At 44.6% G+C, this 72,089-nt stretch overlaps 3 protein-coding genes across 4 annotated transcripts in view; 2 read left to right on the forward strand and 1 right to left on the reverse strand.

Annotated features, from left to right (window-relative positions):
• Window positions 1-9,554: 9,554 nt before the first annotated feature.
• On the forward strand, window positions 9,555-19,930 carry LOC144592331 (scrapie-responsive protein 1-like). Its single transcript, XM_078396860.1, has 3 exons — window positions 9,555-9,695; window positions 12,170-12,417; window positions 18,722-19,930. Exons 2-3 carry the CDS (start codon window positions 12,182-12,184, stop codon window positions 18,768-18,770), a joined length of 285 nt encoding a protein of 94 aa, XP_078252986.1. The 5' UTR covers window positions 9,555-9,695; window positions 12,170-12,181; the 3' UTR covers window positions 18,771-19,930.
• An 8,837-nt stretch (window positions 19,931-28,767) lies between these two features.
• Window positions 28,768-58,002, reverse strand: sap30l (sap30-like). Its single transcript, XM_078396861.1, has 4 exons — window positions 57,196-58,002; window positions 46,269-46,394; window positions 35,348-35,446; window positions 28,768-29,740 (listed from the first exon to the last, which is right to left on the reverse strand). Exons 1-4 carry the CDS (start codon window positions 57,379-57,381, stop codon window positions 29,618-29,620), a joined length of 534 nt encoding a protein of 177 aa, XP_078252987.1. The 5' UTR covers window positions 57,382-58,002; the 3' UTR covers window positions 28,768-29,617.
• Window positions 58,003-70,119: 12,117 nt separating this feature from the next.
• LOC144612615 (high mobility group protein B2-like) overlaps window positions 70,120-72,089 on the forward strand; it is a 5,046-nt gene continuing 3,076 nt past the window's right edge. The window contains exon 1 of one of the 2 annotated variants that reach the window (XM_078432129.1): window positions 70,120-70,271. The gene's annotated coding sequence lies outside the window, so the exon portion shown is untranslated. Of the gene's footprint in view, window positions 70,272-70,744; window positions 70,936-72,089 lie in introns of those variants that run through there. The other variant, XM_078432130.1, reaches the window with a different exon arrangement.

Consider the following 72,089-nt stretch of genomic DNA (forward strand, 5'->3'; position numbering starts at 1 on the left):
TCAATTGATGGCCTCCTCGCGTCTGTGGCAATGAATTCCACAGATTCACCACCATCCGGCTAAAGAAATTCCTCCTCATCTCCTTTCTAAAGTTATGTCCTTTTATTCTGAGGTTATGGCCTCTGGTCCTACACTCTCCCACTAGTGGAAACATCCTCTCCACATTCACTCCATCCAGGCCTTTCACTGTTCAGTTAGTTCCATTGTGGTCGCCCTCATCCTTCTCAACTCTGGCGAGTACAGGCCCAGTGCCGTCAAACGCTCATCATATGTTAACCCACTCATTCCTGGGATCATTCTCGTAAACCTCCCCTGGGTCCCCTCCAGAGCCAGCACATCCTTCCTCAGATATCGGTCCCAAAACTGCTCACAATACTCCATATACTGTATATCTATCTTTCGATAATGAGCAGAGTTTCTGGTCTAAAAAAGCCTTCTTCGCTATCTTGTCTGCATCAGCGCCTTGTTTGACTCAGTTCCCTTCAGGTAACCCTTAAGTAGGTGGCGAATGTGGGGGAGTGGCAGGCTGTCAGGGGTGAGGCAGAAGCCAGGAAACAAGCTTTCAGTCTTCCAGATATTCAAGAGGTTGACCACTAGGTGGCAGCTGCGAACAATTTATTTTATTCTTCATGGGAATGTGGACATCATTAAAAGATGGAGAGAGAGAGAGAGAGAGAGAGAGAGAGAGAGAGAGAGAGAGAGAGAGAGAGAGAGAGAGTCCCTTCCACCCACTGAATTGCTGCAGGCCATCAAGCACCCATTTACATTAATTGTACATTAATCCCTTTTTCTTAATCCTCTCCACATTCCCACCAACCCCCCCCCCCCCCCCCCGCCAGATTCTACCACCGATACACTTGGGGCAATTTACAGTGGCCAATTAACTCATTAAACCCACATGTCTTTGGGATATGGAAGGAAACCAGAGCACTCAGAGGAAACACACATGATCACTGGGAGAACGTGCAAACTCCACACCATCAGCACACGAGGTAAAGATTGAACCCAGGTCTCTGGTGTTGTGAGGCAGCATCTCTACTTGTTACACCTCAGTGCCACCATTAACTGGACCATCTCATCTGTCTCTACATGCCCCTGAACTGAGCGACTTGCCAACCCAGGGCGAAATTAAGATGCAAAGATATTTGCACATTGTTTACCAGTTAATTTAGCAGCCAAAGTTCTGGATCGGCACAGTGGTGCATTGGTAGAGTTAGTTGCTGCCTTACAGTGCCAGAGACCCAGGTTCGATCCTGACTGCAGGTGCTGTCTGTAAAATTGTCCCTAGTGTGTGGGATAGAACGAGCTCTACCGCTGTGCCACTGTGCCACCCCAGAGCAGAATAAAAGAAGTTTCTCACTCTTACGCTCAACAAAGTTTATGTATTTCACCACTCAAATTTCCACTTCTTCGATGCACAAAGATAATGTTAAGAGGCACTGTGGATGCACCATTTCCCTTAGATTTTTATTATTTCAAACTGTGGTGATGAATCTGGAAAACATTGCATTTTTTTAATAGTTGGCAGCTATTGCAACGGTGGTGTAGCGATAGAGTTGCTGCCTTACAGTGCCAGGGTCCCAGGTTCGATCCTGACTTCGGGTGCTGTCTGCAGTTTGGAGTTTGTATCTTCTCCCTCTCACCGCCTGGGTTTTTTCCCGGTGCTCGGCTTTCCTCCCATATTCCAAAACCATGCAGGTTTGGAGGTTACTTGCCTGTGGAAACAATCGAAAATTGTTCCTAGTGTGTAAGATAGTGCTGATGTATGGTGATAGCTGGTCTGCGTGGACTTGGTGGGCCGAAGGGCCTTTTCCCCACTGTTTCTCAAAACTAAAGTCAACGCTAGTGATAAAATCAAACACATGAGGGCGCCATGCCCCGGCTTCTCAAGCAATTCATCCCGACCCAAAATGTCACCTATCCATGTTCTCCTGGGATGCTGCCTGACTTATTACTCCAGCACTTTATGTTTTCTGTAAACCATCATCGGCAGTTCCTTGTTCCCACATTTTAACTTCTCCACTGCGAAATCTCCTCATGGTGTGCCTGCTTTGAAGAAGTTCTCAATAGACAATAGACAATAGACAATAGGTGCAGGAGTAGGCCATTCGGCCCTTCGAGCCAGCACCGCCATTCAATGTGATCATGGCTGATCATTCTCAATCAGTACCCCGTTCCTGCCTTCTCCCCATACCCCCTGACCCCGCTATCCTTACGAGCTCTATCTATCTCTTTCTTGAATGTATTCAGAGAATTGGCCTCCACTGCCCTCTGAGGCAGAGAATTCCACAGATTCACAACTCTCTGACTGAATTTTTTTTTCCTCATCTCTGCTCTCTCCTCTCTCCGACGGATGTTCTGTGATACCATCTCACACAATTAATACTGACTCAAGGGTGGTGTGCTGCCTCCCTGGTGCCCGGGTCCAGGATGTCTCGGAGCAGCTGCGAGACATTCTCAAAAGGGAAGGGGAGCAGCTGGAAGTCATTGAGCATGTTGGCACACATGATATCAGTAAGGAAAGGAAGGAGGTTTTGCCGTATGAGTGTAGGGAGTCAGGTAAAAAGTTGAAAATTAGGTTCTCTAGGGTAGTGATCTCGGGATTGCTTCCAGTGCCACGTGTTAATGAGGATAAGAACAGTAAGATAGGGGAGATGAATGTGTGGTTGAGGATTGGTGCAGGGGGTAGGGACTGAGACTCCTCGACCATTGGGATCTCCTCTGGGGAAGGAGTGACCTGTGCAAGAGAGATGGGTTAACTGGAGAGGCACCAATGTCCCGGCAGGCAGATTTGCTAATGCTGTACGGGTGGGTTTAAACTAGATTGGCAGGGGGATGGGATCTTAAACAGGACTGAGGCAGGTAAGAGGTTAGAAGTTGGTATGGAGGGTGATGAGAGAAAGTTTAGTGGACAGAATAGACAGATGAAAGGCAGAGAGCGAGGAAAGAGGGTTGGTTTAAACTGCACATATTTAAATGCAAGGGAGCATGTACCAGATGTGGCTGTGGTAGCGAATCTGGGTCAAGATGTGGTCGTAGAGTAGGAGGGCAGGAGAAATCACAGAGGGGGAGCAGCGAGAGAGCAGCTAACGCTCTTGCTCCCCCTCCCCCCACTCGCAACAACGACAGAATCCCCCTCGTTCTCACCTTCCACCCCACCAGCCAGCGGATCCAACATATCATCCACCAACACTTCCGTCACCTACAACGGGACCCCACCACTGGCCATATCTTCCCATCCCCTCCCCTCTCTGCGTTCCGCAGAGACCGTTCCCTCCGTAACTCCCTGGTCCACTCGTCCCTTCCTACCCAAACCACCCCATCCACGGGCACTTTCCCCTGCAACCGCACGAGATGCAACACCTGTCCCTTTACCTCCCCCCTCAACTCCATCCAAGGACCCAAACAGTCTTTCCAGGTGAGACAAAGGTTCACCTGCACCTCCTCCAACCTCATCTATTGCATCCGCTGCTCTAGATGCCAACTTATTTACATCGGCGAAACCAAGCGCAGGCTCGCCGATCGCTTCGCTGAACACCTGCGCTCGGTCCGCATTAACAAAACTGATATCCCGGTGGCTGAGCACTTTAACTCCCCCTCCCATTCCCAGTCTGGCCTTTCTGTCATGGGCCTCCTCCAGTGCCATAGTGAGGCCCACCGGAAATTGGAGGAACAGCACCTCATATTTCGCCTGGGCAGTTTGCAGCCCGGTGGTATGAACGTCGACTTCTCCAACTTTAGATAGCTCCTCTGTCCCTCCCTTCCCCTCCTCCTTCCCAGATCTCCCTCTATCTTCCTGTCTCCACCTATATCCTTCCTTTGTCCCGCCCCCCTGACATCAGTCCTTTGTCCCGCCCCCCTGACATCAGTCTGAAGAAGGGTCTCGACCCGAAACGTCACCCATTCCTTCTCTCCCGAGATGCTGCCTGACCTGCTGAGTTACTCCAGCATTTTGTGAATAAATTTAAATGCAAGGGGCCTGATGGGTAAGGCAGAGAAGCTTAGGGCATGGATACGATACGATATGATGGAACTTCATCCCAGGAGGGAAATTAATTTTTCAACGGTCATAAAATTTAGCGGGACAGGCAGCATCGCTCAGGAACATGGATAGATGATGTTTTGAGAACGGTCTCAATCCATGTTCTTCAGAGATGCTGACTGACCCATGAGTTACTCCAGCACTTTGTGTCTTTTTACATGTATCCTTTCACAGGCCTTCCTCGAGGTCCTCAATGACACTATTTTTGATGTTGTCTGCAAACCTTCAGTAGAGTCAGGTTTATTGGCACTTACACATGTTCGGTGAGGTAGAGGTAAATGGAAATCTTGCTTGCAGTAGCATCACAGGTGCGTAGACTCATATGACACACACAAACATAAATTATACATTTAGGAGCTGATTGTGAGCAAATTGGTTCATGTTTTTGACAAACGTAGACTACAAATTCCATCAAAGTGCTCGAGTAACTCAGTGGGTTCCCTGGAGAAGAAGGATAGATGATTTTTCAGGTCAGGACCCTTCTTCAGACTGATTGTGGTGGTGGTGGTGGGGGAGAGGGAAGAAAGCTGGAATTGTAGGGGCAGGACAAAGCCTGGCAAATGATAGATACAGGTGAGGGGAGGGTGGGGGGAGGGGGGGGAGTCATTTGGACAAAGGCCAAAGATGACAATACAAAAGCTGTGTGATAAGGTTAGAAGAGTTGTGAATTGGGAAGCCTGAGGAAGGATTGTGTAAAAACAAAGAACTGCAGATGCTGATTAATACAAAGGACACAACATGCTGGAGTAACTCAGTAAGGTCAGGCAGCATCTCTGGAGAGAAAGATATAGGTGACGTCTCGGGTCGGGACCTTTCTTTTTCTTTTTCTCCAGAGATACTGTCTAACCCACTGAGTTACACCAGCACTTTATGTCTATTTTCGGTATATACCAGCATTTGCAGCTCTTTTCCACACACAACGTTTAGAATATGTGTTTCTTTTTGTAAATCAGCGCTGCACTTCCTTGTTTCTCCAAAATGTCTCCATAGGGTTTCAGGTCTGAAACAACAAGTGATCTGAAAGTCCAGGAAGGAACTGCGGATTCTGGTTTACACCGAAGGTAGACACAAAAAGCTGGAGGAACTCAGTGGGCCAGGCAGCATCTTGGGATCGAGACCCTTCTTCAGTCTGAATGACTAAATTACTCAATAGACAATAGGTGCAGGAGTAGGCCTTTCGACCCTTCGAGCCAGCACCGCCATTCAATGTGATCATGGCTGATCATTCACAATCAGTAACCTGTACCTGCCTTCTCCCCATACCCCCTGACTCCGCTATCATTAAGAGCTCTATCTAGCTTTATCTAGATGGTGGAAAACTTTCGGGAGTTGAACATTTTCAGCTCAGAAGGCTTTGGGGTCTCTTGGAAAATGTCTGCCTCAACAGGGAGTCGCAGCGGTAGAGTTGCTGTCTTACAGCGCCAAATACCCAGGATGCATTTTGACCACGGTCGGGTGCTTTCTGTACAGAGTTTGTATGTTCTCCCAGCGGGTTACCTCCCCTTGCCCAGTTTGTATGTTCTCCCAGCGGGTTACCTCCCCTTGCCCAGTTTCCTCCCATACTCCAAAGACATAGAGGTTTGTAGGTTAATTGGCTTCGGTAAGATTGTAAAATTCCCCCTAGTGCATGGATAGTACTGGAGTACGAGGTGATCGCTGGTCGACATGGACTCAGAGGGCCAATGGGCTTGTTTTTGTGCTGCATCTCTAAAGACTAAAGTCACAGACAGAGAGTATCCCAGGTGGAGGAAAACTATTGGGAATTGACAATTTGCAGCTGAAAGGGTTTTGGGAGCCTCCTTGGAAAATGTCTGCCTGAATAAGGATCTGTTGTCCTCAGATATAGTTATATATGGAGTGATGGGCTGGAGTGAAGTTCTCAAATTACTCTTTTTTCCTCTTCTCGACTTGAACAAAAAACCTCAAAGGAACTCACCCACAAGACCGTGTCGCCTATTAATTAAATTTTCCGTAGATTGTGGAGCACAGAGTGCATTTAAGCAGCTATATGCAATCTTCAAATTGATTTTGGGGGGGTTTTTGAACGACTCTATTCATGACCTCTAAGCAGTTCTAGATAGTTACCTGACATTTCCACTACCTCCAGAGCCAGGTAACATAGAAATTCATATTTTAATTCCTCGCTAAGGTAAACTGCACTCAGAGTTTTGTGTTTAATTTCCTCAAACTGCTTTACAGGTTAATATTTTAAGAAACAATAGACAATAGACAATAGGTGCAGGAGTAGCCCATTCGGCCCTTCGAGCCAGCACCACCATTCAATGTGATCATGGCTGATCATTCTCAATCAGTACCCCGTTCCTGCCTTCTCCCCATACCCTCTGACTCCGCTATCCTTTAGAACTCTATCTAGCTCTCTCTTGAATGCATTGAGAATTGGCCTCCACTGCCTTCTGAGGCAGAGAATTCCACAGATATACAACTCCCTGACTGAAAAAGCTTCTCCTCATCTCCGTTCTAAATTGCCTACCCCTTATTCTTAAACTGTGGCCCCTGGTTCTGGACTCCCCCAACATTGGGAACATGTTTCCTGCCTCTAACGTGTCCAACCCCTTAATAATCTTATATGTTTCGATAAGATCCCCTCTCATCCTTCTAAATTCCAGTGTATACAAGCCTAGTCGCTCCAGTCTTTCAACATATGACAGTCCCGCCATTCCGGGAATTAACCTAGTGAACCTATGCCGCCCGCCCTCAATAGCAAGAATATCCTTCCTCAAATTTGGAGACCAAAACTGCACACAGTACTCCAGGTGCGGTCTCACTAGGGCCCTGTACAACTGCAGAAGGACCTCTTTGCTCCTATACTCAACTCCTCTTGTTATGAAAGCCAACATTCCATTGGCTTTCTTCACTGCCTGCTGTACCTGCATGCTTCCTTTCAGTGACTGATGCACTAGGATACCCAGATCTCGTTGTACGTCCCCTTTTCCTAACTTGACACCATTCAGATAATAATCTGCCTTCCTATTCTTACCACCAAAGTGGATAACTTCACACTTATCCACATTAAACTGCATCTGCCATGCATCCGCCCACTCACACAACCTGTCCAAGTCACCCTGCAACCTCATAGCATCTTCCTCACAGTTCACACCCAGCTTTGTATCATCTGCAAATTTGCTAATGTTACTTTGAATCCCTTCATCCAAGTCATTAATGTATATTATAAATAGCTGCGGTCCCAGCACCGAGCCTTGCTGTACCCCACTAGTCACTGCCTGCCACTCTGAAAGGGACCCATTTATCCCCACGCTTTGCTTTCTGTCTGAGAACCAATTTTCTATCCACTAAATGCTGGAGTAACTCAGCAGGTCAGGCAGCATCTCAGGAGAGATGGACCCGAAACATCACCCATTCCTTCTCTCCTGAGATGCTGCCTGACCTGCTGAGTTACTACAGCATTTTGTGAATAAACACCTTCGATTTGTACCAGCATCTGCAGTTATTTTCTTATAATTTTCTATCCATGTCAGTACCTTACCCCCAATACCATGTGCTCTAATTTTGCCCACTAATCTCCTATGTGGGACCTTGTCGAAGGCTTTCTGAAAGTCAAGGTACACCACATCCACCGGCTCTCCCCTGTCAATTTTCCTAGTTACATCCTCCAGCTGAGTTACTCCAGTATTTTGTGTCTATCTTAAGTCATGTGAAAGTCTTTCAGTCTGAAGAAGGGTCTCGACCCGAAACGTCACCCATTCCTTCTCTCCTGAGATGCTGCCTGGCCTGCTGAGTTACCCCAGCACTTTGTGAAATAAATACCTTCGATTTGTACCAGCATCTGCAGTTATTTTCTTACATTATACATGTGAAAGTAAGTCTTGGGTTCGCATGTGGGTAGCCTTGCTCTGCCTCTCGTACAGCCAGCAGAGGGCAGAGGGTCTCTCCTTTTCCCCCCCATCCCCCAGTAACAAAAACACATCTCAGCTTTTCCGATGACTCGTTCAGTTTTTATTTTTCAGCGAATCATTTTTTCGGAAGATGTCAGGATCTGCACGCCAAACTTTTTTTTTCTTCCCCTACGAGCGTTGCTTCCCTTGAACAGATATCTGGGAGTTTAAAAACAACACCGCACAAAGCTACTGCTCCCCATCATTATCTGAACCCAGGGAACACACACACAAATAAATCATTGCTTTCTGGTCGGTCACAAAGTGCTGGGGTAAGAGGGGGGCATCCCCGGAGACAGGGGGATCTCCAGAGACGCTGCCTGACCCGCTGAGTTACTCCAACGCTTTGTGTCTCTGTCTTTGCTATAAACCAGCATCTGCAATTCTTTGTTTCTGCACAATACCTTTCTGGTTGGGCTCCTTCCTTCCCCCCTCCTTGTTCCACCCTGGAATGGTGCCGGGTGCTGCCAGCCACGTCTAGAACTTCTTGTTCCAACACGGTTGTGCCACGAAGCCTCCTTTTTTTTTGTCCCATGTCCCACACAAAATGCTGGAGTAACTCAGCGCGGCCAGGCAGAATCTCTGGAGAGAACAGGAATAGGTGACTTTTCGGGTCGAGACCCGTCTTCAGACTGAGAGTATAAGAAAATAACTGCAGATGCTGGTACAAATCGAAGGTGTTTATTCACAAAGTGCTGGAGTAATAACTCAGCAGGTCAGGCAGCATCTCAGGAGAGAAGGAATGGGCGACGTTTCGGGTCGAGACCCTTCTTCAGACTGAGAGTGTCAGGGGGAAAGGGAAGCTGGAGAGATTTAGACGGTGATGTAGAGAGATTAATAGAACAAATTAATGAAAGATATGCAAAATAAAAAGCAACGACGCAGAGAGAAAGTGACAACTGTTCGGAAAATCTAGACTGAAAGCACGTGAACCATAAGAAACCTCTACTTTTCCTAAAACAAATAGTGCATTTGTTTATCCCCCACCCCCTGCAATATGGAATAGTGCAATCAGATCATCGTGAAATGCAGGCCCGCTAAGTGGGGGTTCAAACTTGCTGCCACCCCTGAAACATTTCCTTGACACTGTTTTTTTTTCCAGTGGTTTTCAAATAATACAACAAAAAACTATCAGTGAGGGGAAATCAAAGCCCAACTTTCAACTGAATACATTTTTAATTCCGATTTTCAAACTTAAAACACAAGCTACCCCCGAAATATTTCCTTGCAACTGTTCTTTTTCAGTAGTATTTTTATTTATTTTTTAAAATTCATAAAATAAACCTATTTATTCAAAATCAGTTGGGGGAATCAAAGCCCAGCTTTCAATTGGATGCATTTTAATTCTGATTTTTAAACTTAGTAAGCAGAAAACACTAACAGAGAGCAGCAAGCGACCGAAGGGTAGGGGAGTAGAGTCTTATATAGTCCAACTGGGTTGGTCCCAGAGTTAAGTTAATTCTGTCTTTCTGCACACGTATTGCCCCTCCTCTCCCTGAATCCTTGTTGAAATGAGTTGCTGACTCTTATCGCAGGATAGCTGGGGAGGAGGAGAAGTGGGGGGGGGGGGGGGGGGGGTGGTGGTAGTGAGAGAGTGACTCAAAGGCTTGGCTGCAACCCCAGTAACACAAAGCTCCGTTTGTTGCTGTGCCTTTGCAAACCCAGGCAGAGTGAGTGGGAGAATCTGTCCGCTCACAACCCCAGACGCCTCAGCTGCTGACTCGCATCCCTTCACAAAGGTAAGAGACCTCTAAACCACATATTTATTTAACTTACCTTCTAAATAAACGTTCCTAATATCCTCAGATCGTGGGAGGTGGTGAGGGTGGGGGAAAATACCACTCGCAGCCATTACACCTTGGCAGCTGAATTCATATTAATATTGCTCCTTCCAAAAAAAATTATATATTATTTAAAGATCTTCTAAAGGCTAAAAGCAATGATATTAATAATTGTCAGTTTGCAGATGGCTATTATTGATATATCTATGTTATCCTTCAAACAACATTTAATATCTGAAAGGCAATTATACTCTTTCATTTCAATTTGACCAAGAATGTTTTGAGACACACATTTTATATTCTGTAAATTTAGATGTCTAGGTGAATGGGTAGCTAGGTTTTAGACACCCAGACTGATTCAGATTGACTATCGATTAACCAAGGGTTTTACCTGAGTGCTAAGATTATTCGCCTTTAAAGGGTCTGTTTCTAGTTAATAATGTATAATTCAAAGTCTTTTGATAGATGGACAGATAAGGCATTGTATCTGAATCAATGGTGGGATTTCAATCCGTTAACTGTCTTGATGTTAAAAATATATATATTTGGGGAAACAGAGAAGAGAAAGCAAAATTATTCTATTGTTGCCATGAGATTGGAAAACCCACACCTCGTTGCATTTCTTTTGTGTCTACGGACCAAGGAAAAGGCATATAAATTGGCCAGAGGAAGCAGCAAACCGGAGGACTGGGAGAAATCAACAGAGGAGGACAAAGGGGTTCATTAAGAGGGGCAAAAAAAGAGCATGAAAGAAAGCTTGCGGGGAATATAAAAACAGACTCTAAAAGCTTCTTTAGATTCTCTGGATCAGTTCCTGTGGACTGGAGGGTAGACAATGTAACTCCACTTTTTAAGAAAGGAGGGAGAGAGAAAACAGGCAATTATATATATACCAGTCAGCCTTACATCGGCAATGGGGAAGATGCTGGAGTCGATTGTTAAGGATGTTATAGCAGAGCATTTGGAAAGCAATGACAGGATCGGTCAAAGTCAGCATGGATTTATGAAGGGGAAATCATGCTTGACTAATCTTCTGGATTTTTTTGAGGATGTAACAAGTAGAATGGATAAAGGAGAGCCAGTGGATGTGGTGTATCTGGACTTTCAAAAAGCCTTTGACAAGATCCCACACAAGAGATTAGTGTGCAAAATTAGAGCACATGGTATTGGGGGTAGGGTATTGACATGGATAGAGAACTGGTTGGCAGACCGGAAGCACAGAGTAGGAATTAATGGTTCCTTTTCAGAATGGCAGGCAATGATTAGTGGGGTGCTGCAAGGCTCGGTGCTGGGATCCCAGTTATTTACAAAATATATTAACGATTTAGACGAGGGAATTAAATGTGACATCTCCAAGTTTGCGGATGACACAAAGCTGGGTGGCAGTGTGAGCTGCAAGGAGGATGCTATGAGGCTGCAGGGTGACTTGGATAGATTGGGTGAGTGGGCAGATGCATGGCAGATGCAGTATAATGTGGATACATGTGGGGTTATCCACTTTGGTGGCAAGAACTGGAAGGCAGATTATTATCTGAATGATGTTTGATTAGGAAAAGGGGAGGTACAACGAGACCTGGGTGTGCTTGTACCTCAGTCACTGAAAGTAGGCATGCAGGTACAGCAGGCAGTGAAGAAAGCTAATGGCATGTTGGCCTTCATTGCGAGAGGTTTGAGTTTAGGAGCAGGAGGTCCTACTGCAGTTGTACAGGGCCCTGGTGAGATTGCACCTGGAGTATTGTGTGCAAATTTGGTCTCCTAATTTGAGGAAGGACATTATTGCTATAGAGGGAGTGCAGTGTAGGTTCACCGGGTTAATTCTCAGGATAGCGGGACTGACATATGGTGAAAGAATGGAGCGACTGGGCTTGTATTCACTGGAATTTAGAAAGATGAGAGGGGAACTTATAGAAACATATAAAATTCTTAAAGGATTTGACAGGCTAGATGCAGGAAAAATGTCCCCGATGTTAGGGGAGCCCAGAACCAGGGTTACAATGTAAGAATAAGGGGTAGGTCATTTAGGACTGAGATGAGGAAAAACATCTTCACCAAGAGGGTTGTGAATCTGTGGAATTCTCTGCCACAGAAGGCAGTGGAGGCCAATTCACTAGATGTTTTCAAGAGAGTTAGATTTAGCTCTTAGGGCTAAAGGAATCAAGGGATATGGGGAAAAAGCAGGAACGGGGTACTGATTTTAGATGATCAGCCATAATCATATTATAAGAAAATAACTGCAGATGCTGGTACACATCGAAGGTATTTATTCACAAAATGCTGGAGTAACTCAGCAGGTCAGGCAGCATCTCAGGAGAGAAGGAATGGGTGACATTTCGGGTCCGAATGGTCTATTACTGCACCTATTTTTTCGATGTTTTCTATGTTTTTTTTCTGCGGATATGCCCGTCGGTGAAGGACTTTGTCTTGCTCTGCAGGCGGTGTGAAGGATGAAGAGATTCTTTGTTCTAATGCTCCTCAGCTTCTTGCTCGCTGCCCAAGCCATGCCCTCCAGCCGCATGTCATGCTACAAAAAGATGCTGAGGGGTCGAAGCTGCCATAATATTCCCCAAGGGACTGATCACTTGCGCCCCATTGACCATGGTCTGACGGACCACTTCTGGGACGGAGATAGTTGCGACGTGGTCTGCTATTGCAATTTTCGGGAGTTGCTCTGCTGCCCCAAGTAAGTCAGTTGGTTCGGCCGCCTACCGCGTCTTGCTCCGTGGAATCGTATAGTAAACCACCAGTGCATATTTTTTACGGCAGAGATGGACAGTTTCTTGATTACTACGTATGGGGAGAAGGCAGGAGAATGGGGTTGAGAGGGAGGGATAGATCAGCCATGATTGAATGGCAGATTAGACCTGATGGGCCAAATGGCCTAATTCTTCTCCTATCACTTCCGATCTTACAGAGTGAAACAGCATGGAAACAGGCCCTTCGGCCCTGCCGACCCAGTTGCCCAACCAAACACATCCCCTTGGCCCATATACCCTCAAGAGGGTGGCGAATCTGTGGAATTAATTAACACAGACAGTGGTGAAGGCCAAGATTTTTAAGGCAAAGATTAAGAGGCTCTTGATTCGGAAGGGCATTAAAGGTTATAGAGAGAAGGCAGGAGAATAGGGTGAGAGGGAAAAATAGATCAGCCATGATTGAATGGGGGAGTAGACCCGATGGGCTATTCTACCCCCATGTCTTATCGTCATTCCTATCCACGGATCTGTCTTTTAAATGTCATAATTGTCTCTGCCTCTCCCGTTTCCAATGGCAGCTCGTTCCATGTATGCACCACCCTCTGTGCATGAGAAAGTTGCCCCTCAGGTCCCTTTCAACTCTTTCCATGCTGTATCTCTCAAGGGCCTCTGACCACTCGCTCTGCATGGACTTGAGATTTTCAGCATCATTGTAAATGTTCCATCTCCACCCGTAGTCATTGGTCAGAGATTCCCACGTAGCAGTGGAATTGTTGCACTTTCTTTCCGAGGTTTTGAGTGTATACTTGAAACTCTTTCCTCGATTAGCTGGTCATCACCTCGTGACAGAGCACCCAGTGTGACTACTCTAGGGAGAGGGGGGGGGGGGTTATCCGATGTGAATTATGTGGCTGGCAAATGGCGTCAGGGGAACTTAACTAACACCTTGCTGCTGCCGATGTTGGCCTGGGAGAGGTTGCTTCATTTATCCTTCCAATGGATATGGAGGAATTTGTGGAGAGATAATTGCTGGCATCCTTCCTGAGGCTTGAGATCCTGCTGTAGGTAGTCCAGATCTTGGACGCATACAGGGTTCACCACTGCCCATGAGTCTTGATTTGATTTAGAGATACAGCGCGGAAACAGGCCCTTCGGCCAACCGAGTCCGCACCGCCCAGCGATCTCCGCACATTAACACCATCCTACACCCACTAGGGACATTTAAAAAAAAACATTTACCCAGTCAATTAAACTACAAACCTGCACGTCTTTGGAGAGTGGGAGGAAACCGAAGATCTTGGAGAAAACCCACGCAGGTCACGGGGAGAATGTACAAACTCCGTACAGACGGCGCCCGTAGTCAGGATCGAACCTGAGTGTCTGGCGGTGCATTCGCTGTAAGGCAGCAACTCTACCGCTGCGCCACCGTGCCGCCCTTGTGTCAGGCCTGAGGTTTCCAAACTCCTTCTCCTCAATTGAGACAGGACTGTGCCAGCAATGGTAAATTTCACCACTGGCATGGCTTCCAAGATATGCAGGATATGAGATATCAGGACTCGAGGGCCTGAGCTATAGGAAGAGCTTGAGTAAGCTTAGGACTCTGTTCCTTGGAGCACAGGAGGACGAGAAGTGATTTTATAGGGGTGTACAATACCATGAGAGGAATAGGTTGGGTAGACTCTTCCCCAGAGTAGGGGAATCAAGAACCAGTGGGCATAGGTCGAAGGTGAAGGGTGAAAGATTTAATAGGAAATTGAGGGGTAATGTTTTCACACAAAGGGTGGTGGGTGTATGGAATGAGTTGCCGGAGGAGGTAGTTGAGGCAGAGACTATTGCAATGTTAAGAAACATTTAGACAGGACAGGTTTAGAGGGATATGGGCCAAACGTGGGTAGGTGGGACGAGTGTAGGTGGGACATGTTGCCCAGCGTGGGCAAGTTGGGCTGAAGGGCCTGTTTCTACGCTGTAAGACTCTCTGACTCACATTTTTAGGTTGACTTAACGATAGGTAAGCTGAGCAATTTGCGAAAGTTAGACGCCACATGACAGAACATAGAACAGTACAGCACAGGAACGTGTCCTTCCGCCCATAATGTCTGTGCCAAATGTGATGCCAAGATAAATTAGCCTCATCCACCTGCATCCAAGAGTCTGTAAAAAGAGCCTTCCAAATACAACTATCATATTTGTCTCTACCCACTACCTAGGTACTCACCACCCTGTGTGTTGGAAAAACTTCTTCTTAAACTTTGTCCCTCTCACCTTATAGCTACACCCTCTCGTCTGTGACATTTCCACTGTGGGGAAAAAGGATCTGACTGTCTACCCTATCTATGCCTCTCATAATTAAATATTATTCTATCAGGGACCTTCTTAACCTCCGGCGTTCCAGAGAAAACATTCCAAGTTTGTCTAACCACTCCTTGCGGTTAATACCCCCTAATCCAGGCAGCATTCTGGTAAACCTCTTCAGCACCCTCTCCAAAGCCACCACATCCTCCCTGTAATGGGGCGACCAGAATTCACGCAATACTCCAAATACGGCCTATCCAATGTCTGACAGAGCTGCCTCAAGACTTCCTGACTCTTATATTCAATGCCCCGACCACTGAAGGCAAGCATATAATTTGCCTTCTGTACCCACGCTATTTACCGTGCTGCCACTTTAAGGAAGGTTTGGACTTGGACCCCAAAATCCCCTTGTAATCAAATCTATGATGACGCAGAGAGGCCTCACAGAGAGCACCAGAGACCCGGGTCCAATCCTGACCATGGGTGCTGTCTGCACGGAGTTCACATGTTCCCCCTGTGACCCACATGGGTTTTCTCCAGGTGCTCCAGTTTCCACCCACATTTTAAGGACATGCAGGTTTGTGGGTTAATAGGCTTTTGTAAATTGCCCCTAGTGTGTCGGATGCAAAACTGAAATAACATAGAACTAGTGTACAGGTGCGTAGGAAGGAACTGTAGGCGCTGGTTTACACTGAAGATAAGCAGAAAATGCTGGAGTAAATCAGCGGGTCAGGCTACATCTCTGGAGAAAAACAATAGGTGATGTTTCGGGTCGAGATCCTTCATCAGACTGAAGGACATGAAGGGTCTCTACCCGAAACGTCACCTGTTGCTTTTCCCCAGAGATGCTGCCTGACCCGCTGAGTTACCCCAGCATTTTGTCTATCACTAGTGTACAGGTGATTATTGGTTGACGCGGATTCAGTGAGGCGAAGGGCCTGTTTCCAGCTGTGTCTCTAAACTAAGCTCTAAACTAAAACAGAACAGTGTTTAGTTATACCCACAGAGAGGTTGGCGGAGTGTGCTGGAACTCATGCAGAGATATAATTGTTTCCCTCATGCGTTATCATCTTATGTGCCTCGCCGTCATGCATTGTTTGACAGTCCCTCAGATGAAGACCCTTGAGGATGTTTTGACAGACAAAGAGTGCTGTGTAAATGAAGATCACTGGGCATCGTCCACATGAGGCTTAATGACGTTTCCCTCCCTTTGGAACACAGAGGTACATCGCTGTCCAAGTTTGGACAGGGGATATGCCTACATCCAGCACACTGTGTTCATTCATGGCATTCAAAGCCTCTGTGCTTTTGGGGTGAGTAATGTGTTGCTCCCGTGATGGATGGCTCTTGATTGGACTATCAGAAAACCAGCAAGAAATGTAATTAATAAAAGGAAATCTTTTAAATGAAGACAAAATCTGGTACTGGCTACAGGTTACAATTTGGTAGCTAACAAAACAGAGAAAAATGAGTCCGTTTTATGTGACGGCAAATGTACAAGTAAACCATTTCTCCTCATTTAGGGCCATGCGATTTAAATTAAGTTCACGCCCCTTCATTAATTAAACTGATTCAGTTCTTTTCACATAAATTCATCATGTGGTTGAATCTTCTCCCTCGTACACACCTCTTTGGCATTGTCATTGAATGGCTTCTATGGGATGCCACTAAACTGGCCATTCAGCCCAGTCTATCCATGCTATCATTTCTGCTTCATCTGAGCCTCCTCCCATTTTTCCCTTGTCTATCTCTGTCAGTGGGCGGCACATTTGCACAGCAGTAGAGTTGCTGCCTCAAAGCTCCAGGAACCCAGGTTCAATACTGACGATGGGTGCTGTCTGCATGGAGTTTGGACGTTCTCCCTGTGACCGCGTGGTTTTCCCCGGGTGCTCCGGTTTCCTCCCATGTGCCAAAGACGTCCAGGTTTGTAGGCTAATTGGCTTCTGTAAATTGGCCCTTGTGTGTAGGATAGAACTAATGCATGGATGACCATTGGTTAGCGTGGACTTGGTGGGCCGAAGGGCTGTTTAGATGCTGTGTCTCTAAAACAAAATTAAAGCCAAAATAAACTAAGCTACTAAACTAAATTGTGTGGCAGTTGATTCCTTTACTGATCCAGACTGCTCCTAAATGAATTCTGTTATACATCAGCCACTTCCTCTGGTGACCAGTTTTATATTCTCACAACTTTTTGGGTTTCAAATTAAAGTAGAAAATTCTTCTAATTTCATTATTGGACGTTGCTATTTGCACTACTTCCCCCGTGCAAGTAACCCATAATGAATGAAAAATGGATCCATTAAAATAAAACTTAGATGCTCATGACAAACTTCCTGTCACATGGTTGAGCACAAAGCATGGACACCTGTTATCTCCCCTTGAGCTAATGTAGATTATTTTTAAAATTTAACTTATTCCTCTTCCCAGCTCATTGCGCAAATGTTTATCTTTCCATATACTATACATATAGCCATTTATAAATTACTGAGCAACACCAAATTACATTTTTAAAAGGCACTAATTGCTGGAGTAACTCAGTGGGTAAGGTAGCATCTCTGGAGAACATGGATAGGTATTGTGATGTAGATGCAATATAAATGCCAGTGCCCCCTTGAGGCCAAGAGCAGAAGCTGGCCAATGTGCTTGTGCCTCGTGACTGAGGTCAGGTGACTTTCTAGAAGTTTCCTGGTGAAGGATCATTATTAAAATCTTCTTACAAGATGTCGGGCGTATATTCAATGTGCTAGCCACAACAGGGTCTTACAGCGGACATTACATGGTGTCAGAAGATAAAAGGAACTAAAGAAAAGAATGTCTGGACTCAAGCCACCGGGACTACTCTCCATGCAAGGGAACTTGGCCAAGAATTATAAGGACTGGATAAGGGCATTCCAGCTGAACGAGACGGCAACAGAATTGCCGAGTAAGCCAGATAAGATGTGGTGTGCAACATTCCTCCACATAGCAGGCCCGGCCGCTCAGCAGATTTATGAGACCTTTCAGTTTGCCCAGGAGGAATGTGACAAAATACAACCGCTGGAGAAGTTTCACATACTGTGAACCAAACACAAGCACATTCGGGTCAGGACCCTTCTTCAGGTTGATTGTGGAGATGGGGGCTTGGGGAGGTGGGGAGAAGAGGGGCAGGACAAAGCCAGGCAGGTCATAGATTGATACTGGTAAGGGGGAGGGGGGGGGGGGGTGATAGGTGGAAAGTTGGACAAAGGTTAAGGGTGAAAAGAGAGAAGGTGCGAGACGAAAGGTTTGAAGCGCTGCAAATTGTGAAGTTAGAGGAAGGAATGTAGGTGGAGGGGAGAGATAGGTGTGGCACAGGGGAGGAAGGGTGGGGCTAGGGAAGTAGGGAGGGGGAGATGAGATTTGTAGTTACACAAAATTGGAGAATTCAATGCTCAGACCACTGGGTTGTAAACTGCCCAAGCAGAATATGAGGTGCTGTTCCTCCAGTTTGGGTGTTGCCTCACCCTGGCAACGGAGGAGGCCCAGGTGAGAAAGGTCAGCGTGGGAATGGGAAGAGGAGTTAAAATGGTGAGCAACCGGGAGATCCAGAAGGTCATGGCAGAGCGAGCCTAGTTTAGAGATAGTTTGGACATACGGTGCGGAAACAGGCCCTTGGTTCCACCGAGTCCACACCGACCAGCAATTCCTGCACAGTAACACACATAGATGGTGCTGAGTTACTCCAGCACTTTGCGTCTGTACAATTGTTTGATATAATTTTAAGTAATTTAAGGTTCCCCAGTCGCACAGGTGGAGCCATGTATTCAGGTTGCAAGACTGAAACCTAGTGCAAAAGATTAAGTTTGCTAGTGTTAACGACTTCCCTTCAATGAGCAGCACCATGTATTAGAACAACTCCTGGGTCTAACACGGAACTACTCACTGCCACTCACATTCATCAAAGCTTTAATGTGTTCTTTGAAGAAACTGCAAACGTGTAATGGCTCTTCATGTGACCCGGTCAACCTTGTTGTGTTTCAGGGACATTTTCTTTGGACCAAAGATTTCTTTTGTGATTCCTTGCAACTAACAATAAAAAGCGATTTAACAGCAGAGCGAAAACTGATGATCATCTGGAATCAGGTGGAGGGTTAAATGCATCCCATTATACATGTTGTTTTCTTGAACACGTGTACAATATAACTAATGCCACACAATATAATGGATATAAACTTAATTATTTTCTATGTCTGTTTACTCCATTTATACAATGTAAACAAATATATACACATTCTTATGGATGTTTATTTCAGTTAATCATACTAATCTTCGTCTACCTTTTATGACAAATTATTGGCCACATCAGTTTTATTTTAAAAGTATAATTTTTCACTCAATGCCCTTAAAGACTGATCTTTATCATAATGAATTATATGGAATTGCAGAAATTTACAGGACAGATGGTTATTTGGTCCATCATGTCTTTTCTAGCCCAAAAGGGTACATAGGCTATTCGCAGTTAACAGAATGTAGAAGAGTGCAGCACATTAACAGGCACCTTTGTCCCACAATGTCCATGCTGAACATGATGCCATGTTAAATTAATCTCCTCCTCCTGCATGTGCCCCATGTCTCCTCCAATCCATCTCTTTGTATGTTACAATTTTTCAAATGGTAGAGTTGCTGAGAGAGGGTTTCATGGCTCGCTTCCTTTCGACCTGCTAATGCTCAAACCAAAAGCCGCACTGTGGCTTTGTGATGCAGCTGGTCAAGCTGCTGCCTCACAGCGCCAGAGAGCCGGGTTCGATCCTGACTACGGGTGCTGCTGGCTGGGCAGAATTTGTACGTTCGCCCCGTGACCACGTGGGTTTTCTCCGGGTGCTCCAGTTTCCTCCCATATTCCAAATACGGGCAGGTTTGTAGGTTAATTGGTCTCTGTAAATAAGCAATTAGGGAGGGTGGGGAGCCAGGGGTAGCGTCGGCAGGTCCGTCCGCTATAACCAAAATCCATTATAAAGGGGTCCATTAAAACAAGGGCTTACTGCGTTTGTACATCAGTATTACTACGTTCTAATGTTGTACACTCTATTATCAATGTCGGCTATTGTACTTATTTTAATGTAATCTTTCAAGTAACCTTTACAAGTTCTGATACTAAAATGTTTTAAATGCGGCCTTGAAGCATAACAGACACCATTTACCATCAAATGCTAAAATTTTCTTACTATATAATAAGTTTTGTATTGTAATTGTTTTATGATTTAATAAAATTACTGAATACATTTCAATTGTTGTGTTTAATTTACTGTGCTTCATTTGCTGCACAAGCATATTAGGGCTAAGAAACAACAACAAAAAATGGCTACAGCTCCCAAGGCTCTACAGTAGGTGAAGAACTATGGTGAATATAAGGGTCAGAATGCACTGAAAGCCTTTCAGAAATAGCACAGCACATGCAAGAACTTATTTTAAAACACAAAAGATGGTGGGTGTATGGAATGAGTTGTCAGAGGAGGTAGTTGAGACAGCTACTATCGTAGTATTTAAGAAACATTTGAATGGGTACATGGATAGGAAAGGTTTAGAGGGGGAATGGGCCAAATGCTGGCAGGTAAGACTAGTGTAGATGGGACATGTTGGTCAGTGTGGGCAAATTGGTCTGAAGGGGCCTGTTTCCACACTGTATGACTCTATGAAATACTCAACAGGTCAGGCAGCACCCACAGAAAGGGAAGCAAATAATGGCATTGGCGGATTTTATGTTTGAACCGATAAAAACTTGGGAAATGTAGACACAAGGAACTGCAGATGGTAAAATCTTGAGCAAAACACAAAGTGCTGGAGGAACTCAGCCGGTCAGGCAGCATCTGGGGGCGGGGGGAAGGACCAGGCAATGGTTTGAGTCTTTGGATTAGTTTAGTTTAGAGATACAGTGCCGAAAAAGACCACTTGGCCCACCGAGTGTGTGCCGATCAGCAATCACCCTGTGCACTAACACTGTCCTTCCATACTGGGGTCAATTTTTTTACAACTTACCAAAACCAATTAACCTAGAAGCCGACACGTCTTTGGAGTGTGGGAGAAAACCCACAAAGTCACAGGGAGAATGTACAAACTCCGTACAGACAGCATGTGTAGTCATGATAATCCTATGCTCAATACCCTGAGCAAATGCTCGCTTCATCACCCTGTCTACCTGTGCCGTCACTTTCATGCAACAATGGGCCACCCTCCAAAGCTGCGCCACTGTGCCGCCCTGTCTCACTCAGTTGGGACATTTACTCAGACCGCTAGAGAACTTGGAGATGAAAGTGGCAAATAAACATGGGGAGAGACAATATAAAGGTCAATGACGGGCTAAAGGGCAGGAGAGATGTGAAATCATTAGTGGTATTGGAGTTGACTTGAGAGGGGATGCTGAAGACTATGGATTAATGAAGGTTAATTAGACGTAAATTAGATGAATTGAATCGGAATTTACTAGGGGGGGGAAAGAAAAAGAACTCTGCAAGTGCATGTTAGAAGGTAGGAATGGTGGATTTTTCTGAAGTTGTTCCTATCGCAATAAAGTTAGTGCTATTAAGAATAAAGCTGAAGAAAATATGGAGGCAAAAGGGCGATAAAAAAGCATCTTTCCCTTAGTTTTATTATAACTTCCAACAGATTTTCTGCCTCTAGGGTTTACATTTCCAGTTTACTTTCCCCCCATTATTATTGCTGCATTTCTTTGCTATCTGACGTGTTTGGAGGTATAGATTCCAGCAGCTCTTATCTGAGGTAGGGTCAGGTACCGAAATTAATCATTGGATTTTGGAAGCAGAGTCCCAATGTCACCTGTCCATTTCTCTCCTGACCAACTGAGTTCCTCCCAATAGACACAAAATGCTGGAGTAATTCAACTGGACAGGCAGCATCTCTGGCGATAAGGAATGGGCGACGTTTTGGGTCGAGACCCTTCTTCCAGTATTAGTTGCTTTTTTTTTTGCTCAGGATTGCAGCATCTGCAGTCCATTGGATTTTGGTTGCATGAAATAAGTCTTCGCAGTCATTCGAAAGATGATGGTAAAGCTCCAGAAAAGGAGCTGCAACTGAATGGTCGGCACACACATAAAGAGGAGAAAGACGTCGGTTCGCAGGCCGAGCGAGGGTGACAGAGAAGGCCCTGTGGCAATCTGGGGCTTACCTGGATCAGGGGCGCTCCAGAACATCCAGCATGTGGACCAGACTTTGGACTTTTGCTTTGAACAATTGGTGCTAAAATTATGGCGCCTTGCACATGTGTAGGCTATGCAAAAAAGGATTTCATTGTCCAGTGAACCATTAAAGCCCCATTATAGTCCTGTTTACACTTTATTCTGCTAAGCTCAATTTAACAGGAGCGTGAATAGTGCCATTTAGATTCCAAAGAACTGGTTCATAGGAATTAGCAAGAATTCCTGCTGTCAGTCTCTCTCCAGCAATTCAAATGTATTTAACAAAACAGAATTTAAAATTCTCAGGACATCTTCACACATTTGGGGCTGAATAAAATGATGGAGGATCAGTTAAATGCAGAGTTGAGTGCACAATTGAGTGGTGAGACCAAAGTTGACTTTGGCCTTGCTTTGCCCTGAGTACAGTGCGAGAGAAGAGGTGGGGATAGATGAGATATAATTGTGGGCGGCATGGTGGCGCAGCAGTAGAGTTGCTGCCTTACAGCGAATGCAGCGCCTGAGACTCAGGTTCGATCCTGACTACAGGCGCCGTCTGTATGGAGTTTGTACGTTCTCCCCGTGACCTGCATGGGTTTTTTCCCCGAGATCTTCGGTTTCCTCCCACACTCCAAAGACGTGCAGGTATGTAGGTCTAATTGGCTGGGCAAATGTAAAAAAAATTGTCCCTAGGGTGTGTAGGATAGTGTTAATGTGCAGGGATCGCTGGGCGGCGCGGACCCGGTGGGCCGAAGGGCCTGTTTCCGCGCTATATCTCTAAATCTAAAAAGACTGTCCATAACACGAGGGGAAGCATTGGTTCATTTCAGAGGCTCCCATCCAGAATGTATCATCATCAGAACAAATGAGCGATTGTACTCTTGAATATACTTCTTCCCACCCTGCCTCCTGTAACAGGCCCATCTACCAACTATCTCATTGGAGACACTCGGACTATCTTTAATTGGACTTTACCTTGCACTAAACTTTATTTCCTTTATCTGAACATTGGACAGCTTGATTGTAATTTATACTTTAGACTTTAGAGACACAGCAATGGAAACAGGCCCTTCGGCCCACTGAGCCTGTCCCAACCAGCGACCACACCCATACACGCGCACCATCCTACACACTCGGGAAAATGTACAATGTTACCAGAGCAAATAAATCTGCAAACTGCACATCTTTGGGGCGAGGGAGGAATCAGGACAAAACCCACGCAGTGACAGGGAGAACATATAAACTCCGTACAGACAGCACCCGTAGTCAGGATCAAACCCGGGTCTCTGGGCTGTACCACTTTGCCGCTCCAAATCATTTATAGTCAATCCTCTGTCTGGATAGCACGCAACAAAAAAAGGTTTTCACTGTACCTCGGTACACGTGACAATAGACTAAACTAAACCCAAGATTTCAGTAGGCAGGGTAGGAGGAAGCATTCAAAAGAGAGTTAGATAGAGCTCTTCGGGCTAGCAGAATCAAGAGATATGGTGAGAAGGCAGGAACGGGGTACTGATTGTGGATGATCAGTCATGATCACATTGAATTGCGGTGCTGGCTCGAAGGGCCGAATGGCCTACTCCTGCACCTGTTGTCTATGTATCTGTGTTTCTATGAAGTGTACTCGAGAGCTGTGGGAGGCTGTGGACATGAACCGTTGTAGCTAGACTATTAACTAAGATCATTACAGACAGACCAGAAAAAGACATTCCATATGAACCTGAAAGTTAGGGTCCTCGAGCATCTCATGTGAAAGGTGTCACCTCCCTTTATGCAGCAATCCACCTTGAAGAGCATTAATAGGCAAGAGGTACAGAAGTGTGAAAACACACACCTCCACATTCAGGGACAGTTTCTTCCCAGCTGTGATCAGGCAACTGATCCATCCTATCAACAACTAGAGAGTGGTCTCAAGCAACCATCTACCTCATTGGAGACCCTCAGACTATCGCTAATCAGACCTGACTACACTTTATCTTGCACTAAACATTATTCCCTTTATTATGTATCTGTACACTGTGGGATGGCCTGATTGTAATCATGTATTGACTTTCCACTGACTGGTTAGAATGCACAAAAGCTTTTCACTGTACCTCAGTACACATGACAATAAACCAAACAAAACTAACGTGCCAGCCTAGACTACGTGATCAAGCTTTGGTGCTAAGTGGACTGGGGATGTCCAACATACAAACAGCCACTTGTATTGTCAAAGCACTACGCAACAACCTAAACGGTAAAAAGAAGAGAGAGTCAAGTACACAGTCATGCAGGGATGCTCAGATTCTCAGATCCTGTGAGAAGGTTTAGCTTGTCTTTCTGCTCCAAACTGCTAACGTGTGACCTCTACTGGTAATGGAGAGGACTGTTTCATGCTTCTTGGAAGCTGGATGAACAACATAAAACAGGATGATTATTAAAGAACGATTTGGGATTGAAGAGAGAGAGAGAAACCTTCAAGTTAGTGTTGGATCCAATGTTCATGAACATTTCTTGGTTTGCAACAATCACCATAACTTGGATTGGCCATCTTTAGACTGGAGAACAGTCTTTATTCTTTTTCTATCAAAATGCTTAGCTGCACAATTATATTGATTTAATTTTGACACCCCAGAATTAAATGTGCAAAGATTTATTTGTAGAACCAAGCTGTGCGCCAATTTCCCTTTGTTTCAAGCTAACTTGTTGAGGCCTTAGTCAACTTTTACAAGATAGTTCCAAACTTTAATAATCAGAACAATGGAGCAGTAGTTTACATTCCTGGTAACACATTGATCGTAGATACAAAGTGCTGGAGCAACTCAGCGGGTCAACGTGGACATTTCAGGTCGGGCAGGTACAAGTCCAGGTGGAGCACAGGGAAGGGGAGGTGTGAAGGGAAGAGAGAAAGAAGAGGGGTGGGTGGGGACTATATGGGGGAAAGGAGGGAGAGAGGAAGGGTTATGTACTGTAGCAACCTAAAATAGGGGAATTCAATGTTTGTACCATTGGCAGACACAAAGTGCTGGAGTAACTCAGCATCTCTGGAGAAAAGGATGAGTGACATTTCGGGTCGGGACCTTTCTTCAGACTGAAAGTAGGAGTGGGGAAGGTGAAGAGCTAATTCCCCCCTTCTCCCTCCCCACCCTCGACTTTCAGTCTGAAGAAGGGTCCCGATCCGAAACGTCACCCACCCTTTTTCTCCAGAGATGCTGCCCGACTCGCTGAGTTACTCCAGCACTTTAGACTTCATAGATACAGTGCGAAAAAACAGACCTTTAGGCCCACCAAGTCAGCGCCGACCAGCGATCACCCTGTACATTAACACTATCCTACACATTAGGAACAATTTATAACTTTACCAAAGCCTACAAACCTGTATGTCTATGGAATGTGGGAGGTAACCGAAGCACCCGGAGACAACTCACATGGCACAACGTGCAAACTCTGTACAGACAGCATCCGTAATCAGGATCGAAGGCAGTAACTCTACCGCTGCGCCAATATGCCGCTCCATCCACTATGTCTATTTTTTATGTAAACCAGCATCTGCAGTTCTTTGTTTCTTCATACCATTGGGTTGTAAGCTGCCCTTGGGGAATATGTCTGACTTGTACTATTAACATATTAACAGCACAAGGCAGAAAACCTGGACAAATTTCCCCCACAGGATCCAACGTTTGCTTTAGTACCCTTGGTTCAGCAGAAACTAGTACCCAGTTCAGCAGAAAGTGGGACCCACACTTGCAACGTCGACCTCCGAGCCTTAGCTCTTGGCAGCAATAACCTTACTTCAACTTTCAAGAGCCAAATTCTTGAATCTAGGAAGCACACCATAAATTGCACAGCTGGAGTAAATAGAAAAAAAGTGTTCATAAATGCCACATGCAAATTTAGGTTGCTACAGTACATAACCCTTCCTCTCTCCCACCTTTCCCCCATATAGTCCCCACCCACATGCAATCTGACTCGTACAAGACACTAATTTACAGATTTAATTCAAAATAATCATGACTCATACCTCTGACCGTGAATACTGAAGCTCTTACAAATTAAGTTTACAGTACATGTCGTGTTTTGGATAGTCACCTTTTCCACACTCAAGCAACTTTAAGTAACAGGTTCCATGACACTGTTCAAGTAATTAACCTGCCCATTAGGTTGGGCACAGAGTTAACAGCAACTATGGGGGTTGACAACTTGATTCCAATCCTAAGAAAAAGACAAAGTGCTGGAGTAACTCAGTGAGTCAGGCAGCATCTCTGGAGAACATGGAGAAGTGACGTTTCACAGAGTGCTGGACTAACTCAGCGGGTCAGGCAGCATCTCTGGAGAACATGGAAAGGTGACGTTTCGGGTCGGGAATCTTTCTCAATTCTCGTGTCTCACACCTTCTGTTTTTCCATCACTGGCCTTTGTCCAACCATCTGCCTACCAAACCACCAGTTTTCTGGCATCCTTGGTTCTGGAGCCTTTCTGGATTAACTGTTTTGCCAGTCCAACAGAGGTCACGGTCTCCGAGAGGAGTCCAACGGTACTGGAACGGTCCGCCAAGACCACTAAGGGGCCGTGATACTGGCCCGCAAAGTCGACATCAGAAGTTGGTCATGTGAATGGATCTGCCGGCTCTGACCGGGCTGGAGTTCCAGAGCCCCGGCTGCAGGGGGCAAATTCCATCCGCCCGCCGATCGGCGCAGAAGTCCCAATGAGGTTTAGATCGGCCGCCTCACCCACCCTAGGCACCATATTTTCAAGGGGGACTTCAGGGGGGATTTCAAGTGCACTCTGGTAATTTTGTCTGGATTAAAGGTGGTGCCGTGCCACCAGTTGCTGGAAAATGGTGGTGGACCTGTACCAGTTACACATCTGTTGTACTGCTGCAAGTAAGAATTTCATTGTTACATTTCAGGACATATGAATGACAATCATATTCTGGAATCCTCTCTTTACTAGCACACGTGCTGGTCACGTGTGGTGGCGCCGTAATGGCTGCGGCTCGCTGGCAGTCTGTTTGTCCCTTTTCCTTTTTTGTTTGTGTGTTGGTGTTGGGGTGGTTTGTTTTTGGCTGTGTATATGTGGGGGGGGTGTGTGGGGTGGGGGAAATCTTTCTTTTTTTAGGTCTCTTCCTCGGGGCGAGGCTCAGCCGCGGGACTTAACAGCGCCCGGCGCGGCTCGGCTGCGGGACTTACCGTCGCCCGGTGCGGCTCGGCCACTGGACTTACCATCGCCGGTGCGGCTCGGCCGTGGGACTTAACAGCGCCCGGTGCGACTCGGCCGCGGGTCCTCCCATCTCCTTGCGGGGGCTGTGCGGGTCGGTCGCCTCGGTAGGGGTCGAGCTGTCTGTCCGTGGGAGGGGCATGGGGGAAGAGAGAGGAAGTTTTTTTGCCTTTCATCACAGTGAGGGGGTGTTTGGAGTCACTGTGATGGATGTTTGTGTTGGGGTCGTGTGTCTTGTGTTTTTTGTTTTTTGGCTCTGTGACTGCTGGCAAATTAATTTCGTTCGGTAAAACAAATGACAATAAAGCTATTCTGTATTCTGTTCTGTAGATGTATTTCAAGAGGAGCAAAAAAGCTGCTACAACTCATCTTAGAGAAAGCCAGACGTAGACACATTGCTGGAGTAACTCAGTGGGCCAGGCAGCATCACTGGAGAAAAAGGCTGGGAACCCAGGTTTGATTCTCAGACTATCCGAGTTATGATCAGCTAATAAGGCCATATCAACTGGCCTGTCAACGCTAATAACCATGGTTCACAGTAGTTTGGTTTAACTTAGAGATACAACATGAAAACGGGCTCTTTGGCCCACCGAGTCCACGGCAACCATCAACCCATTGACACTCGTTCTATGTTATCCCACTTTCTCACCCACTCCCGACTATTTACAGAGGCCAGTTTACCTACAAACGTGCACGCCTTTGGGATGTAGGAGGATAACTGAGCAGCTGGAAGAAACCCACAGGATCGCAGAGACAACGTGCAAACTCTACACAGACACCACCCGAGGTCAGGATCGAGGCCGGGTCTCTGGCGCAGTGGCAGCAGCTCTACCAGCTGCTCCACCATGCCGCCCCCTACCCCCAACATGAATCAATGCCTTGAGAGGGAGTCTTTTCTTAGCCTATTTTGAAAATGTTCCAAGAATATTCAGTTGAAATTGTAATAGAGTTGATGACCCTGGGCAAATAATGTTGTCTCTCATGTCATACAAAAGGCACATATTCAGGCTGCATGTACCACTGTAAGGTAACTACACTTTGCAGCTCATTCTCCATTTGCACCAATATTATTTTCTTATGTACCATAGAAAGCACCTCATGCACCACAGCGTGGTTTGAGAGCAGCTTAATCCAAGACCGTAAGAAAGTGTAGAGAATTGTGGACGCAGCCCAGACCATCACACAAACCAACCTCCCTTCCACGGACTCCAATTACACCTTACGCTACCTTGGCAAGGCCACCAGCATAACCAAGGACAAGTCTCACTCATCAGGCAAGAAGTACAGAAATGTGAAAACGCACACCTCCGGATTCAGGAACAGTTTCTTCCCAGCTGTTATCAGGCAACTGAGCCATCCTATCACCAATGTGGTACTATTTACCTCATTGAAGACCCTCAGACTAGGTTTAATCGGACTTTACTGGACTTCATCTTGCACTAAACGTTATTCCCTTGATCACGTATCTACACTGTGGTTGGCTCGATTGAAATCATGCACTGTCTTTCCAGTGACTGGTTAGCACGCAAAAGCTTTTCACTGTTTTCGTAACAATAAACTAAAAGAGATTCTTTTGGAGATTCACCTCTGTGCAATTTGAAGGAACTGAATGCATGTGAAAGGACCAACAACGAACGCTTTAAATTTAACATTAACATCTACGACCTTTTGCCGAGTAACCAATAGCGGAGAAATTGTGCACATTTGTTTAATGCAAAAATCGACAATGTCTTAAAGGTACAGTTGTAACAGTCCTATACCTTCGCAACCACACCCTATGAAGATGACCAATGTAAACATTAAAAAATTCTGTGTGTCACTGTACAATACATTATATATTTATATGCACAGGGAAAAATATTAACACTGTAAATCAATCTTAAGAGAATTCCGGTGCACACAAAAGTTGAAACTTTACAATCGATCACCATATTGCAGACAGGACAGTGTTTCACTTCCCACAATGATAAATGTTTAACAGCGCAAAGAAAGGACTAATAAGCACTACAAAATTTGATGGTACGCCTTCGTTTTCCAGAGCCCCGGTTTCCCTGCTGAAACGTCCCTTTAGAGCCCATGTTATCAAAACGTAGGAGGAGGTGTGTGGAGATCCTACACGCACATATGTCCTGCCGCAGCTTGGCAACATTGTCCATCTTGGGCACGCGGAGAGACGCTGGGTCGTAGCCACAAGCGGCTTCCATTAGAAAGGGACAGAAACATTTAGAGCAATTCCCACCCCTTACAAATGCAAGAGCCCCGTTTTTAAAAGAATCAAATTCTCCTTCAGAGCTGGACTTTGTACAAGAATAAAAATGCATGAAAGGGAACTTTGCTTTTCTATAGCTCTTATTTAACTATAACATACTCTAGACATTAAAACTGAGACTGGGGGGGAAAAAATAAATCAGAAATGAACTTTATGAAAAAAACATGCCAATTTTAGCCGATGCTTTTAAACAATAAAATACTTAAATACAACTGACTTTAGAAGTGGAACTCTTGTCACTGTGTGTTCGTGTGATCAAGAAGAGCACAGATAATGTCCGTTTCAGTGAATGCTGCCGTCTGGTTTCTGATCATGCCTGATTTTGTCATTCTTCACCATGTAGATAAAATAGGCTAGAGTTTCCTTCTCATTGACTGGAATGGTCCTAAAATGACGACTGATTGTCTGGAAAAGAAGTTTTCGAAAAAAACAAAAAAAAATTTACTCGGACAATGTCATAATATCACATTTGAAGTTCATCTCATAAGGTCATAAGTGACAGGAGCAGAATTAGGCCACTCGGCACATTAAATCTACTCCACCATTCAATCATGGCTGATCTACCCCTCCTAACCCCATTCTCCTGCCTTCTCCCCATAACTGTTGTGATATTGCAAGGACTATTTTGTTATATCACAAGGACTATTTTGTTTGCCCACGTAGCAACATGTATATATGAGAATGACGTAATATTGGCCGGCACTCTGGTTCCAGGTGGCCATGAAATAAACAGAGCCTGGATTTATGCTCGGCTTTCAAACCCTTAAATACGTGTACTTGTGGTCATTCCAGAGTCATAACAACGGACCACGATGTACAACAATAACTTCTGACACCTGCACTAATCAAGAATCTATCTATCTCTGCTTCAAAGAATTCCACAGATTCTCCACCCTCTGACTAAAGAAATTCCTTCTCATCTCCTTCCTAAAGGAACATCCTTTAATTCTGAGGCTACGACCTCCTGGTCCTAGAGTCTCTCACTAGTGAAAACATCCTCTCCACATACACTCTATCCAAGCCTTTCACGATTCGGCCTTGATAGCCTTTCCATAATTGGCCCTGTTGTGATATTGCTGGGACTACTTTGTGTATCCAAGAACTACTTTGTATGGCTGTGTATATAAGTGATGGGTGTGATTAGGCGGGCACTCTGGATGCAGGTGGCCACGGAATAAACAGCCTGGAGTTGAGCTCCAGCAATGTAACCTTTTTACACAAGTGTACTTGTGGTCCTTCCAGAGTCACTAAAGGTACAACAGGTACCGGACCACGAAGTACAACATGGTGGCAGCAGCTTGGTGTTTCGCCTAGGGAGGGAATGAAGCATGCCCGAGCAGAAAAGGTTAAAAAGAAGAAAAAAAAGCCCTGAAGGGAAACAAAACAAAGAAAAGTTTCCAGCTCGGTACGGGACGTTTGGAGTGCATCCCGACAGAGCCAGTGTGAGTTGGTATAGTTACCTGCTCAGTAGTCGGCGCCGAGTTGCCGACGTGACGCTGCAAGCTGCTGAGGGCGGTGCGTGTAGGCCCACGTCGCGCCCCAGCACCTGTGTAGGCCCGAGATTAGAAGCCTGCGACTGTTTCGCGGGGGGGAAGACCGGGAGACCCGACACACACGGAGATGTGCGGTGACCGGGGAAGACCGACACCCATGGAGGTGTGCGGCAACCGGAGGAGACCGGGAGACCCGACACCCATGGAGGTGTGCGGTGACCGGGGAAGACCGACACCCATGGAGGTGTGCGGCGACCGGGAGAGCCCCGGAGGAGACCGACACCCACGGAGGTGTGCGGCGACCGGGAGACCCGACACCCACGGAGGTGTGCGGTGACCGGAAAGACCGGGAGACCCGACACCCACGGAGGTGTGCGGTGACCGGGGAAGACCGACACCCACGGAGGTGTGCGGCGACCGGTAAGGCCGACACCCACGGAGGTGTGCGGCGACCGGGGGAGGCTGACACCCACGGAGGTGTGCGGCGACCGGGAGAGCCCTGGAGGAGACCGACACCCACGGAGGTGTGCGGCAACCGGGAGAGCCCCGGAGGAGACCGACACCCACGGAGGTGTGCGGCGACCGGAGGGACCGACCACCCGCGGAGGTGCGGTGGCCGGTAAGGCTGAGGCACTAAATACTCACCCAGGCGCGTCGACCGTAGAGTCGGGACGGCCCTGGGCCCGAGGCAGCGGCAGCGCGTTGGAATTGCGCGGCAGCTGCCGGGAGCACCTGTGGGCGGAGCCGGGGAGCACCTGTGGGCGGGGCCAGCGGCAGCGCGTTCGAAAAGTTGAGCGACAGCTGCCAGGGAGCACCTGTGGGCGGGGCCAGAGCGCACTGCAGCGGAGGCGCGATCGCACCGCGATTACAGCAGTGGCAGCCCAGCAGTGAGAGCCCAGCAGTGCCAGCCCAGCAGTGGGAGCCCAGCAGTGCCAACCCAGTAGTGGGAGCCCAGCAGTGGGAGCCCAGCAGTGCCAATCCAGCAGTGGGAGCCCAGCAGTGCCAACCCAGCAGTGGGAGCCCAGCAGTGCCAACCCAGCAGTGGGAGCCCAGCAGTGGGAGGCCAGCAGTGGCAGGCAAATCATGGTGGTGTAGCATCTAGAGCCTACACTACGTTTGATCTACACAGCACGTCTTCTTGAGGGGAAGATATGGAACAAAATGAATATTTTGTGTTTAATGACCTGTGAGGTGATCTGTGTAATGGAAGCTTAATGTATTATATTTGATGCTTTTGTATAAATGTATATATCTGTGGAGTGACCACACGGAGATGAGTGACCACCCGGAGATGAGTGACTACCCGGAGATGAGTGACCACAAGGAGATGAGTGACCACACGGAGATGAGTGACCACACGGAGATGAGTGAAATTCCGCAGAGGAGTGACCACCATGATGGCGAAAAAAAGCAATTGTGTTTAGTTGTGTATTTGGTTTTGTTTGCAAAAAGCAATGGTGTTTTGGTTTTGTTTGTTAAATATATTTTAGCCCTCGAATGGTAAAGAAAACAATTTTATATATATGACAAGGGGGATGTTGTAATATATAAGACAAGGGGGATGTTGTGATATTGCTGGGACTACTTTGTGTATCCAAGAACTACTTTGTATGGCTGTGTATATAAGTGATGGGTGTGATTAGGCGGGCACTCTGGATGCAGGTGGCCACGGAATAAACAGCCTGGAGTTGAGCTCCAGCAATGTAACCTTTTACACAAGTGTACTTGTGGTCCTTCCAGAGTCACCAAAGGTACAACAGGTACCGGACCACGAAGTACAACAGGCCCCTATGCCAAATATAATTTTGGATTCCTAAGCAAATCTTCACCCCCCCCCCCCCCCCCCCCCCTGGGTCTGAATCTGGCCCTCTGTGCGAGGAACAGACAAGGTTGCGGTACAAACGACTGTTTGTGAAGCAAAATAACGAATACACAAAAAGAAGAGTGTGCTGGATCTCACTTCGAGTTTAATTGCTGAGAAATATAGCTCCACTCTGTGGGATGAAACGTGCAGTGCAATTGCATAGGTATCAGTACACCCACAAAATCACTCCATTTCATTCAACGGATCTGAATTTGGGTTTTGGATCACCACGGGCTGTTACAATTATGTTGATAGTGGGGAAAGAATAGTAAGAGCTAATAACTAGTAAATAGGGATGTGGATTGTGCTAATGTGGTGATAGGGAACCGCAGACAAAGCCTAAAAGTAGAGACATGGGATGTAACACTGCCGACACCCAAGTTTCAAGAACCTAACTGAACATGTTTAGTTTAGAGATACAGCGCGGAAGCAGGCACCTTCAGCCACCGAGTCGGCACCGGCCAGCGATCCCTGTACATTAACACTATCCTACACACATTAGGGACAATTTATACTTATACCAAGCCAATTAACCTACAAACCTGTACGTCCTTGGAATGTGGGAGGAAACCGAAGATCTCTGAGCAAACGCACAAACTCCGTACAGATGGCACCCATTGTCAGGATCGAATCCGGATCTCCCTGCAAATGCTGTAGGGCAGCAACTCTACCCCTGCGCCTCCTTTCAGCCCATCATTGTAACAGAAAATTGGATCTACTGCCAACTACGCTGGATGTGGATAATCATTTTATTCTGTAATCAAGACCTAGTTTGTTACCCAAGTCTTTCTGTAACCTCCATTCTGTAATCAAGGCCTAGTTTTACCGTTAATCAAGTTTCTGTGTAATCTTGTCATCTGAGAATGTAAAAGCTGTACCAAAGTCACGCTCAGGAGATCAGCTTAGACTGGTCTCCTGGTGCGCACCAGGTTTAATAAATCGCCTGTTACTTAACGCCAACTCCGCCCGGCCTTTCTATCTGCTCCTACAACGAGTATGAAGTAGGGTTGAAGGAGGGGTGCAATCACCTTTACTGCCTTGCAGCTATGTGGACCTGGGTGCGATTCTGACTGGTGTTGTTGTCTGTATGGAGTTACAAGTTCTTCCCACAAGTACGTGGAGTTCAAATGGGTATTCGGGTTTCCTACCATAAAGTAAAGATGGACCACGAGGTTAACTAGTGGGGATGGGGCAAGAGGGTTCACCCAAACTATATACATGACATTTCCTGAGAGATAAACAAGGCCCACTTTGCAAATGGATTTTCTATCGCCGAGGCCTTATAAAACCAGTCTTCAGTTATCATTGTAACTTGGATCACATATTAGCGTGGTAAAGCTACATCCACTGACACATCAACTCAGCGAGGTTGTTGAATATTTGGGTAGTAAGCTAGGATTACTTAGTTCGCTTCCCTTTGATCTGCTCAAGTTGAAACTAAAAGCCGCACTGCCGGCAGCACAGTGGCACAGCTGGTAAAGCCAGAGACACAAGTTCGATCCTGACCTCGGGTGCAGTCTGAATGGAGTTTGTGCGTTCTCCCAGTGACCCCGAGGGTTTCCTCCGGGTGCTCCGGTTTACTCCCACATCTCAACGAGGTGCGGGTTGACTCCTGTAAATTGCCCCCTAATGTGTAGGGAGTGGATGCAAAAGTGAGATAACATAGAACTAGTGCGAAAGGGTGATCGATGGTTGGCATGGACCCAGTGGGCTGAAGGGCCTGCTTCCACTCTGTATTTTTAAACTGAACTAAAATCAAAGTGGAAAAGTTCAAAAAGATAACAGGGCTGTTTTTCCGTAACTGGGTAAGAAATTCATACATCTTCATTATCTTCAGAATGTCACCCTCAGGACCAGTTACTGAGCATGTTCATGTAAGGAGCATTATACATGCTCATGTAAGGAAATCACTCAGATTTCCCCTCCCCCCCCCCCGACAGGAAAGAAATAAAAAGCCCACTCACTGTAAAAATAAAATCATATCAATTGGAACTGATGGAGTTAAGCGTGCACAGTTGTGAAGAGCAGCTCGCACAGATTTTAAATCCAATTGCTTGAAAATTTGCAAGAAAAAATTGGGTAGTTCAAAGGAAGTTTTGCACTCTCCACATGCCAGCCACCACCCCCCAAGCCAAAGATAGACGCAAAATGCTGGAGTAACTCAGCAGCCCAGGCTGCATCTCGAGAGAGAGAGAAGGAATAGGTCACGTTTTGGGTCGAGACCCTTCTTCTCCCCGAAGCCAACTGGAGGTTGCAACATATATTTTGACGTGATCCAAAGGCGAGCTTCAAGCTCCATGGCCAGGTAAGACAATCCCAATGAAGAAGGGTTCTAACCCGAAGAGTCACCTATTCTTTTTCTCCAGAGATGCTACCTTACCCACAGAATTACTCCAGCACTTTTGTGTCTATCGTCATTATAAACCAGCACCTGTAGTTCCTTCCTACACATATTTTGGATTTGGATCAGGCGAACTAACAAAAATAAAATGTCGTCTGACTGGAGTTGGGTTCGGTTTATGGTCAGATAAGGTTTAATTTTTACACCCAAGTGAATAGCTATTTTGCAGAAGCATTTCTAATGTCAACATCACCTCTTGCACTTTATTCGCACTACTAAACACGGGGAGAGGGATAGTTTAGGGTGCACAATACCTCAGCTAGCTGAGCTTTATTCAGGCCAGGTCTGGTCTGTAGTTTGAAGTGTCTCTTGTAACGCCTCAGTGTGTTTACTTGCAATTGAAACAAATCGACCTGAGAAAACAAAAGGTTGAACGTCCTTTGGTTAAATTAAGCTGAAGAACGTAAAACACAGACGAAGAAGTCTCAAGATGGAAATTTTCAGTTTCAGTTTAGTTGAAACCGAGGTACATTGAAAAGCTTTTTTTTGCGTACTAACCATGCAGCAGAAAGACAATACACGATTACATTTGATCTATTTACAGTGTATAGATACATGATAAGGGAATAACGTTTAGTGCAAGGTAAAGCCAGCAAAGTCCAATCAATGATTGTCCAAGGGTCACCAAAGAGGTAGATAGTGGTTCAGCACTGTTCTCTGGTCGTGATAGGACGATTCAGTTGCCTGATAACAGCTGCGCAGTTTATAAGTTATAGGAGCAGAATTAGGCCATTCGACCCATCAGGTCTACATCGCCATTCAATCATGGCTGATCTGTCTTTCCCTCTGAGCCCCATTCTCCTGTCCTCTCCCCATAACCCCGAACACCCCTACTAACCAGTTGCAATCAGAAAGTAACTCAGTGGGTCAGGCTGAAGAAGGGTCCCAACCCGAAACATCATCTATACATGTCTTCCAGAGATGCTGCCTGACCCGCTGAGTTACTCCAGCACGTAACCTTTTTTTATAAACCAGCATCTGCAGTTCCTTGTGCCTAAACGATGACTGATGAGTAGAAATTTTAAGGAAAAAAAATTAAGGGTTAAACCAGGCAGAATCAGAGAACAATCCTGAAATTGGAAATAGGGAAATTACTACAGCCGGAAATAAGTCTGCACACTAACTATATTGTATGAGTTAAAAGATGGCTAACAGGTTATCATATTCAAGATAACAAAGGTAAATGCAGAGTTTTATCTCTGAGCGAATCAAGACCAGAGGTAATAGGTTTAAGGTGAGAAGGGAAAGATTTAATAGGAACCCGAGAGGTAACTTTTTCCACATGGCGGTGGGCCTGTGGAATGCGCTGCCAGAGGAGGTAGTTGAGGCAAATGCTATAACAACATTTAAAATACATTTGGACAGGTATATGGATAGGAAAGGATTAGAGGGATATGGGCCAAATGCGGGTTGGTGGGACTAGCGTAGATGGGGCATCTTGGTTGGCAGGGCAAGTTGGGCAGAAGGGCCTGTTTCCATGCTGTGCGACTCTGTGCCAAATTACAGTATTTATCACATGGATCTTTAAGGATTGGAGCATGTGCAGGCAGAAACAATTAGTTTAAAATAGGTATAATGTTCGGCACAGGCATTGTGGGCCAAAGGGCCTGTTCCTGTGCTGGACTAATCTATGTTTATCCACATAAAATTAGGAATGTTTGTAGAACCATGGGGAAAACACAGTTGAGGGACTAATTGGGTAGTTGTTTTCAATGAGCACAAGGAAGCAAATGGCTTCCTTCCATGTAGTTATTCATGAATAGTCCACTTGATGGTTTTTTCCTAAAATTTGCAGCTAATGTCAAGGTCAGATCCACAGCTCCAAATGACTCGCAAAAGCAGGCATTTTCTCTTCCAAATTTGAACAGGAATTGCAAATAAAGCAGACTGGAGTGCATTTAAGCAACTCGAGTATACCCTCGCCCAAGATCCACTAACCAAACCATATCTGAGGTAGCAGGAGGTCACAAGGAACTGGAAACATTTATCTTTGGCACAAGTACCTGAGTAAATCATGGAAGCATTCAACACGTATCAAAGTAATAATTATGTTCCTTGATACTAAACCACAAATCTTATTAATATTGCCATTGCACCAATATAATGTTATGGATTTAGATATTGAGCTAGTTCTGGTGTGTTTCAGAATTACTGCTAATGGACTTTGTTTCAGTTTTCCCCACCAGGAATATCCCAAAGCACTTGACGATGACAATAAGCATGGCCTCTGTTGTAATGCTGCTTGACCTGCCTGGTTACTGCAACATTTTGCACCTTCTTTTGCAAACCAGCATCTTAGTTTTAGTTTAGTTTAGAGATGCAGCGTGGGAACAGGCTCTTCGGCCCACCGAGTCGGCGTCAACCATCAATCACCCTTCTACTCATTCCATCCTACACACGAAGGACGATTTACAGAAGTCAATTAACCTACAGAGCTGCACATCTTTGGAATGTGGGAGGAAACTGGAGCACCCGGAGAAAACCCACGCGGTCATAGGGGAGAACGTACAAATTCAATATAGACAGCACCCAGAGTCAGGATCGAACCAGGGTCTCTCTGGAGGTGTGAGGCAACGACTCTACTGCTGTGCTCTGTGCTGCCCCCATCTGCAGTTCCTTGTTTCTATTCTTGTTTTCTCTCCCATCCCCAACATCTGAGAAAGTATCTTTGAACCCAAATATTACCATCTCTTCCTCTTTCCATAGATGCCATCTTGCCTGCTGTGGGTTTACAGTAGTTTCTGCTTTTAACAAAAGCAATTGAAAAATAAAAAACTGCTGATGCTATAAATCTGAAATCACACTTTCCTTTTTCCTGATTTTATTGTTTAGTTTAGTTTAATTTTGTTTATTTAGTTTGCCACGCTGCATTCCCTCCCTCGCCTGTTAGAATGTTGACCTTCAATTATTGTGTGCAAGTTGCTGGGGTGACACTTTAATCCACAAACACAAAAGCAAATGAGCAACTAAATCACAGAATATCCTTCCCTTAACTCTTCCAAATCACTTGCAACTTTTATCTGCTTTTTGGAAATATCATGACTCAGATTAATTTTACACAAAGTAGCAGTGTGTTCAACCTAATCCATCATTGGAATGCAAATTCTAAAACGCAGTTTACTTTAGTTTAAAGATACAGTGTGGAAACGGGCCCTACAGCCTACTGAGTCCGCACCGACCAGCAAATACCCACACACTAACACTATCCTACACACTAGGGATAATTTAAACATACCAAGCCAATTAACCTACAAACCTGTACGTCTTCAGAGTATGGGAGGAAACCGGAGCACCTGGAGAAAACCTACACAGAACGTACAAACTCCGTACAGACAGGACCCGTAGTCAGTATCGGACCTGGGTATCTGGCGCTGTAAAGGGCCTGTCCCACTTAGGTGATTTTTTTGGTGACTGCCGGCAACTGTCAAAGTCGTAGCAGATCACCGAACTTTTCTTTTACCCGACGACAATGCCGAGTCAGGTCGAGATTACAGCGTCTTCTGAAACATCGCGAAAATTCCCACGCTGTCAATGCTTCTCCGGCTTCCTGGTTTTCGCTGAAATCACTGACAAGTCGGTAAGTACTTGAGAGTTTTGAACTATAACACCTTGTATGGGTTACTTAAAAACCAAGCTTCACTGTGTTCACAAGGAATAAACCGGATTTACTTCCAGTTTACTAATAGCTGTATTAAAAAAATTTTTTTTTTAAGTGGTTCAGTGGTTTTTTGTGAAATGTGTGTGAGCATTCTTTGAAAATGTAAGGGAGATGCATATCTGGTTTCTGGGTTGAATATCTGGGTTTGGAGCCCACTTTAGACAATAGACAATAGGTGCAGGAGTAGGCCATTCGGCCCTTCAAGCCAGCACCACCATTCAATGTGATCATGGCTGATCATTCTCTATCAGTACCCCGTTCCTGCTTTCTCCCCATACCCCCTGACTCCACTATCCTCATGAGCTCTATCTAGCTCTCTTTTGAATGCATTCAGAGAATTGGCCTCCACTGCCTTCTGGGGCAGAGAATTCCACAGATTTGCAACTCTGACTGAAAAGGTTTTTCCTCATCTCAGTTCTAAATGGCCTCCCCCTTATTCTTAAACTGTGGCCCCTGGTTCTGGACTCGCCAACATTGGGAACATGTTTCCTGCCTCTAACGTAATCTTATATGTTTCGATAAGATCCCCTCTCATCCTTTTAAATTCCAGTGTATAAAAGCCTAGTCGCTCCAGTCTTTCAACATATGACAGTCCCGCCATTCCGGGAATTAACCTAGTGAACCTACACTGCATGCCCTCAATAGAAGAATATCCTTCCTCAAATTTGGAGACCAAAACTGCACACAGTACTCCAAGTGCGGTCTCACTAGGGCCCTATACAACTGCAGAAGGGCCTCTTTGCTCCTATACTCAGCTCCTCTTGTTATGAAAGCCAACATTCCATTGGCTTTCTTCACTGCCTGCTCTACCTGCATGCTTCCTTTCAGTGACTGATGCACTTGGACACCAAGATCTCGTTGTACGTCCACTTTTCCTAACTTGACACCATTCAGATAATAATCTGCCTTCTTATTCTTACCATCAAAGTGGATAACCTCACACTTATCCACATTAAACTGCATCTGCCCACTCACACAACCTGTCCAAGTCACCCTGCAACCTCATAGCATCTTATCATATATCATATCATATGTATACAGCCGGAAACAGGCCTTTTCGGCCCACCAAGTCCGTGCCGCCCAGTGATCCCCGCACATTAACACTATCCTACACCCACTAGGGACAATTTTTACATTTACCCAGCCAATCAACCTACATACCTGTACGTCTTTGGAGTGTGGGAGGAAACCGAAGATCTCGGAGAAAACCCACGCAGGTCACGGGGAGAACGTACAAACTCCTTACAGTGCAGCACCCGTAGTCAGGATCGAACCTGAGTCGACGGCGCTGCATTCGCTGTAAAGCATCTTCCTCACAGCTCACACTACCACCCAGCTTTGTATCATCTGCAAATTTGCTAATGGTACTTTCAATCCCTTCATCCAAGTCATTAATTTAAATGTAATGGCTGAGGCCAAAAACATTGCGAAAATCCCCACGTTGACCTGACCATCAAACTGTCGCCTCCGATCTACCTGTCAAATGTCCTGACGGTAAATAAATTTGTTAAACACAAGCTTTTTATGGTATTTTGAAATGACTTTACTTATTTTAATATTACGTGCTTCTAAATGCATCTTGAGAACCTATCAAACCTGGGGACAGCAGGCGACAGCGCCCGCAATAAGCTACGATACCTGGCGACAAGCCAGCTGTCGCCGAGAAATTTTAAACCGTTTGATTTCTCAGCGACGCACCGAGATCCACTACGATCTTTGGAAGACTCCTCACAATCATGACCGCGTCACCCCGGCGAACTGTCGGCGACAGCCGAGTCGCCGGCAGTCGCCTTAAAATCGCCTAAAGTGGGACAGGCCCTTTAGGCAGCAACTCTACCGCTGCACCACTGCGCCTCCCCAATCTGCAGTTCTGTGTTTCTACTCTAGTTTTCTCTCCCTCCCCCTCCCCTCCCCCATCCGAGGAGGCTTTGAAGCCAAATATTAACATTTGTCTCTCTTTCTACAGATGTTAACTTATCTGCTCAGTGTTTCCAGTATTTTCTGCTTTAAAAAAAGTGAATGACAAACAAAACAAAAACCGCAGATGTAGCAAACCTGAAATCGCACTTTCTATTTTCCTGATTGTTACTGCTGCAATCCCTCCCTCGCCTGTCAGAAAGTCGACCTTCAATTTTGTGCACATGTCACAGGGGGTGACACTTTAATCCCCTAACTGCTAATTCAGAATAAAAAGAGCAACTAAAACGCAGAATGTCTTCCCCATAACTCTTCCAAATCACTTGCCACTTTTATCTGCTATTTAGAAATATCACGATTCAGATTAATTTTACACAAAGGAGCAATGTGTGTTCAGCCTAATCCTTTATTAGGATGCAACTCTAAAACTTGAAGAGCTATACTGGAATAAACTAGTGCTCTCTGCAAGAGTTGCTCTGATTAACTGGCAGCACACTCGACATTGTTTAAGGTCTTGGCACAGATACAAATTAATCTTTTTTTATCCGGTTGACAAGAGGCAACAATTAACCTCCATTTACTTAAATAGCTTCCATGAAAGCACGGAAAGAATATTTGCAAAATTTGCCGATAGCACAAAGTAGCAAAAATAAGGACATGGGACACAACAAAGTTACAAAGGGATATGGATAGGCTGAGTGAGTGGGAAAAGAATATGGAAAATGGAGGACGATGTGGAAAAAAAGTTTTACACTTTGGCATGAAGAGCGAAAAACAATATGTAAATGGTGAGAGATTATAGAACACGGATGGATTTTTTTAAAGTTCAGGAGCTACAGCATAGGAACGGGCTGAAGAAGGCTCCCGACCCAAAACATCACCCATCCCCTTTCTCCAGAGTTGCTGCGTGAGCCGTTGATTCACTCCGCCAAATTGTGTCCATATGGAAACAGGTCCTTTGGCCCACCGAGTCCTCACCGGTTATCGTTGACCCCTTCACGCCAGTTGTTTTGGTCTCCTAATCTGAGGAAAGACATTCTTGCCATAGAGGGAGTACAGAGAAGGTTCACCAGATTGATTCCTGGGATGGCAGGACTTTCATATGAAGAAAGACTGGATAGACTCGGCTTGTACTCGCTGGAATTTAGAAGATTGAGGGGGGATCTTATAGAAACTTACAAAATTCTTAAGGGGTTGGACAGGCTAGATGCAGGAAGATTGTTCCCGATGTTGGGGAAGTCCAGAACAAGGGGTCACAGTTTAAGGATAAGGGGGAAGTCTTTTAGGATCGAAACGAGAACGTTTTTTTGCACAGAGTGGTGAATCTGTGAAATTCTCTGCCACAGAAGGTAGTTGAGGCCAGTTCATTGGCTATATTTAAGAGGGAGTTAGATGTGGCCCTTGTGGCTAAAGGGATCAGGGGGTATGGAGAGAAGGCAGGTACGGGATACTGAGTTGGATGCTCAGCCATGATCATATTGAATGGCGGTGCAGGCTCGAAGGGCCAAATGGCCTACTCCTGCACCTATTTTCTATGTTTCTATGTCTGTTATTTCACTTTATCATCCACTCCCTGCGCACTCGGGGCCATTTTACAGAAGCCAATTAAGCTATAAATCTGCGTCTCTTTAAGATGCGGGAGGGAACGGAGGAAACCCACGTGGACACAAGGAGAACGTGCAAACGCCACACACACAGCACTTGATGGCAGGATCGAACCCGGATTTCTGGCACTATGAGGTAGTGGCTCCACCAGTTGCTTCACCGTGATACCCTAGTTCTGGTCCCCCAGTGCACAATTCGCCAAAGACTAATGTAGATGCAGCAAGTAAGTTGGTAAACTAATAACATTGTTATTTAATGCGGGGCAATTAAAGCAAAAGGAGAGTAGGTGCACCAGTTGTTCAAGCCGCAGGTAAGACTACATCTAGTCCCGATTTCGGTATTGATCTTACTGGAAAAATGGGTGAATTGTGTGCAGTTCTGGTGGCTCAACTACAGGAAGGACATGGGGGCTTGAAGAGGGATATGTTTACCAGAATGCTGCCAAGATTGCAGAGCATCAGCTAAGAAGCATGGTATAGGAAGGAACTGCAGATGCTGGTTTATACTGAAGATAGACACAAAACGCTAGAGTAATTCAGAGGGTCAGGCAGCATCTCTAGAGAAAATGAATGGGTGACGTTTCGGGTTCGAACCCTTCTTCAGAGCAAGTTTTATTTTAACATGGAGGGAGATGGGATGGCTGGAATCTGCTGCCGGGGGTGATAGAGGCAGATATGATAGCTGCATTTCAGAGGCGTTTCAATAGGCACATGGATAGGCAGGGAAGAGAGGGCACACGAGCAGAGGAGATGAGTTGAACTTGGCATCATGTTCGGCAGACATTGTGGCTGAAGGGCGTGTTCCTGTGGTCCACTCTTCGATGTCATACCGGGAAAGATGTTAATGCATTGGAAGCAGTTCAGAAAAAGGTTTACTAGACCAATTCCTGGAATGGGTGGGTTGTCATATGGAAAAGTTGGATAAACCAGGCCTGTATCTGTTGGAAATTAGAAGCGTGTGAGGAGAATTTACTGAACATTTAAAAAACTGTTGGACAGGTACATGGATAGGACAGGTTTGGAGGCTTATTGCCCAAGTGCAGGCTAGTGGGACTAGTGTAGCTGGGAGATGTTGGCTGGTGTGGGCAAGTTGGGCCAAAGGGCCTGTTACCACACCATTGCTCTCTGACTCTATTTAAGATCCTAAAGGATTTGGATAGAATGGGCGTGGAAAGGATGTTTCCCCCAAGGGAAGAATCTGTACTATACACCACCATTTAAAAATAAAGAGTTAACCGTTAACGACAAATTGGGCAAAATGTCATCTCTCAGAGATACATGTATCTATGTAACTCTCTTCCTTAAAGGTCAGTAAAGCAGACTTAGAATATACTTAAGGTAGAGGTAGGTAGATGGATTCATAGAATTTTAAATGTGGTGCACAGCATTTGGAATTTTAGAAAATAGACCACAAGACATAGGTACAGAATTAGGCCATTTGGCCCATCGAGTCTGCTGCACCATTTGATCATGGCTGTATTTTCCCCCCTCAACCCCTTTCTCCAGCCTTTTCCCCATGGCTTTGACGCCCTTACTAATCGAGAACACGTCAATCTCAATGGCAACTCAATGACTTAAGTGCAGCAGTAGAGTTGCTGCCTTACAGCGCCTCCAGCGCCAGAGACACAGGTTCCATCCCGACTGCGGGTGCTGTCTGTACAGAGTTCGTAAGTTCTCCCCGCGCCCGCGTGTGTTTTCTCTGAGATCTTCAGTTTCTTCCCACACTCCAAAGACGTACAGGTTTTTAGGTTAATCGGCTTGGTGTAAGTGTAAATTGTCCCTAGTGTGTGTAGGAGTGTTAACGTGCGGGGATCGCTGGGCGTCGCGGACTCGGTGGTCAGAAGGGCCTGTTTCCGCGCTGTATCTCTAAAACTAAACTTGGCATCCACCACCGTCCGAGGCAAAGAATTCTAAAATCTTTGATAAAGGCCCATAACGTACTGTGCAAAGGTAAACACATGGGATAGAGGTAATAAACTGGCATGGATTTAAAATTTGCTGATCGAGAACGGAGCGCAGTAATAATTGAGCCTTTGAGTTCCAAGTGAAGTTCCAAAGGAGCCATGTATGGACCCCAGCTACTCACTATACTGGTATTCTCTCTGTATATGTGTCTAGTCTCCGATATACGAACATCCAAGGTGCAAAGCCTAGCACATTTGAACTTCTGAAAAATGTGCGTCTTTATTACGGGGCGGCACGGTGGTGCAGCAGTAGAGTTGATGCCTCACCTGACCTAATCCTGACTAAGGGGACTGTCTGTACAGAGTTCGTACGTTCTCATTGTGACCATGTGGGTTTTAGTTTAGTTTAGAGTAACAGGCCCTTCAGCCCACCAAGTCGACGCCGGCCAGCAATCACCCTGTACACTACTTCTATCCTACACTTTAGGGGCAATTTACAGAAGCAAATTAACCTACAAATCTGCGCAGTTTTGGGATGTGGAAGGAAACCAGAGCACCCGGAGAAAACCAACGTAGTCTCAGGGAGAACAGACCCATACAGCCAGACCCGGTTTTCTTGGGGTCTCCACCCACATCCCAAAGATGTGCAGATTTGTAGGTTAATTGTCTTCCACAAATTGCCCCTTGCATGTAGGATAGAATTAGTATATGGGTGATCGCTGATTGGCGCGTACACAGTGTGCCGAAGGGCCAGTTTCCACGCTGTATCTCTGAACTAAACCAATTCTTCAATCATTTCCTAGTGTGGGCGTTAACGTTGATGTTACAACATAGAGCAATTTTTTTTAAAAACACATGAACAATGAGACCGTGACAGCTGAGTGGATGTGACAGGTCGCGTTAAGTTCAGAGACGTAGAGGTGCAGGTAAACGACTTTGGGCACCAAGGGCGGATCAGTGTTCATGGGCACAGACGACTAGCTGATGACTGTGGACACAGAGGGCAGATCAGTGACTCGGGGCTTGGTTTGAACACGTCAAAGAAGCTACACGCTGAAGGCATATTGGCCACGCTAAACAAGGAGACAAAGAAGTGTCAGTGACAAAGAAGTTGATGCCGGAAACCTGCTCCAATTTGCAAACTAATTAACATATGAACAGGTTTCAGGAATAAAACCGGTTCATATGCCAGCAAGCACCTGCCTACATCGATGTCGGATGAGGGGAAGGAACAAAGTGTTGGAGTAACTCAACGGGTCAGGCAGCATCTCTGGAGGCCATGGATAGGTCTGGACCCTTCTTCAGACTGATTGGAGTGGGGGGGGGGGGAAGAAAGCAGGAAGAGAGGGGGGGACAAAGCCTGGCAAGTGATAGGTGGATACAGGTGCGGGGAGAGAGGGTAATTGGCAGATGGGTGAACAAAAGGTCAGAGGTGAAAATATGTCAAAAGGCTGTGAGATATGGAGAGAAGAGGCGTGAAATGTGAAGCCAGGGGAAGGGATACAAGTGGAAGGGGACAGGAGGAAAAAAAATCAAAACCCTTTCTCTTTCACCTATTTCAATCACTTTGCATAATTTTGAACAAATTCGTTGGGCTAAATGGCTACTTCTTTTCTTTATCTTGTGTTACTATGGAATCAGTAACCTTAGGAAAGCCTCAGTAGCCCAAGGAAATTTGTTTAGTTTAGAGATACAGCATGGAAACAGGCCCTTCGCCCATCGAGTCAGTGCCAACCAGCAATCACCCGGACACTAACACTATCCTACACACTAGGAACAATTTACAATTTTCACAAACCAATTAACCTACAAATCTGTACATATTTCGAATGTGGGGGGAAACCAGAGCACCCAGAGAAAACCCACATGGTCACCACCGGGAGAACGTACAAACTCCATACAGACGGCACCCATGGTCAGGATCGAACCCGTATCTCTGGCTCTGCAAGATAACAACTCTACCTTTGCGCCGCAGTGCTTAAAACTCAAATAGAAAATTTAAAGCAGCATATTGGAGGAAAGGACATATAGATTTGTTAAAACAACTACAACATTCATCGGTAAATGAGATACTGATACCGCACGTGTTTACCTCTGGAGATTCGGCTTCGAGTTCTGGCGAATCACCTCCATCATCATCACTACCCTTCCTCTTTCTCTTGTTTCGCACACTTTGTATGAACCCTTTGTGGAAGTCGCATATGTACAAATGTCGGACCTGAAAAATAAATGTCAAAAAAATCCTATGTTACAATAACGAATAACCAATGTGAGGTTGCTTGCATTAGGAGAGAATGAACAGGCAATGGGGCAGCACTGTGGCACAGCTGGTGGACCTGCTGCCCAGCAGCGCCAGAGACAAGATCCTGAGCCCGGTTGCTGTCAGTGTAGAGTTTGCATGTTTAGATTTTATTTTTTTTAGATTTAGAGACACAGCGCGGAAACAGGCCCTTCGGCCCACCAAGTCCGCACCGTCCAACGATCCCCACACATTAACACTATCCTACACACACACTAGGGACAAATTTACATTTACCCAGTCAATTAACCAGTACGTCTTTGGAGACCACGTGGGTCTTCTCCGGGTATGAAGGTAGACACTAAATGCTGGAGTAACTCATTGGGTCCGGCAGCATCTCTGGTAAAAGCAAGTAGCTGACGTTTCAAGTCGGAAGCATTCTTCAACCCTTCTCCGGGTGTTCCGGTTTTCCCTCATATTCCAAAGATGTGCAGGTTTGTAGGTTAATTGGCTTCTGTAAATTGCTCCCAGTGTGTAGGATAGAACTAGTGTAAGGGTGATCTCTGATCGAAACAGACTCGGTGGGCCGAAGAGCCAGTTTCCATGCTGTATCTCTAAAACTGGAGCAGAACTAAGCTATTCGGCTATGTCCTCTGATCATGGCTGATCTATTTTCCCCTCTCAACCCCGTACTCTTGCCTTCTCACCATAACTTTTGACGCCCTTACTAATGAACAACCTAGCAATCTCGTGAACTTCTAGTTCACTCGCACTTTGCACTGTTCACTCGCACAGTGAACCGGCACAGATCTACTTGCACTTTATTCTGTTTTAAAACTGTTCTAATTTGTTTCATTGGGTTGTTTAATACTGACTAGCTAATTAATTTATTGCATCGTATGGGAGGCGCATTCCCAATCTCGTTGTACCCCTGTACAATGACAATAAAGATATATTGTATTGTATCGTATTGTATTGTATTGAAAATACCCAATGACTTGGCCAGCACAGCCAGCCATCTGTGGCAACGAATTCCACAGATTCACCACAGATTTCCTCCCACGTCCCAAAGACGTGCCGGTTTGTAGGTTAATTGTCCTCTGCAGCAAGTGACGAGAAAGTGGGATAACGTGGAACTAGCGTGAACTCAGTGGGCTGAAGGAACTGTTTCCCCGCTGTATCGCTAAACTCAAAGCCTCACGACCTAGACGGGGGCTTGCGGTAGAGGGAGAAAGAAAGGCCAAAGCATTACCTGGCAAAGGTCTTTAAAATTATGAAAAAGTATCGACGTTGTACGTACTGAAGACTATTTACACTTGCAAAAGAAAGTGTGAAACAGAAAGCCAACAATAGCACATTATCAGAAAAAAGTAACCCAACGGGAGATTCAGAAGAAACATTTTCTTTCACTTGACATGATGAGAGTGTGGGTATTGGCAGGATTAAAAACCTAAGGGAAAACTGTACAGAGAAGCACAAAAGCATTACAAGGTAATGCTGAGAGTCAGTCAAAGGACAGCGGCACAGTGGTAGAGCTGTTGTGGGTACCGGGGTTCGCTCCTGACTGTAGGTGCTGTGGGTACGGAGTTTGTACGTTCACCCTGTGACCGCTTGGGTTATCTCCCAGTGCTTCGGTTTCCTCCCACACTCCAAAGACATACTGGTTTGCAGGTTACTTGGCTTCAGTGTGAATGGTTACATGGACTCTGTGGGCTTGTTTACACGCCGTATCTCTAAACTAAACTAAAAGTAAAGAAGGAACTGCAGGTAGTGGAATCTTGAGCGCAGTGATCAAGGTCGTTCAGCACTGTGTGTTTTCCTCAAGGCACAGAAGGATTCGGCCCCCGTACAGGGAAACAGAAATAGTATAGATTGGTGAATAGGTTGGCATCGATGCAATGCGCCACGTTTTTGGGAAGGGTTCCAAGGTGGGGGGGGGGGGGTCGTTTAAGTGCGCTCTTGTGATTTTGAACGGATTAAAGGTGGTGGCATCGGACGGACCATCACTTGCCAGAATATCGGTGGTGGACCTGTGTCTGACAGTTGTCCACTGCACTCGCATCATTGAAATAGCTCAGCAAACATCACACTTCAATGCGAACCACGAGGAGCATTGGAAGGACAGGCTCATCAGTGGAGACAAAAGACTGACAGTCCCCTATGGCCGTGAGCCAAATCCCTACCTAGTCACATGCATTCCTACATCTATTAGTGCGGCTCTTGCCAACGCGAGCCTGGCTTCTTGGATTGGTTGCTCCGGAACGCCGGAGGTTGAGGGGAGACCTGATAAAAGTATATGAAATTATGAAAGGTATAGCTAGGGTAGACAATCACAACCTTCTGTCAGACTGGAGAGCACAGCTTTAAGATGAGAGTGTGAATGTTCAAAGAGGGCTCTGTGGCTTTTTTATTACGAGATATTTAGTTTAGTGATACAGTGTGGACCAGTGATCACCCAGACGCTAGTTCTATCCAACACAGTAGGGACAATTAACAAACGCCAATTAACAATAGACAATAGGTGCAGGAGGAGGCCATTCGGCCCTTCGAGCCAGCACCGCCATTCAATGTGATCATGGCTGATCATTCTCAATCAGTACCCCGTTCCTGCCTTCTCCCCATACCCCCTGACTCCGCTATCCTTAAGAGCTCTATCTAGCTCTCTCTTGAATGCATTAAGAGAATTGGCGTCCACTGCCTTCTGAGGCAGAGCATTCCACAGATTCACAACTCTCTGACTGAAAAGGTTTTTCCTCATCTCAGTTCTAAATGGCCTACCCCTTATTCTTAAACTGTGGCCCCTTGTTCTGGACTCCCCCAACATTGGGAACATGTTTCCTGCCTCTAACGTGTCCAACGCCTTAATAATCTTATACGTTTCGGTAAGATCTCCTCTCATCCTTCTAAATCCCAGTGTATCCAATTAACCTGCAAACCTACACGTCTTTGGAATGTGGGAGGAAACTGGAGCACCTGGAGAATATCCAAACAGTGCATGGGGTGAACGCACAAACTCCATATGGACAGCACCCGTTGTCGGGATTGATCCAAGGTTTCTGGTGATACAAATCAGCAACTCTACTCAGCTAAATATTCCATCGCACCATTAGGGCAAGTTTTATTTAAACAGAGTGGTTTAGTACTTGGAACATGCCGCCAGGAGGTGGTGGTGGAGGCAGGTAAGATAGGTAGGATGAGGCTTTTCGATCGGCACATGGATATGGAGGCACAGACATTGTGGGCCTTAGGGCCTGATCCTGTGTCGTACTTTCCTATGTTTGGTGAACTTAGGCAAGGGAACTGCGTATTTGGAAAAAGAACTACCCAAAACTCGAAGCAAACTAAGGCCCCTGTAGCTTATGATGCACTATACCTTTACACACACACACACACACACACACACACGTTAAAAAGACGATTGCTAATTTGAGAGCCTTCCATAAAGCTTCTCGCAACTTTCAAATCTGCACAAAGCAATCAACGAAATGTGCAGCCAATATAAGATCTTCACCTTTCTCACGACATCGGTAGCAGGGCTTTGGATGAAAACACAAGTACAAGTCAGGGATGCGAGCCTGCCTACCAACAAACCACGAAGCATGCTTCATGCTGAAAGGAGGAAACTGATTCAGGAGGCAAAGACAACCAGAAACCAGAAAGGAACTGGGAGTTCAGGAGAATGTATCATTAGCCCAGCAATGTATGATTTGAATTGTGCTACTTTTAAGCGTGCTGGAAATAATTCAGTACTATTTCAAAACCAAAGAGAACATACACTCAAATTAAAACCAAAAAACAACTTGCTGGAGGAACGTAGGGGATAAGGCAGCATCTGTGGAGGGAATGGGTAGGCTTTGCCCTCTTTTCCAGCTTTCTACCCCCCACCTCCCAATACAATCAATCTGAAGATGGCAGGTTGTTGGGCAAGAGGAAGTAACAAAGATGGAGATATGTAAAACTGTGGAATCAAAGCCATAGCCTGCAAGCACGACATTGAACAAGTACTATAACACCCATGGTATTCCATGCAAGCAAACACAGACATATCGTCAAAAGTCCAATTTTCTCTTCTTTGTAGGTTTAATCTAACAACATGCTCCTGTAATAGTAGGCAGTGTAATGAGCACCACACTTGGAAGCAGAACTTCAAGATGCCACACCATTTAAAGAGTCAAACTCACAGTAATTAATTGGCAGCTTCACTCACTGAAGCAGGTACTTTACCCAAAAATAATGAACAGTGAGAAAATTTGGGCACAGAATTTGACATTGGAGAATTTGACATTGGGAAATTCCCCAAACTTTTCAGTTTAGAGATATTTTACTTGCTGAGCAGGTAATGCTCAGTACTGAAGAAGTACCAATATAAATGATCCGTATTCAAATTTGGACCGTTTGATCTTTGGTCAACTTATCACAGATGCATAGAATTGGCACGTCACAGTAGGAAATGACAATTCTCAGCCGAACAACTAATGGAGCACAATCATGTCAATACCATTTCCCTGCTTGTTTCCCCATAACCATACTACGTATTCCCTCCATAGTGCCTATCCAGTTACCATGAAGGCCCTAAATAAGTCTGTTTCTTCCATCCCTTCACAGTGCTCCAGATTATAATTATTCCCTGGGAAAGGTGGTATTTACATCCACCTGGAACCTTTAGGCCAAAGCTTCATATTTGGACCAGGTGGCACAGTGGTAGAGTTGCTGCCTTACAGCGCCGGAGACCCGGGTTCGACCCCGACTATGGGTGCTGTATATACGGCGTTTGTACGTTCTCTCCGTGACCACGTGGGTTTTCTCCGAGATCTTCGGTTCCCTCCCACACCCCAAAGACATGCAGGTATGTAGGTTAATTGGCTTGGTGTATGTGTAAATTGCCCCTCGTAGTAGGATCGTATTCATGTGCGGCGATCACTGGTCAATGCAGACTTGGTGGGCCGAAGAGCCTGTTTCCGCACTGTAACTTTAAACCAAACTAAAGCTACAAAATGATTCCATTCCCACAATGTTCCAAAGCACCTTATGTAATGTCGCTCACTTCCACGTGTAAGGCACCACAATACTACACCACCAGTGTGGCTTGTTCTTCTTCACCCAAAGAGCTATTGAAGTGGCAATTGTTGGTAATTCAACAGGAACCAAGAATCAGTTGCTAGCTTGCCTATCTTCAAGACAGCAAGCTGCCATTTTAAACCACAATCACACTCACCTGTGCATCACTGAGGGAGTGGTATTACTTTACCGCATTCAAACAAACCTAGTCTGGCAATAGCACTATAAAGGAAGGCACTGTTCAACAAGTCACAACTTGTTTTGATATAATGCCGAAACATCCAAGACACTTGGCGAGAATATTTACTTACTTTCACACTGAGCTATATTAGGGATGCAAACAAAGATTTGGCCAAACATGCAGATTTTAAGGAGTAACTTAAAGGAGCACAGTGGGGTACGATTACGGAGAACATACAACATAGAACAGTGCAGCACAGTGACAGGTCCTTCAACCCACAATGACTGTGCCAAACATGATGCCAAGACCAACTCTTATCCCTATCCCTCCATTCCCTGCTAGTTTAGGAATGCCGAGAACAATTATCCGTGGTGGGTGGAAATTATTAAATTCAGGGATGATCCAAAGTCTGAAGGGTCACAATCCGAAATGCCACCCCTCCTTTTTCTCCAATGATGCTGTCTGACCCGCTGAGTTAATCCTGCACTTTGTGTCTATCTTTCGTATAAAACAGCATCTACAGGTTTTTTTTCTACAAAGGCCAATACTGTTGGAGAGCGGATTGTTTCAGAAAATGGAGATTGGAGGTAGCAATAGCCAAATTTGGTCGCGTGTGGGAAAATCTCACAGCTGCTGCCTCACAACTCCAACAACCAAGGTTCAATCCTACTCTCCAGTCCTTTGTGTGATGTTGATGCAGTCTCTGCGAAACTGCATAAGATTCCTCAAGAGCTATTTCCTCCTATTTCCCAAAGACATGGGTTGGTAGATCACTTGATCACAGCAAGTTGCTCCTATGTAGGTGGCATTTTAGTGAAGGAGAGGGCGAGAAAGGAAAGAATTGATTAAAATGCAGCCTGAATGCACTTCTATGGTCTGGTTACTATATCCCTGTTGATTTAATGTATTATTGTTTATTTTATATATATAGGCATTTGCTATGTGGTTGCATTAATGTATCGGTATAGAATCGAGAAACAGAGGTTTAAGGGGAGGGGAGATTTAATAGGTACCGGAGGGGGAACCTTTTCCACTCAAAGGGTGGTGGCTGTATGGAACGTCTGGAGGAGGGAGATGTGGCAGGGACTATTGCAACCTTTAAGAAACATTTAGACAGGTACATGGATAGGACAGGTTTAGAGGGATATGGGCCAAATGCAGGCAGGTGGGACTAGTGTAGATGGGACATGCATGGTATGTTGCGGGGTGCAGGGCGACTTGGACAAGTAGTGTGGGTGGGCGGATGCATGGCAGATGCAGTTTAATGTGGATAAGTGTGAGGTTATCCACTTTGGTGGTAAGAATAGGAAGGCAGATTATTATCTGAATGGTGTCAAGTTAGGAAAAGGGGATGTACAACGAGATCTGGGTGTCCTAGTGCAACAGTCACTGAAAGGAAGCATGCTGGTACAGCAGGCAGTGAAGAAAGCCAATGGAATGTTGGCCTTCATAACGAGGAGTTGAGTATAGGAGCAAAGAGCTCCTTCTGCAGTTGTACAGGGCCCTAGTGAGACCGCACCTGGAGTACTGGGTGCAGTTTTGGTCTCCAAATTTGAGGAAGGATATTCTTGCTATTGAGGGAGTGCAGCGTAGGTTTACTAGGTTAATTCCCGGAATGGCAGGACTGTCATATGTTGGAAGACTGGAGCGACTAGGCTTGTATACACTGGAATTTAGAAGGATGAGAGGGGATCTTATCGAAACATATAAGATTATTAAGGGGTTGGACACATTAGAGGCAGGAAACATGTTCCCAATGTTGGGGGAGTCCAGAACCAGGGGTTACAGTTTAAGAATAAGGGGTAGGCCATTTAGAACGGAGATGAGGAAAAACTTTTTCAGTCAGAGAGTTGTAAATCTGTAGAATTCTCTGCCTCAGAAGGCAGTGGAGGCCAATTCTCTTAATGCATTCAAGAGAGAGCTAGATAGAACTCTTAACGATAGCGGAGTCAGGGGGTATGAGGAGAAGGCAGGAACAGTGTACTGATTGGGAATGATCGGCCATGATTACATTGAATGGTGGTGCTGGCTCGAAGGGCCGAATGGCCTACTCCTGCACCTATTGTCTATTGACATGTTGGCCGGTGTAGGTAAGTTGGGCCTGTTTCCTCGCTGGAAGACTCTGCAACTTTAAAGCTGTAGCAAGAAAGAATGTAATCACCCCGTTCCAGGGGTAAATGACAATTAAACACCCTTGACAAATATAACAGGATGTGTGCAAGATTCGTTCAATGGATACTTGATGGTCAGCGTGGTCTTGGTGGGCCAAAGGTCTTGTGCCCATCATGGCGAGAATGTAGAAGCACGGATATGAATACTAATGTCATGGTGCTGTTTAAAAAGCTCCCAGTATAGATCAGCAAACATGAAGGTGATGGGCGACTGCAAATTGGAATAGGGGAATGGGAACGTAATATTTGGATGGCTTCAGTTATACAAAGGCAAAAGTACAGGGAAGCTGGCCAGGGAGCATGCACATTTGAGAAGCATGCAATAAAGCTTCAGCAGGTATTCTGTGGCAGGGGAATTAGGCAATGTTACAGATGGTAGAAAGTGTGTACAGGTGGTGTGTTCATTGAGATTAAATAAAAAGTTTGCATTCAGCCTGGGGCAGTTTCATATAGATGGTGCAGAAAAAGTTTCGTTTAGTTTATTATTGTCATGTGGATTGCAGTACAGTGAAAAGCTTTTGTTCGGGAAAAATAGATCAGCTACGATTGAATGGCGGAGTAGACCCGATGGGCCGAATGGCCTGCTACTGCTCCGATAACTTATGAAATAACCAGTCAAAGAGAAGACTACATATGAAGAAAAGGTTATAGTGAGACAGTATTTTGAACACGTGAAATATCACTAGTGAGGTAGAACAGGGTGCCATCGGGTAAACCTCCTCAGTGTTTAATTGTCAAATATACCAACTAGAGAGCGGTCCTGAACTACCATATACCTTATTGGAGACCCTCAGACTATTTTAATCAGACTTTACATTGCACTAAACGTTATTCCCTTTATCCTGTATCTGCACACAGTGGACGTCTTGATTCAAATCATGTATAGTATTTCCGCTGACTGAATAGCACGCATCAATAAAAGTTTTTCACAGTACCTCGCTCGGTACATGTGACAATAAACTAAACGAGCAGACTGATAGTTTAGAGATAGTGAGGGCAGGTCACTATTGAGGCAGCACAGGGTGTCATCTGTGGTGGGTCAACCTTTTCTCAAGAGTGTTTAATTGTCATACGTACCAAAAATTAAATCATGAAATTCTTACTTGCAGTAGCACAACAGGCCTGTAAAGATAGTACTCATAGATAACATAATAAACAAACATAAAAGTTCCATAAATTAAAAATATTAGTGCAAAGCAAAAACCCAGAGCTCCTAGTGCAACCAAGGCACGTTCATCGGTGTAGGAAGGAACTGCAGATGTTGGTTTACACCAAAGATAGACACAAAATGCTGGTGTAACTTTGTGGGTCAGACAGCATCTCTGCAGAAAAAGAATAGGCGACTTTTGGGTCGAGACCCTTCACCAGTCTGAAGAAAGAGTCTCAACCCGAAGCATTGCCTATTCCTTTTCTCCAGAGATGCTGCCTGACCCGCTGAGTTACTCCAGCATTTTGTGTCCAAGACAGTTCATCGTTTAGTTGCTGTTTGTAGTGTTGAAGAGCCCGATGGTTGTTGGGAAAAAGCTGTTCCACAACCTGGAGGTCACAGTTTTCCAACATTTGTTTCTTCTTCCCAATGACAGGGTGAAATGAGAGTGTGGCCAGGGTGGTGCGAGTCTGTTATATGTGTATGTGGAAAACCAACGTTGCATTTCTGAGATGAGTTGCCATGGTGATGTGAAAAGGAGAGAGACAAGGATAGATCCTTGGGGGATGCCAGAACAAACAACACAAGTCAAGGAAGAGAAGCCACTTTTGGTAAGTAAACCACAACTCGGATGGAAAATAATAGGACGCAAGTTGAACTTGACCAGTTGAGTGAAAAAAAGAGGCGGAGAGGAAAGTTGGTGTGGCAAATGATATCAAAGATGGCATAGTTCAGGAACAATAAGGTAGAATGAAGGTGGACACAAAATGCTGGAGTAACTCAGTGGGACAGGCAGCATCTCTGAAGAGAAGGAATGGGTGACGTTTCAAGTCAAGACCCTTCTTCAGATTGATCAAATAAGGTCCGACTTGCATTGGACACATTAGATTTTAGTACATGTGCCATGGATGAAAACCCAGTTGGAGGAAGTCAGTCAACGACAGGATGGTAGGGTGATGCAGCTGGTAGAGCTCCTGCCTCACATCATCAGAGAGCTTGGTTTGATCCTGACCTCCGGTGCCGTCTGTTTGGAGTTTGCATGTTCTCCCTGTGATAGTGTGGGTTTCCTTCCACATGCCAAGGATGCGCGGGTCTGAAGGTAAATTGGTCTCCGTAAATTGCCCATAGGGTGTAGTGACAGTGGGATAACATAGGACTAGTGTAAACGGGTGATCGATGGTCGGCGTGGTCTCAATGGGCGAAGGGGCCTGTTTCCAAGCTGTAACTTTCAATTAATTCAATCAAAGGAGTTCTGGGAAGGATGGACTGGGGCTTTCTCAGTGCCCTGATACATCAGTCAATCAAACTTGCAAAAACAAAATCACCTTTCTCTTTGCAAGAGGGGTAACAAACTGTCTGCCACATGTCACAAAGATTAGCCATGGACATATAAAAAACACTACTTCAGTGGATGAAGGAGGAGTTGCAAGACTGTATACAAGTGCAATTCCTATTTTATACTGTTTTGAAATAGTCGCTTTCATTGAGTGATCTAATTTTCTACCAATTCACCGGCAGCATTTAATATTACAAAGGCTGTCAGCACAAGTGCAACAAACGTGCAATGTTCACGGGTCCGACGAGGCTGTGTCAACGGACCATGACCATGAGGGCTAGGCAAGCCAAAAATATATTCTCGCTCGATGTACAAAGTCATTAAAGAGTCACCATGCAGCCACCAACGATCAGTTCTGGGGTTAACTGCAAGCAGCCTTTTCGGTGGATACAATTAAAACAGCACAAGTCAAGAATGGAAGCTGGAGCTTTTATGGTCTGAATAGTAAACTGCGTAGTAACCAACTCTACGGTGTTATTTACTATAATTGCCTGGGAGACTTCACTCACCAAGTCGTTTGCCACCGACTCACCAATGTTAAACTGTAGGTCATTCGTGAAACACCGTTTATTTGAGGTTTTACTATCTAGCTAAGGTTGTGAAAATGATGGTCGACTTCAAAACAAAGATCTGGGATAATGGAATCGAAAAATCCGACCGGGTGTTTTAATTTTTAAAGGCGTCTCTTTGGCAGGTTAAGTGGTTACAGCGTGTTGAAATGCACATTTCAGGCCTCATGACAATCTCTCAACTGCTGAGTTGCAGATACTGAAAATAGTTTATTCCCGTCCCCTCCCTTTATTTACAGGAGAACTTGGGTTACTTTTGGCGAAATGTGACTGGTCTGGAAAATGAAGGCAATTTAAAAAAAATATATTCATACTTACGTTCTTGTCGGTTTCCAGTTTGAGTTTCTTCTGCGAAATACTTTTCTGAATCCTCTTGCTGAAGCTAGCGTTGCCGGCAGGGCGGTTACACCTCTCTCCATCGTCAACCAGACAGCAAATGTGGCCAAAACCTGGAGCCCCGGCGCCGCCATCCCGACTGTCTTCTTCGGTACTAAAACCGTTCATTCTTTTTTGTTACCCTTTTTTTTTGGCTTTCTTCAAATCCCCTCCCCCTTCAGGGAACGGGTCTATCAACTCTTGTGTCGGTTCGAGACTGTCGGTTGTACTCCCACTTCCACAACAAGAAAAAAATTAACTATTTTTGAAAACAAGAATACATGTCTATGAAAAAAAGAATTCAATATGGCAGAACGTGTTCCTTTAACGGCGGGTTAAAGAACTCATGCTATAACTTTGGCATGGGTTTAATTCCTGCAATTTAAACAAAAAACGAATGTTCTTTCTCCCAGCCAGCTCACAATGGCCGTGGAAACCTCTCCAACAATCTTGCGGCGTTAATGCGCGTCTTTGAAGAAAAATTAAAAAAGGGGGGCGGGGACGAAAAAAAATACACACACGCACAGAGAGCTACCGGGATTGAAGTATGGTGTTTTCATTCAGTCTAGGACACACGTCAGACTTATGGATGGTATTGCACGCGTCCTTTCTCTCAGGAATGCAGGGGAGTGAGGGCTAGAGGGGCAAAGAGAAAGAAAAAAAGAACAAAAACTAAAATATATATATATTGCACTGGGTCTGCCTGCAATACACAGGTCCAGCCCAACAGCTGTTGCCATGTACAACCCTTCCAAATGGAATCAGGAAATAATGCCTCTGCATTGATACATTGCCAACGTTCCAAACGCGCACGGCTCGGGGCTCTGATTGGTGGCGGCTGGTAGTGACTGCGACTACCGTGGAGGGCGCCGGGAAACGGAGTCCCCTGCCCGGCACTCTGCCTCCGTTCGCCATGGCGTGTGGACTACATCTCCCGGCATGCCGCGCTCGCCGATACCGGGCTTGCACGCGTGGGCAGGCTGGATGCGGAAGGAGTGTGGAGACAATGGGCGAAGGGGATCTTTTTTCTTCTTCTTGCAAAGTATTAGACGCCTGCTTTCCAATGCCCCGAAAACAAATGCACGACAACAACAAAAAACAAGAAAGATTGCACACGCGGTTCAAAAAGAAAGTGCCGTGGGCTCTGCAAGTAGCGATTAATTATACGAAATGGCAAATAAAAGTATGTTTCTCATAAATTAAAAAAACATCTATTTTTTTTGTTCTAATACAACAGTTTTGTTCCGACAATGTCGGGGGAGTTTATATTTTTCCTACACTACTGTCAAGTCGAGTTTATTGTCATATGCACAAGTACGGCGAGGTACAGATGTAACGGAAATCTTGCTTGCAACATCAGCACAGGCACAGAGACTCAAACAACACACACACACAATATAAATTATACATAAATTACACACATTCTGCAAGACAGTGAAAAGAAAGACTGCAATAATCGAGGCATTCATGCAAAACACAATTATGAAATAAATCTGCGATCGAACAAGATGTGGTCTGCAATGTTCCCGTTGTTGAGCTAAGATGAGGATTGTGTTTAAAGTGGTGGACTTTAAAGTGCTCCTGAATTATGAGTTGTGCAATGCACAGCGTCAACGTTCTTTTTGCTGCACTGATCACTCTCCAGCATCGCTTCCTGTTTACTGTGCTGAGTACCAGGCGAAATTTAAAACCCGGAAGTTTGACATTTTAACAGGGAATACTATTCAAGAGTTTGTGAAATCAACTGAATAAATTCAGTGTCAAATCTAAATGTGCGACAACCATATAGTATTGTCCAACCTGGATGTATTACTGTTGTCGGACTATCGATGTAAAAAGTTTTAAAATATTCTATCTCACCGGCGCAGTAATGTAAACAAACGCACTTAAGCTGCAAAGCAGCGAAAGTCAACATAACCGAGTAATGGCAGACGAGCGCGATAGCAAGCCGGTTTGGGGCCTAAACAGTACAATAATAATAAATTACAGTCCTTGATATGACGTGACCAGGAAACGCTGAGTCCGGAAGAAAACAACTTCTTAGGACATAATAATGCAATTGTGGTCAGCCGACTTATCCAAGGCTTTATTTTTAAAGTCTTGAATAAAAGACAAACTGAGGATGCATAAATTAAACAGTTGGCAAAAGAAAACACGCGCATAATGTTTTGTGGCAGGAAGAAACACACTGGGACCGTAACACGACCATAGTAAAACGAGAGGAGCGGCAAAATCGTAACTTGCGAAGATTCCTTCCTAAACCTGTGACCTTCAACTGTCTGGAAGGACACAGGCTATCACAGTCACAGTCATATCACTATCAGTCAGGCTCTCCCGGATCCTTCATGTTGCAGGATCAAAATTTTATAAGGCACTGCAACACAGCACTGTAAATTTTATTTGCAATGACTTGGGGCAACTAGAGAAAGGCAAGAATTCCACAGCCTTGTGCATGATGTTTATATGTAGAGAAAATATATATTTTAGAAATGAAAAAGTCAAACAGATATAGGAATGTCATTGGAAACAAACAACAAACTAGGTGTCATATAGCAATGTTATTGGAAACAAACAAATTAGGTGGCAATCTCGGAAGTTAAAAAACAGTTATGGTTTAGCCGGATGAGAGAACATGTTTCTTTCTTGTCCTTTAGCTCGTGAACTACTTTTAGCAATATTGGTTTGCTCTCTTCTTTCTCCCATTTCCAACAAATCACGTGGACCCAAAGAATTCATGTTAGCATGAATTCATTAAAATAATTAATTTGTTTTATATGACTACATTGGTTCATTTGACGAGTAGAATTAGGCCATTTGGCCCGTCGAGTCTGCTCTGCCATTCCATCATGGCTGATCTGTCTTTCCCTCTCAACCCCATTTTCCAACCTTCTCCCCATAACCTTTGAAACCCTCAATAATCAAGAACCTATCAATCTCCACTTTAAAAATACCCAATGATTTAGTCTGTGGCAATGAATTCTACAGATTCACCACCCTCCTGCTAATAAATTCCTCCTCATCTCCTTTCTGCGGGTACATCCTTTTATTCTGAGACTGTGGCCTCTGGTCCTAGACTCTCCCACTAATGGAATCATCTTCTCCACATCCACTCTATCTAGGAATCATTTTCTCCATATCCACTTATCATTCCAACTTCGGAATCTATCAAGTGTGTAAAAACATCTTGCAAACTTCACTGTTCCTCAGCTTTTTGCCAAAATGACGGTCTTATTTTTTGTCTAAATAACCAATGACATTTTTTTTATTCATGGTTTTTCTTGAAGTAAATTCCCGATTTGAAACAGATTGGTATAGTGAACTAGAATAATTTCAAAACCTTAACTGCCTGAATTGTTAGAGGCTGTAAAACTGTAAAATTTTAGGAAACTGAAGCTATATTAAATCAGTCCATCAAATTCTTACAAGGGCCTCTAAATCAATCAATGGGATTTTACATGGAAAAGAGTGCCCTTAACCCATTAACACAAGCTCATTAATACATGTATAGTGTTTTACATTAATCAGAAGTGACAAAATACTGGTTAAACTACTGGATTGGTAATCCAGAAGTCTGGACGAAAGATCCAAAGATTTGAATTCCGATACCACGATGAGAGAGTAATTTAAAGAAGCTAATAAGAAATCTTCTGACTACAACTACAGAGACAGAGTGTTAAAGGGCATGTTTTTGTGCTGTATGATGTTTTGTTGCAGAGGAAGGCCATTTATCCCATTACCACTCTCCATATTTCACTATTGGAATTTATTCTCTCTTTCTCTCTTTATTATCTCTTCTGATCCTTTCTGCCATTAACCAAACTAAGGAATAAATAAGCTAATTGACCTAACATATCTCCAGGAATTGGGTGGAAACCAGAGAAACCAAAGGAAACTCATTGTGCCATGAAAACTCTGAATAAATAGTTCAGAGGACAGATGAAATCTGGTCCAATGGTAACAATAAATCCTAGACTGGTCAGAAATATCCTTTGTGGTCAAGAAATCATTCATCTTTACCCAGTCTAACCTTTACGTGATTCCAGACGCACAGAAATAATTTAATCAAAACGACTTTTGAAAATGGTCCATCAAACTACTCAGTTGCACTGAAATGGCAATAACAAAATGACAGATACGCTCAGTATTGGAAAATTGGACAACCTGGCCGTGCTCCTTTCTGCGTATAGGCAGCGACTGAAGAGTGCAATTCCTCTGATGCGGATTGCCCTGGACTTCGCAGGGAAGGCAGAGAAACAACATTGGCATCAGTAGACTGGGCAAAGTTCAAGGACTCAGCTAAGGATCTGAACATACACGCCACGATTGTAACCGACATCACATGGACACGTGTGGAAGAGAGTGTTTTCAATAAGACCATCCTTAACCAGAAGCCATGGATGAACCAGGAGGTCCACAATCTACTGAGGACCAGATCACGGGCATCCAAGTGTGGCGAAACGGTCATATCAGGTACGACCTTAAGAAGGCCAATTGGGAAAGCAAAGGGACATTTTCGGCCTAAACTGGAGGATTTGACGGGCGTTCAGCAGCTGTGGCAGAGCTGACACACCACTCTATCCTATACAACAAAACCAAATAGTAGTTCAAGTGATAGTGATGCATCACTCCCGGACGAGCTCAGTGCTTTTTATGCTCGCTTTAAAAAGGAGAATATTGATGTGTCTCCACGAGCCACACACCCCCCAACGATTCTGTAATCGAGGACGATACCAGTAGATTTTTCACGAGCCCTCAGAAAGCATCTGGCCCTGATGTGTACCTGGCCACGTTCTAAATACCTACTCTGCACAGATGACCTCAAGATTCCCAATTGCTTTGAAATGTCATGCAAACCGGTGCCGAAAAGCAAGACAAAATGCCTCAATGACGATCTTCATGGCGATGAAGAGCTTTGAGAGGTTGGTTATGATGCAAATCAGCTCCTGCCTTAGTAAGGATCTAGACCCACTACAATTCGCCTACCGCCATAACAGATCCTCAGAGGACGCTCATGCTGGTTCTCAACCCTGCACTGGACCACTTCGACAATAAGAACATGCACATTAGGTTGTTCATCAACTACAGTTTAGCATTCAGCATTATCATCCCTTAAAACTTATCAATTCAGGGAATTAGGTCTCTTTCATCCCTATGCAATTGGATCCTGGAGTTCCTCATCAGTAGTACAAATTGACAACACTTCATTGATATCCATCAGAACAGGAGCATCTTAAGGTGTCATGCTCTACTCTCCCTGTACCCACGACAGTGTAGATTTAGATTTATTATTGTGACATGTACCGAGGTTCAGTGAAAAGCTTTGTTTTGCATGCAATCCAAACAGATCAGATATACCATAGATAAATCCAATCAAGTCAAATGCAAGTACAATCACTTAAGCAAAAGGGAACTTACAAAGGTAGAGGTGAATTGGACAGTGCTCTAGCTTATGGAAGGACTGTTCAGACGCCTGGCAATCAAAGAGAAGAAACTATTCCTGAGTCTGCTGATGCATGCATTCAAGCTTCTGTATCCTCTGCCGGGCAGAAGCAGGGTGAAGAAGGAATGCCTGGGGGTGGGAAAAGTCTTTGATTATGTTGGGTGCTTTTCCAAGGCAGTGTGAAGAGTAAATGGAGTGAATGGTGGGAAGTCTGGTCTGTGTGATGGACTGGGCTACATCTACAACTCTCTGCAATTTCTTGCAGTCTTGGGCAGAGCTATTTCCGAACCCAGTTGTGATGCAACCCAACAGTATGCTTCCTATGGTGCTATTTATCGACTTCAGCACCATAATCCCATTCAAACATCTCCAAACTTGTGGACCTAGGAACCAGTTCTCTCTGCCGCTGGATTCTCAACTTTCTGACCCACATACCTCAATCAGTGAAGATAGGTGACAAGACCTCGTCAGACACGGCTCCAAAAAAAAACAATTAGACGGTGGAAGAATCATGCAGCATGGAAACAGGCCATTTGGTCCAACTCCCACATCAGTGTGTCAAACTGGGAAGTACCTTGATATTTGTCATCCATATCCATTGATATATGTGCTCCTCCACTGAATTCTAATTTCAGAAAATAATTTCAGCATACTTGCACTATGTGCATTGTTTGACTCTATATTTTTTTGTAGATGACTTGAACTGGTTATCTGCTCATGACCAATGTTTAAAAAGGCAGTTGCAAAGCCAAACTTAAGTAATAAAATATCTACATTTATCAACTATTGTACTTGAATTTGCTCGTAGAATTGCTATTCTGCAACTTCTGGGAAAGACTATTTCTAATGGTTACTTCATGCCAAGGGCATGATTAATATTGATGACCATTTCTATATATTCCAGCATGAAGAACATGCAGGTCTGGAATTATGGAGTGGAACCGCACAGAGGAAGGTATTCAGGTTACTTTCTCTGTGCCATACCATCGAATGAATATCCAATTACTCCAAACTTCCTGCTCTTTTCCCATAGCACAATTTTTTTTCCATTCCAAGGATTTCTCTATTTCACTCAAAATATTATTATTGAATCTGCTTCCACCATTGTTTCAAAATTTTCATGCTCACTGCATGATTATTTTTCTGTTTGTTACTTTTAGTTGACTTGCCATGGTTTTAGACCAGTGTCTTCTGGTTCGAGCCTCCTGCCACAGGAAAGCGTTTCCTTTTAATATGTCTACCAAATATCCTCAAGGATTTTAACAACTCAATAATATTTCCTCCTTCTGTGCTGCAAGACAAACAAACCCAATTCCAACTGGTTCTTCACATAGCTATGTCTCTCATCCATGGCACAATTTCTGCTAAATCTCCTCTGTATCCTCTCTGCAATCTTAATATCCTTCCTCTACATAATTCTTTCTGCATAAAATCAAATACAAGCATCACTGGATCCTAACCATTTTTACGCAAAGGTTCAACAACGTCCTTGCTATTGCTCTCTACGGTACTATTTCTAAAACGCTACTTTTTTTCAGATTGTTATTACATTCAGCTTGATTCTCTGCTGAATTCTGAAGCTGACATTTATCATAAGCATCCTTTCTGTTACATTTCACTCTCCAATTCATTAGCCAGCCAATTGAGCCTCTTTCTTTCCTTGCATCTGGAGACACGTCTGGCCCAACTAGACACCTTCTCCTATTTGAAGGGCTCTTTATGCTCATTGTTTTACGAGCTAACCTTTGATTCTAATAAGCCTGCTCCACTTCCTTATGATACAGGACTGGTAAAGTGAGGAATCTGCTGAACCATAGTGCTGCAATGATTGTCACAGTGCCTCGTGGATGCCCAGTTTTGAGCTGTGAGATGTGTTTTTTAATCTAACCCGTAGAGCATGATGGTAGTGTCATAATGCATGATGGATGAACTTGATGGTGTGATGCTGTAAAGGTAGGATTTTGCCTTCTGGTGGCGGTCAAACCTATCAAAACCTTCAACAATGCCACATTTATGAAATTAGCATGTGTAGGACTTTTCAGCTTCAAGCCAGAGAGGCGGCAATTTATGTCAGGACGCAACAAACTCTGTCAGTGTCAGGAAAGGTGGCATCAAGCCACGATAAAAGATGGACATGAAAGTCTCCGATCTAAACTACTGTATCCTTGCCATTCTTAGTGTCTCTCCTAAGTGATATTAAACACGGAGTAAAGATTAATTTGCTGAAGAAGTGTGGTAGATGGAAATCAGCAGAATCTTTCCTTACCCGTGCATAGATTATTATATACCACTATCCTGCCACTTGTGAGAGCTCTAACTACTTATCTCAGTGACTGACATCTACATGCTTTATTCTATCTGATGCACGGTAGACAATATTTTTTTCTAATTTATTTTCATTATCTTTTGTATCTATTTGAAGCAACAATGCAGCTTGTTGGGTCATTTTAGAATGTGGAAGAAAACACTGCAGATGCTGGTTTAAATCGAAGGTAGACACAAAATGCTGGAGTAACTCAGCGGGACAGGCAGCATCTCGTGACCCATTTCTTCTCTCCAGAGATGCTGCCTGTCCCGTTGAGTTACTCCAGCATTGTGTGTCTACCAGGCGATTTTAGATGGTAGCTAAGGTTCCACCAAAATGCTGTACGGTCAAAATGATGTATAGTTCAAGTGAGTAAGATTTACTTCCTTGGTGGAAGTGTAGTGAAATAGTTTGGTTTTTAACTTACAAATTTCTCTGTCACCAGTTGATGCAGTCTCTTCGTATTCCAAAATTATTGATTTTGAATTCCTCAGATACTGTACAGAATTTATGTCTGTAGGTGATTAATTCAGGGCCTCTAATACTTTAATAACAATCACCATGGCACTGTTAAATATGATAGAGCAAGAAAAACAACTGCTGGAGGAATTCAACATGTTGAGCAGCGTCTGTGGAAGCAGAGAGAGTTAATGTTTTAGGTGAAGACCCTGCATCTGGACATCATAAGTTCGTAAGTGATAGGAGCAGAATTATGTCTTTCGGCTCATTAAGTCTACTCCGCCATACAATCTTGTCTGATCTATCTTTCCCTCTCAACCCCATTGTCCTGCCTTCTCCACATAGCCCTACACCCATACTAAACAAGAATTCTTTACCTCCATAGATGATGCTCGACCCACTGATTTCCTCCAGCAGTTCATTTTTATTCCAGTCTACAGCATCTTTAGTCTCGTGTCTCTCTGCCAAAGGATACTCCGGAAGGGCTAGATGACTAAGTGTTAGAGACGATTTCTGCCTGCAACTGTTGCAAATGCCGAGGTCAATTTATTGCGTTAAATTGTTGACAAATGATGATTTTTCAGTACAAGTATCATATAATAATCCAAATAACCCATTACTACACTGAAGGAAAGTATTGTTTAAAAATAAAACATTCTTGGAACATGAGCATAGTGATGCCTTTACGTAATCTTTTTTATTCAACGGAAATACGTGGGAATTTTGAATACTGCAGTCCACAAAATGAAGCCCAATAATTTTAGTATAATCAAATGACTTGTTCAGCTATTTCAAAAAGCAATAATCAGATATGTAAATAAAATCTGGCATCAAAGACCATAATGAGTATCCTAAGTGAAACACCAGTGAAATTTCACGACTATTTAATGCATTATTCACTGAGGCTAGACCTTTATTTCTTTACTTTTTACAAACTGAATTAAGATTCTCCGAAACATCACCCATTCTTTCTCACCAGAGATGCTGCCTGACCCGCTGAGTTACTCCAGCATTTTGTCTACCTTCGATTTAAACCAGCATCTGCAGTTTTCTTTGCCACTCCACTGCAAATTCTCCTCAAGGTATGTCTACTTTGAAGTTCTCCTCTCTTCGACGAGAGTTTAGCCCACCAATCTTCCTGTCTCCCACTACATCCTATCTTTGTGCCGCCCCATCCCGACATCAGTCTGAAGGGTCACGACCCGAAACGCCACCCACTCCTTCTCTCCAGAGATTCTGCCTGACCTGCTGAGTTACTACAGCATTTTGTGCCTACCTTCTAAAATGATAGTTGGATTTGAATGCATCTTCTTGAAATATATCCAGTTTTGTCTGCTTTCCCACAGAATTATTGCAGTTAATAAATGACAAAGTAAATATTGCATGATGTTTTCCACAAAAGAAACCAGAAGCAAATTTAAATCCACATCAAAGTTGTTGATTTAGATCACAATTAGAATGAAATATTTTAATAACTTTAAAATATGATTTGATTCTTTGGATACAACTGTGTCCAGTAACTTTTGTTCACCTGTAAATTTAACGACCATGGTATTAATGAGCTTTCTCTACAACCTTTTCCCCAAATACTTTATTCATAAAATACACATTTATACAAAGTTACATGGCAATGTAATCATTCACTGCACCAAGCACGTCATGATATTCACTTACAATAGATAATATATCAAAATGTCATCAGTTCTTTTAGCTCAGTCACTTAAGTACATGAGACTGTGAAAAAATCTGAGAGAAGATGATTAAAATTTCTGTCTGGAGAACACTATTTATGACAGAACTCCAAAACAATGCCGCTGGGTTTCCAATGTTTATTTAAATGAAGTAAATTTTAGAAATTAATCCTCACAACTGAGTGCAGAGGTTGAGATAGAAGTTGCACTCCAAGTTGCACTCAATTCTGAAGTATATCACCACCTTAACCATCTCTGGATCAAGATCCTAGAACTCACTCCTTATGGGTATGTATACTCACCCCTCAAGGACTTCTGCAGTTCAACCTTCTCACCACCACCTTCTCAAGCTTAATTAAATGCTTGTTCAGCCTGCAAAGCCCGCATCCATTGAATGAACGAAATAAATAAAAACATTACATTTCACAATCTCAGATGACCAGTTTTTCCACCCTCTATCACAAATCTGGTCAGTACTGAGGAAATCGCCATCAACTTGCAATATTCAACATTTTTCTCCTTCTACATATCGGATATTTCGAGCATCTTCAGTGTTTTGTATCTCACTATGCCAAAATTGCTTTTTTACCTCCTCTCCTGTTTTCATTCATTTACACCTCACCCTTCCAGATGAGCTGTGATTAATACATTTTCACCCGAGCCAGCACATCACTTACATTCTGTACATTTCCGCACCCTCTCTTCTCCATAACCCAAATATAATTTATAATGTAGAAACATTGAGCCTGAAGGGTCTCAAAGTGAAATGTCACCTATTCATGTTTTCCAGAGATGCTGCCTGGTCCGCTGAGTTACTCTAGCACTGTGTCCTTTTTAAATTTAATTTATAACTTTTGTTAGTACTGATGCAAAATTGTTGAGTTGAAATGTGAACTGCTTCTTTTTCCATAGGTGCAGCCTGAGGAGTTTCAGCATTTTACAGACTTCTTGATTAAACCTCAGGGTCATTGAGACTATGATCTGTTTACACTCCGAGAGTGACAACATTGCAAATCCTCAGCAGGTGAGGCAGCATCTGTGGACAGAGAAACAGAAGTCAAGGTGTTACATTTTGGAAAAAAAACAAGGTTATCTTTGACACCATCACATTGCTGCAGCTGAGACCAAGACAAACCATTAGCAGTGAGAGGGCATAGCACAGCTTCAGGGTCTGCTCCAGTTCCCAAGTGTTTCCTCAGCATGCTGCTGTGCATTTTAAAACATAAAACAGTACAGCACAGGCCTACAATGCCCATGCCGAACATGATGCCAAATTAAACCAATCTGTACCAACCAATCTGTGCAACAATAAAAACTTGCCCCATACATCCCTACTAAACTTTACCTCGCATCTTAAAGCTATAACCTCGAGTATTTAGCATTTCCATCCCCAATCTGCACCTCTAATAATTTTCTATACATGTATCAGGTCTCCCCTAGCCCTCCACCATTACAGAGAAAACAATCAGTCTGTCCCATCTACCTCATTGGAGACCTTTGAACTATCTGTAATTGAACTTTACCTTGCACTAAACATTATTACCTTTACCCTGTATCTGTGCAGTGTGGAAAGCTTGATTACAATCATGTCTAGTCTTTTGACTGGATAGCACACAAGGAAAAAAGCTTTTCACTGTACCTCAGTACACGTGGCAATAATAAACCAAAGTAAAAGCAGCATCCAGATAAATCTCTCCAAAGTTTCCACATCCTTTCTGTAATACGGTGATCAGAACAGTACACAATACTCCCAAGGAGCCTAATCAAAGTCTTGTAAATCTGCAACATGACTTCCTGACTCTTATTCTCAATGCCCCAACCAATGAAGGCAAGCATACCACTACTTTATTGAGAAACAAACTGCAGATGCTGGTTAATACACGAAAGGTCACAAAGTATTGTTGTAACTCAACAGGTCAGGCAGCATTTCTGGAGAACATGGATAGGTGATGTTTCAGGTCAGAACCCTTCTACAGACTGAACTGCTTCATCTGCTTGCGTTGCCATTTTCAGGGAGCTATGGACATAGTAGAGCCCAAGATCCAATACTTGTCAATGCTGTTAAGTGACTTGCCATTAACCCTATATTATCCCCGTACATTCTTCCGCTTTCTCATAAGCCTCCACCATCCTCCTTGCAATGGGGTAACCAGAACTGCAAGTAATACTCCACGTTGCCTTTTGAAACAAATGACAACTCTTGACTTGACTCAAAAGTCCCCCCCCCGGGGTGCTTCAAAAAGCACTTTAATTGGCTGCAAAACTATTGGGGGGGGGGAGGAATTCTGTTAAGAGTCGAGGTTGACAAACCAGCCCAGCCCTCCCACAAAGTGTGGAGGCAGTGAATATCATGGACGTGCAACTGTCACCCAGAAGTTTTTTTTCGGGGAGGGGATTAAAACAAAAAAGAGGCCTCGCATTATTCCCTCCCTTTGCTTGCTGCGTTTGCATTGAAGAAAGACACAAATAAACAGTTGGAAGAGTGTAAAACGGTGCGACTCTTCTCCTCTCCTCTGGTCGATGACCTTGAGCTTTGAGTCCCGGGCGGGCGGGCGCGCGCTCCTTTGTCTCCAGCCAGCGCTCTCGAGCGCAGCCGCGGCGCCGACCGTTGCTTTTCAAAAACAAACACGTCACACGCCTTCCAGCGGCGCCGCGGTCCCACCCCACCACGCCCCGCCCCCTGCCCTGCCCCGCCCCACCCCCTTCGCCAAGACGACCAATCGGCTGGCGAGCTGCCGCCCTTTCGAAAGGCACGCCAGACGCCCGCGGCCAATGGGAGGCGGCGACGGCGGCACCTGGTGCATCCCGCAGCGGGTTGCTGGGCGGGATTAACACTGGGCGGGATTAACACTGGAACTCAAGGGAGACTCGGGGAAGGGACGGAGAGCCGCGGCGCAACCTAACCTGCTAGCGGCTTTCACCTAGCAGCCAATAGAGGGGCGGCGTGCCATCCCTGACCCGCCCCTGAGCTCGGCTCCTGACCAATCGGCGCCGACCGAGCGCCGTGAGCGATGGGTATCCGGGTAGGAAACGTATAATGAAGTTAGGGTGCAGCGTAGCATAGTGAGAACCAGCGCCCTGTGTAGCTTTGTAATCCATTGACGCCTTGTGTAGTGGGAGCCTGGTAGGTATCCCTATGTATATCACTGTACGGGCTGGATATGTGTGTGTGGGATATTTTAACGTAGCTTTTTCACTAAAACAATCTGTTGACTCTTATTATTCCTTTTTCCCCACCCATTTTTATCGACTTTCTCGTCCTTTAAAAAAATATATATCAAAAAGATTTGGAAGAAGGCAATTTTTTTTATTTTTTTTAAGTGATACAACTTGTGTTTTTATTTTCCAATCATTCACTTTAACGGTGTATTTAATAAGAGTGGATTTTTTTTTTTTAATGCATATAATTTTTTTTAAAGAAAAAAAAAACCGCGCGGGGAGCGTTTTTTTTTTTTTGTTTAAAAATAAAGAATTTTATTGTAAATTGATTGAAACATTGGACGGACTTGGGAGCCGAAGTTGGAGTGGGAGTAGAGTGACGGTGGAAAGGGTTGTATGCGTGTGTTCTTTCTCTGGGAAATGGCCGCCTTTGGGTTACTCAATGTGTCTCATTAATGCAAAGTGCGCAGCAGTTTTGCAGCCTCTGTCTTTGTTTTATTTTTTGCGTTGGTATAAATGTTGCAATCAAAATTGCAAATGCACGCTTGCCTCTTTGAAACCCCGATTTAAAATCTGCACTAGTTCTTCTGGATTCAGCTGCTTTTGGTGGAAAGATGCTGCTGCCCCTGGTATTTTCTCTGCTTAATGCTCCATCTGCTTGCTGTATTGTGTGTCTGTGTGTAAAATGGAGGTGGGTGGACTGGCAGACAGCTCCTACATCTGTTACACAGCCCGCCCTTTTCCTTTTATTCCTTTCTTTTTCAATTTTTTGGGCTTGTTTTTTCTGGGATTTTTCCCCATGTTTTAATATCGTCTTAATTACGACATTTTTTTCACGTTTTTATAATTTTAAAAATTGTACTTAAAACATCGGTTCAATTCTTTAGGTAAAACTTTTCTGCCAGTACAATTTTGTGTATGTGTTTGTTTGCATTATGTTGTTTGCATTGAAAGTGTTCGTTTTAGATGCATTTAGATTAAACTTTTTCATTGTTTGAAAAATGTTACATTTGAGTAAATTTGATGTGCAAGCATTATTTTCACGAATTGTAACGTTTCGTACGCCCACACTAATTAAAAAATGTATCTTAAAAAATCGAGAACTTTTTTCAGTTTGGCAGAGAATTCGAAATGTAAGTGTTCCGTGACCAAGTTTGATATGTTACCACGACTGTCTTCGTGTTTCTAAGAAAAATGCCCATATCCTAAGTGAACTATATGTTTTGGTCGAATCAACATTTGAAAATGGGTGATATTGGTCGTGCAAACAAGTTTTAGGTGTTTTCATTAACTGTAGTCAACATAAGGTTTTGTGTTGTTTTCTCAATTTGATTAATCGATTAAAGCATATAATCCACGCATTAAAATATACTTATAAACATTATTTTCATTATCTAATGTAAAACATTTGCATATTTAATTTTCCTTACCAAGTTTTTGTGTTTTGTGTTTACTAGTTAGTAAATGGACTTAACAGTTAGATGCAGAGGAGTGAAAGTTACAAACAGTGGCAGCACAGTATCTTAAAGGAAAGGTGCACCTGCAATTCTACTACATTCAAGGCAGTAACTATTTTCCATGTCTGGAGTTTTTAATGGGAGCGATGGTGATGGGCAACAGGAAGTAAAGATGTTTACAAGAGGCCTTTTAGATTGTTATATCAGTGCTAGGGGAATGACGCTCTAAAGTTCAGTTGTGCAAAGATCTGAATTTAAAGCATCTGTGAAGATCGATATACCTTAAAATTAAATAACCAGGAACTTTAAATCCTTTTCATTTGCTG

This window comes from Rhinoraja longicauda, chromosome 3, assembly GCF_053455715.1.
Source record: "Rhinoraja longicauda isolate Sanriku21f chromosome 3, sRhiLon1.1, whole genome shotgun sequence".
NCBI lineage: Eukaryota > Metazoa > Chordata > Chondrichthyes > Rajiformes > Arhynchobatidae > Rhinoraja > Rhinoraja longicauda.

Bases quoted from the DNA above. Each gene is read 5' to 3' on its own strand.
- LOC144592331 (XM_078396860.1), top strand. From the start codon at position 12,182: ATGAAGAGATTCTTTGTTCTAATGCTCCTCAGCTTCTTGCTCGCTGCC. The intron at 12,418-18,721 runs GTAAGTCAGTTG...GTTGTGTTTCAG, and splicing joins GAGTTGCTCTGCTGCCCCAA to GGACATTTTCTTTGGACCAA.
- sap30l (XM_078396861.1), bottom strand. From the start codon at position 57,381: ATGAACGGTTTTAGTACCGAAGAAGACAGTCGGGATGGCGGCGCCGGG. The intron at 35,447-46,268 runs GTAAACACGTGC...TTGTTTTCTCAG, and splicing joins TCGAAGCCGAATCTCCAGAG to GTCGATTTGTTTCAATTGCA. The intron at 29,741-35,347 runs GTATTGTGCACC...CTTCTTTTCCAG, and splicing joins ATAAAGCTCAGCTAGCTGAG to ACAATCAGTCGTCATTTTAG.